Here is a 71,254-nt window from a genome sequence, read left to right on the forward strand (position 1 = left end):
TGAAGATTTGTGGCTTTGCTGTGACATATTTTCAAATATTTTTCATATATTTCAAACTTTTTCATTATTATTATTACTAATATTCCATCTGTTATGGTAATCTGTGATCGGTAATCTTTGATGTTACTATTATAAATATTTCTAGCACCATCAACCTCGTCCATACGAGAGAGTGAGTTTAATAAATAAATGTGTGTATGTTCTCACTGCTCCACCAACGGGCAATTCCACATCTCTCTCTCTCTCCCCTCTGGCCTCCCTATTCCCTGAAACACAACCATGTGGAAATTGGGCCAATCAATAACACTAAAATATTCTCTAAGTGTTCAAATGAAAGAGTCAATAAAGGAAAACTTTATTGTTGTCTTATTTTGTGAAATTGTCACAGCCACCCTGACCTTCAGCAGTCACCATCTTGATTAGTCAGCAGCCATCAACATCTAGACAAAACCTTCCACCTGCCAAAAGATTGTGACTTGCTGAAGGCTCCCATGACGGTCAGCATTTTTTAGCAATAAAGGGTTTTTAATGAAGGTAAGTACATTGTATTTTTTTAAACATGTTTATTGGGGTGGCTCTAGAAGCAAACTTGCAATAGCTCCAAAGTATGCCTATAGTGTTTTTAGGTTTGCAAACTACTTTATCTTATTTTATCCTCACAACAACCCTGGGAGATAGACGTATTACTATCTCCCTTTTACAGATGAGGCAACTGAGATAGAGAGAAGTAAAATGCCCAAGGTCATATAACTAGTAAATATCTGAAGCTGAATTTGAAACCAAATCTTTCTGATTCCAGGACCCGTGTTCTAACTGTTGTGTCACCACATCTTGCTAACTCTATATTCCTTTTGTGTCTGGAGACAGGAGCTAGAAAAGAGGGAGGCTGAGTACAGGGTCCAAAACATCTGTGTACCCTCCCTCTTCCAAGTGGTCTCTACCTTCTCCCTGCCATGTGGCATTTCAATGACTCGCACTTCCAACCAGACAAGTTGCAGCTGACAGGCATCCCAGGTCTGGAGACTGGAGAAGGGTGGGTAGCTCTCATCTTCTGCTTGCTCTACCTGATCTCCATCGGGGGCAACCTTGCCATCCTAGGTCTTGTGGTGCGAGAGACTGCCCTGCATCAGCCAATGTACTACTTCCTGTCCATGCTCTCCCTCAATGACCTGGGTGTCTCCCTGTCTACATTGCCCACTATGCTGGGTACTTTTTGCTTCAACTACCGTGAGGTTGGCTTTGATGCCTGTCTGGTCCAGATGTTCTTCATACATACCTTCTCTTTCATGGAGTCTGGGATCCTGCTGGCTATGAGCTTTGACCGCTTTGTGGCCATCTGTAACCCCCTGCGCTATGCTACCATCCTCACTAACACCCGTATCGTGGTCATGGGTCTGGCCATACTTCTCAAAAGCTTTGTCACTCTCTTCCCTTTTCCCTTCCTGGTGAAGCGGTTGCCTTTCTGCAAGGGAAATGTTCTGCATCATTCCTACTGCCTCCATCCCGACCTTATGAAGGTTGCATGTGGAGACATCCATGTTAACAACATTTACGGGCTTTTTGTGGTCATCTTTACCTATGGGGTTGACTCAACCTTCATCCTCCTTTCTTATGCTCTCATCTTGAAGGCTGTACTAGCCATTGCCTCCCAGGAACAGAGGCTCAAAGCACTCAATACCTGCATTTCCCACATCTGTGCAGTTCTGGCCTTTTATGTGCCCATCATCGCTGTCTCTATGATCCACCGCTTCTGGAAGAAGGCTCCACCTGTAGTCCATGTCATGATGTCCAATGTCTATCTCTTTGTGCCTCCCATGCTCAATCCCATCATCTATAGTGTCAAGACCAAGGAGATACGTCGTGGATTTCTCAAAATCTTCCAAAAATCTTAGAATTCAGCATTTATAAAATGGAGACATGAGGGATTAGAGAAGATAAAGACTCATTCTCCACAACTTTAGATACCATGTCAAAAGGAGGATGGGTGCATTGGATCCAAAAGGACGTTAATTTGAGATAAATAAAAGGCCACCACCTTGGTCACAACCACAAAGTGAACTTAAATAATTTTTTTAAATTTATAGCTAGAAGAAGTTTTAAGGACCCATGTCCAATTAATTTATTTCACAAATGTGGAAATGTGGAAATCTTCCTGAACTTGTTCTCCCAAGATATGGCAATGATGTTAGACTGGATACTCTGTTTTAGTTAAAAGATCTCTAATAAATTATAAAAGGGTTAGACTGGTGGGGGGAATATATTATTTAGAGTCATTCTTGGTGTGAGAGAATGTGATAGGGAAAACGTGTAAAAGTATGGTCTCTGCCCTACTTCTTCACAACAGGGAAAATCTCAGGGTCTAGAGGACTTCTAGAGAAGACTAATATGAGTGGAGAGGTAGAAGCATATGAGGAATGGTTTTACAATTGAGCTTCTACAATATGGGAGAGGAAGTGAAAAACAATGAAACAAGTTTAAAAGATATGAAATCCAGAAGAGCCCCAGGAGATGGAAAGTGGACTTGTTTTCCAATCTTTCAGTATTTACATTAGAAAAAAGTCACTCTAACAGCTTTGTGAAAGATATATTGGAATCAGGAGAGAACTGAGGCAAATAGGAGGCTACTAGAATGTCTAGGCAAGAGATGATCAGAATTTTAACTAGAGTGGAACCCACATGAATATTGAGGAGAAGATGATTGCAAAAGATGCCATGGAAGTCATAATGATAAGATTTTTCATCTGAATAGATCAGTAGGTTGTGTGAGGAGTTGAGGATGATAACCTGTTTACAAACCTAGATGACTTGAAAGATGGAGATGTCCTAGAAAGAAGTGGAGAAATTTAGAAGAGTTAATTTGGGGAAGGAAGAAATAATGAATTCTCTTTGGGACATTTTGAATTTACAATATCTACTGATATTCAGTTTAAAATGTTCATGAGGAAGTTGGTGGTTGAGGATTGCGGCTCAAGAGAGAAATCAGAGCTGCATATTTAGTCCTAGGAGTTATCATCATACTAATGATGAGGGGAAAGAGTGGGAAAGAGTGGTAGAGAGAGAAAAAGAGAGGGAGAGAGTATCTAGGATGAAACATTAGCCTATAGCCACAGTTGGGAGGGAGTGATATAGACCATGGTCCAGGAAGGAAACTAAGAAGTCATCTGACAAGTGAGAAGAGAATCAAGAAAAAGCAACATCACAAAAACCCAGAGAGCAGAGAACATCTAGGAGAAGATGGTGGACAATAGTGTAAAATGACCTAGAGAATAAAATTTTTAAAAGATGGAGAAAAGACAATCAGATTTAGCAATTAAGTAATAATTAGAAATTTTGAAGAGCAGTTTCAGTAGAGTGAAGAAGTTGGAAGACAGAATGTGAAGAGATGAGAAGTGAGCTAGTGGAGGAGAGGGAGTAGAGGCAGTGAATGTAGTGTACTAAAGATTAGAAGCAGGACTTCTGGGAACTGGGAGGAGATGGTTTGAAGCTTTTCTAACTCCTACAGTGGAGAATCCCCATAATGAACCTTTCCTGGTAGAGCTCATGAGCTAATAATTAGAACTAGCTTTAGAAAATTCAGAGAAATGTCTAGAACTATCACAGACAGAGAGTTCTGGAATAACACTAGAAGGACCATGGCTGGCCTAAGACAAAAGACAAATTGTGATAATGAAGTTTTAAAACTTTTTTATAATTCACTATAATTTCTCCTGTCCATGCAAATACATTTAAAAAACAAATAATTAATTACAAGCAGACATAATTTTACATTGAAATAAAACATTTCATCTTACTATCTCTTGTATGTATAAATTCATTGTGTCATTTGACCCAGCTTGGTCCTTCAAGGTATATTTCAGTTTGGGACATTCTTTAAGGATCTGTGAAAACAGCATCAAGGAGGGGGACCTCAACCTTCTCCATTCCATGAGTCTTCTGTACCAGAGCTTAGAGGATCTTGAGAAAAACTACAACTCTTTGGGAGAGGTCAAATTCTGACAAAACCTCTGTATAAGAAAAACATTCCCTAGTTCTGAATGACAACCCACTTATTAAAACAGTTGAGAGAATCATAGACCTTATAAAGGCAGCAAAGTATATTGGAGAGAACATAGGGACACAAAATGGGGGAATTTGGCTCAGATCCTAACTCTTTTGTTTATTACCTATAAAACCTCTGGCAAGCTCCCAAACTCTCTGAGATCTGGGTTTTCTTTATTTTTAACTTTAGGAATTGTAATAATTACATTCCCTATTTCACTGAGTTGAGCATTTTAGAAGTGCAAATTTTAATTATTTTAATTTTATGTTTATTTTATACTTCATATATATCATTTTTAAAATATTTAGTTTATATTTTATTATATAATAAATATAGTTACTAATATTATCTCATATAATTGTCACAATAACTCTTGGAATTAGGTGCTATCATTATCCCCATTTTGTAGAAGAAGAAACTGAGGTAGACAAAAGTTAAGTGATACCTCTGTCACATAGCTAGTATCTGAGACTGTATTTAAATTCAGACCTTCTGGACTCTTTTTTTTTTTAGCCCTTACCTTCCATCTTGGAGTCAATACTGTGTATTGGCTCCAAGGCAGAAGAGTGGTAAGGGCTAGGCAATGGGGGTCAAGTGACTTGCCCAGGGTCACACAGCTGGGAAGTATCTGAGGCCAGATTTGAACATAGGACCTCCCGTCTCTAGGGCTAGCTCTCAATCCACTGAGTTACCCAGCTAACCCCCTTCTGGACTCTTAAGTTCAACTCCCTTTTCATTGTGCCACCTAGCTGCCTTAGATGGCGACACTAAGATGGAGAAATTGAGGCCGACAGGCAATGACCTGACCAAGTAGATACTGGAATTTGGTGATAGATCTAGCAAGTAGAATCTGGGTCTCCTAACTTTCAATTTAAGGGTTTTCTACCATCTTATATATATTTTTTTTTTTAAAAACAAAGGTTCTTATCACTTTTTGTCATTTATCTCTCTGTCTCTCTGTCTCTTTCTCTGTCTCTCTCTCTATCACACACACATGCACACAGAGTTTCCTTACTATGAAGAAGGGAGGACTATATAAGGCATTACTTTGGGATGTAGAATAAAAATACTCAGTAATTCCTGATGTTTTAATAGGATCCATACTTTCTAAGGTACTCAGTTTCCCATTGTGTTTTTTTCAGTATGAATTCCTTTTCCCCCCTTTTCCTTTCTTTTGGCAAATACTACATACATGACAGACTTTGCTAGGTTCTGCTAGGCTACATGGAATAATATGATTCAAGTCCTACTCTAAAGGAATGTAGTCCTTACCAAATAATACAAATATAATGGGACTTGTGCCATGATCTAGGTAAAATTAGGTACTATAAGAGCTCAGACACTGAAAAGTCACTTCTATTTGGGGGGAGTAGAGAAATCAGGAAAGGTTTCCCAAATGAGGTGATATTTGAGAGCATACTTGTCTTTTAAATACGTCATTCTTGAGCTTGCTTGAATGGAAATGTTTCAAGAATGAGTAATGTTTTTGAATCAAATCATTTAGAAACTTTTCAGCTATGGAAATCAGGATGCTTGGCAGCTGAACCCCTCTATCAAGCAATTTATTTTTTTCTTAAGAGAGACTTAGAGGTTTCAAATGGAAAAAAAAAAAGATTCTTGGCACAAACATACAAATTCATAAAAGTATATCCTACAAATTGTTCATATAATTTTCTGTAATAAATCTAAAGACACAAGGCACATTTATTTCTTCAAAGAGTATGGAATCAGATGAACTTTTCTTGGTCTAATTGAACCCACTTTTATTCCCAGTTCCTCTCGAAGAGAGAAAGATATGACAGAGACAGAAAAAAAGTAAAGTGAGGAAGAGCAGCCTTGTTCCCTTCACTTCAACCCTAGAGAAGGATTACTCAGAAGACCTTTGTGTCATTAGCCCAAAGTCACTATTTCCAGACTAATCAGGTCAAATACTAGACATTGAGCTTGCCCTTTGCCCAGCCCTCCAAGAGCTGCTAGCAAAAAGACCACTTCTTTATTCTAGAATCTATGCCAAATCTCAGAGCTAGTAGAGATCTATCTACTTTACAGAGGACTAATTAATGGTGAATCAAGTAGTCCCCCTAACCCACAGAATTTACCTCTTTAATATATTATTCAATTAATTCAGCTCTTCAATTAATTTATCACTTCCACCCTTGTTCTACCAGAAGTCATTAGTGGGGATAGGGCAGGTTATGTTCCCACACCCATTCCACATAGCAGGAAGATAATTATTTACTTATAAGTCTCATATTGCCAAGGATGGGTAAGCAGGTATGCTCCTAATGGTGCAATAAGGATCAGAACTTGAAAGGTGGGTGGAAAATAGACAAGTATTTATATTCAATAATTATAAAAATAATAAAAATTGGCATTTATATTCAATAAATTTAATAAACATTTATTGTGTCTCCTATGTGCCAGCACTGAGCTAAATGTTAAGGATACAAATAAGAAAAAAAAAGACAATCCCTGACTTCAGGGAGCTGACCCTCTAATGGGGAAGGAACATACAAAAGGAAGCTAGAAATGGGTGATGGAGGAACTGCTGAGAGGTGTCTATGAAATATGAACCACGCAGAGATGCTGATGAAAAGTGAAGGGTTGGGTGGAAGATTGAGACTCCAGCGCACCATAACGGAAGGCTTTGGAAGGAGGCTTCACCTTCTGGCCCTTCAAAGGAGAGGAAATGGCAAGGCATGAAGTATGGAACACTGAGTAAATCAGCATGATGATGAGATTTCAGGGGATCAGCTGATCCTTGGAGCCTAAACCAAACAGAGCTGCTATTGAGAAATGAATAGGTATATAACCATTTCAATTAATAAAGTACTTTGATATCTATCATTTCATACCATCACAATAGTGCCATGCCCTCAGCCAGGGCAGGAGTTATTATATGTGTCTGATAGATAAGGAAAACCAGTTTCAAATAGGAAAATTAATTTATTCAAGATCATAAAGTGACAACAATTCTCCACGGAATTTGCTAGCAAGAAGATTTGAGCTCAATACAAGAAAAACATTTCCAACAATTATAGTTTTCTCATGGGGAAGTGAGTTCCCTGTCCCTGGAGATATTCAAGTGGTAGGCTAGATGATGGTGTATCAGGGATATTGTAGAAGGATTTTCTCAGATATGAGTTGGACAAGGTTGTCCCTGATACATAATTGGTATTTTATGATTCTATAAGGTAGTCCCAATTCTTAAGGACCTGACAGTTTAATTGGAAAGACATACTATGCCAACAGGAAAAGAATCTCTGTTGGAAGTAAAGTAAGCAAATATAAAATACTATGGAGAGTTTATGAGGCAGACCAAGTGTGACCTTCTTTCACCCTTGTCAGAGATGGGCTCAGGGGTGTCCTGAATTGGGGGCTTTCTGGGGACAGCTGCAGCTATTCATTTTGCTCCCTGCAACCAAAGTCCAACCAAAGTCTTAGAGTTGTGAGTTGGCAGAGCTGAAGAGCCCATCTCTTCCTCCCCAAATTTCCAGTGACCTTGGTGTCATGATGTCTTGTCCGTCACTCTCTGCTAGCTAAGTGGGTCATATATATCAAACATACTAAGTTCCTCAGCAATTTGGTGTGAGTATATGTTACAATGAAAGACAGAGAAATATGAAACAAGTTACAGGTTCTCTATTAAGGACTCATTCAGTGGCTCAGTCCTCAAAATTCCAACCTTATTTCTTCCCTAGAATCAACCCAGCAAGTCATCTTTCTCTGAGTGTAACAACATCTACTGGGTTGACAATAGGTACATCTTGAGTCTCCAGCTCCATTAGAGAAAATAGGCTAAAGGAGATAAACTAACCTTGGACAGATGTAGTAACTTTTCCTCTTCAGAGAAGACCTATAATTTTGATCACATTGTTCCCATGTTTGAGATCAGTTCCTCCACTTTTTGTTACTTCCTCCCTTACAGCATAACTCAAATGCCACCTCTTCCAGAAAGCCTTCTCTGATTTTCTTATTGGATAATGGCCCCTCCATCAAGTCAACTCAAATCAACTAGCATTGAATACGCATCTACTGTGTGTCAGATGCAGAATAGTGTTAAGCACTGTGGTATTTACTATCTCTCTAATGTGTTTAGTATGTAATAATTTGTGTTTGGTTATGTGTTTTGATCTTTTATTGCCCTCTCAAAGTCTCTGCTTGCTAAAGGTCCTACATGCTAATCCCTTCACACAAGGGGATTAATAAAAAAGTAATAAACATTCATTAAAGCCTATTATGTGGGATAGAGGGTGTTCAGGGAAGACTAGTACTCTGGTGAGAAGGTTTGCCAATCCCTTTTTGTCAGGGCTGCTTTCTTCCTTTGGTGTCTATCTGCCACCCAGTTCTCACCTATGACCCCAAGAACCTAGAGCAAGGGTAATGGTCACACCCCAGTAAACCAACTCAACAGGCAGGCTTAATTGGATTAAGGGTAACCAACAGGCCTCAGATCTGTCACTGAGGTAGGGGTTGTCTACCCCAGGCATGTGAAGCCTTCTCCTTATGGAAGGGGTGGATGAGAACAATTGGTTCCAGTGGCCATGAAGGTGGCTGAAGTAGGCACTGTGAACAGCTCAGAGCTTGGCTAGACATTGAAGAAGCCAAGGTCAATCACTGCTTCCCAAGCCATCACCAGTCATCTTGACTTTTGTCTTGCCACTGGACTTCAGTGACTCTAGAAGAGGGTGAGGCTAATGAATTGCATAACTCTGAATCAAGAGATATCACTAGGGATGTCACCACCAAACAATCACAATGTGCCACAAACTGTATTGTGTGGAGAATATAAAACAAGTCACGACAGTCCCTGCTCTCAAGGAGGTCGCAATCTAATGAATAAGACAATATATTAAAAACTGAAAAGTGGGGAAGGCAAAAGGAATGGAGGGCTAATGGCCCAATGTGATGAACTTTTGCAGACAGGTGGGAAATGATGAGATAAATGTCCTTATTACTCTACTTAAATGGTGCAGAATCTTTATGAAGTCAACCCTTTATACTCTTTAATTAGCAGAAGAAAGGGACCTGAGGAATAGGCACTGATAAGTTTCTGGAGACAATGCTCAGTTCCAGGGGTTCAGTCATTCTACATTCTCGTTCTATAGAAGGGAAAAAACCAAAACCCAAGAGATAATTGGTCCAAGGTCACTCAGATAAAAAATATAACTAGGATTTGAACCAAAATCCTGGAGTCTTTATTCTAATCCATGATTATTCCATCAATGATTCCTTTCAATTTCATCTTCAGTCTGGGTCTATTTGATCCTTTCCCCACTGTCTACAAATATGACCAAGATTCCTGTTCTCAAAAGCAAAATAAAGTAAAAACACAAAAAGTCTCTCCCTCTCCTACTCAATCTTCACCCCAAATCCTGTCATTCTTCAAAGATGTCTAGTAGATTAAAGGTTGGCTGTGAATGAAGAGAGTCGTTGTTTGGTTGTTTTTTGGATGTGTTCAACTCTTCATGACCACATTTGGGGTTTGCTTGGCAAAGATACTGGAATGATTTTCCATTTCCTTCTCTAGCTGATTTGACAGATGAGAAAATTGAGACAAACAGGGTTAAGTGATTTGACCAGGGTCATACAACTAGTAAGTATCTGCTGGATTGAACTCAGGTCTTCCCAGCTCCAAAGCCTAGTTTTCTATCCATTGCACCACTTAGCTTCCCCTAAGGAGCCCTTTCCCCCATTTGTTGGCCTCATCCTGATCCTTATGGAACAGAGGACATGCTTCACCTGTTCTCTTTCTCCATCTTCTTCTCTGAAACTGAGTTCTAACTCTGACCTGAAGTTTGGGAAGATGATAATGGGGTCTGGGGATAGGCAAATGTATTACTGCACATGCATATGTGTGTTTAATAATTTATGAGTATGTACTTTTAAGAATATTATATGGATATAGATATGCAAGTGAATCTGTGTGAGTGTGTATAGATGTGTCTATAGATGCATTTGGGGATGTCATCTCTGATTTTCCTTCCTCAAGGGGACTGAGTTTTACATCATTGCATGCTGAGTTAGACACTTCCCCAGAGACACAGGAACCTCAAGCCTCAGAGACCTATCCCTGGGGGGAGTCTCCTTCAGAAACACTATATCAGTGTGTTGCCCCCAGTTTCCCAACCAAGGCTCCCTCAGCAGGCAGCCACTTTAGGCACTGGCCCATAACTTGTCCATCCATCAATCTGCTCTTCTGAAGGGAGGTGAGCATTTGTGTGTCTGCCAGTATCATTGTAGGGATGATACTGTGTCATAACACTATGTAATTTTTATATTTTTGTGTGTTGAAAAGTTCTATATATGTGTATGTCTCTGTGTAAACACATTAGTTGGAGAGAGTGACTAAGAGGAATAGGCCATATAAATGTTATTTATTAGAAAGATGTAATCAATGAGCATTTCCTAGACTTTCTAGGATGGAAGCTTAACATTTTGAGATTCAACCAAGGACATGGTGGCAGAGTAGAAGCAACTGTAGAGGGATGGAAAGATCTCTGGGCTGGGAATTCAGGAGACCAGGGTTTGTAAATGTAAAGGAACCAATCTAGTTCAACCCAGACATAACTTTTTTTAACCCTTTAAAAGCTTCTGCTTAGAATTTAGAGTTGTTACTAATTTCTTGTTCTAATTATGAATAGTGGTAAAGGCTAGACAGTTGGAGTTAAATGATTTGCCCAGGGTTACACAGATACCAGACATAACTCTTTAGACCTGGCTCTGTTACTGATTTCTCTCTCTCCCTCCCTCCCTCCCTCTCTCTCTCTCTCTCTCTCTCTCTCTCTCTCTCTCTCTCTCTCTCTCTCTCTCTCTCTCTCTCTCTCTCTCTCTCTCTCTCTCTCTCTCTCTCTCTCTCTCTCTCTCTCTCTCTCTCTCTCTCTCTCTCTCTTTCTCTCACCTCTTCCTACTCTTTTTTCCCCTCTCCTTTCTTTCTTCTCTCTCTTTTCTTCTTTCTCTCTTCTTGTCTCTCCTTTCTGTCTTTTCTCTCTACCTTCTTTCTCTCTCTTCTCTCCCTCCTTTTCTCTCTCTCCTTTCTCTTCCCAACCCCCCCCCCCATGCATAGACATAGTCCACTACTAGGAAGAAAAGAGATAAATGGACAAGGCAGCAGAGTGTTTACTAGGCAGTGGTTAGCAGAGCATTTTGTTGGGTTCACTGATATGCTTATGAATTCTTAGAAAGGATGGGACAAACAAATATCAAGCTGAAAGGGAATTTAGAAGACATCAAATCCAATTTCTTATTTTACAAATAAGGAAACTAAGGCCTAGAAAAGTGAAGTATCTTGTCTTAGGTCATTTGGTAAATCAGAAAATTTGAATCCAGTACTATTAAATTTAGATCCAGCACAGAATTCTTTGCAGTACAGTGTGAGATCTCTAAAGTCAGCATGCTTATTCTGGGACCTCCTTTGTCTAGTGTAGTTTGCTCTAGGCTCTTTTCCTAACAAAATTGTTCCACTTTAGAGAACCCTCCTTTCCTTGAACATAAGAGGTTCCTAGCTAAGAAATGCTAGATAGTCATAATAGAATCTTTGGGGATGGTCAGTAGAGATAAGGATAGTGACAGAAATTAAGGTCAGTGAATGGAGAGGCAGCCAGGAATGGTGTTCTTCAAACTATGTCTCTGAGTGTTTATGTGTGTGTATGTATGATTATAAATGTGTGTGTGTTTGAGTGTATATATGTATGTATATGTGTATTTTTTTAAACAATCCTCTGCTTTTGAGTTCCCTTTGGATTTATTTTATTTGGATACCTTTTTCTCTTGATTTTGTAGCTATTTTTTAAAAAAATGTAATCATGGTATGTATTATTCTCTTTTCTTTTCATATTTTCATGAATTTTCCTTGTTTTCTTTCTAATATTTTCTTTCTAATAGTCATCACTTCTAATAACAGAATACAAGCCATTGCATTCAAATATCACAATCTAGACAGCTATTTCTGTTCTAAGGGTTTCTTAACCCTTATTATTGGTATAAGATGGCATACCAATAATTATGTCCTTTGTAGACAGGCTGTTGCATCTGACTGTTTGAGAAAATGGATTTGCAGATCAGCATAAGAATTCTGGCTCAGTCAGTTGTATAAAAAAACATTTTTATTATGGTAAAAAGGAAAGTATTGGAAATAAATTCATATGATATATAAGTCCCTAAGCTATAATTTCTTACTTCAACCAACGAAATCTGATCCTTATGGATTGCCTTCTTACCCAACAGAGTTGAAGCTACTCTCTCTCTTCCTATTCTATCTAAATCCCCTAAAAAACTTAATCTAGCTATCCTATCTAAATTATATGCAAGAGAAGTTAGGTCTTTCTCTTTTTGTTGTATAGATGACAAACAGCTTGAATCTCCACAGCCTTCTCCACTTGCCCAGCAAACATGTTGGGCTTGCACCGATGTTCACCAACAAACTCCTTTGCTAGTCAGATCTTGTAGATAAATATTGATGTAAAAACACTGAGATTTTTCAAATCTCGCAGAGCTTCTCTTGGACCTCCTTTTAGGACAGGGTTAGCTCAGAGAATGTAGTGTCGGTTGAGTACTGTCTCCCAAAGCACTCTGGGAAAATTCTCTCTTACCCTTAAGTCCATCTGTGAGTCTATTCAGATATTTTTAAAGAGACCTATCTTATAAATCTATTACGCATTTATTAATAACATACTACTTGCTTTATTTCCTAATGAATTCTTAATTAATTCTTAAATAACAAATATCCTACTATATTTCTCCCATTTGTTGCCTTTGTGTTATTTTCCATTTATTTTGTCATAACAAATAAAGCTTTCATGAATATCATACATACACAGCTTTTTACTCTCTCCCTTAGGGCTTGATCCTAGTAATAAGATCTCTAGTTCAATGAGTAAATGTATGTATGTTTCTATGTATTAGAGTGAATTGGGGGTTAAAGAAAATATAGTTCCCTAATCAAGAAGACCCATACAGCCTATTCTAACTGTATCTACAAACTCCTGGGTGACCAGGACTGCTTCCACACAACAGGACCTCTAGGTGTTAAAAATCCCTTTTCTTCTGTCTTGAAATTGATATTAAGTATTGGTTCCAAGGCAGAAGAATGGTATGGGCTAGGCAATTGGAATTAAGTGACTTGCCCAGAGTCACACACTTAATAAGTAACTGATGCCAGATTTAAACTCAGGATTTCTAGTCTCCAGACTTGGCACTCTATCTTCTCTATCCACTGAGCCACCTAGCCACCCCAAAGTCTATTTCTTATATATGTCCTGTAACATACCTTCCTCCCCATGCCAATTCCAGTGTAGTTAATACCTTCATATTATTCCACCTATAAAAATGAAAAATAATCCCAGGAAGCAATTTATCTGAGCCATAATGACATTTTTTTGTAGAAAGTTGTAAATTACAAAATGTCAGGGTCCAAGCCTGTCCCACCTCTGCCAAAGACCCAGTGCTTATGCCTTAGCTTGTATATATAGTCAAATTATACAGACACCCCCCACTTAAAATGGGAGTGATTTTCTGAACACATCTTTTCAGAATGTATTTTCTATGCTCTAATGATCAATTCTATACATGGGGAAAAAAAACTAAGGTTATCCTTGTAGCTTCAAAGTCAACTGAGATATCATATTATTTAGACCCCCTTCCAGAATGCTGGACACATGCACACAGCACCCTGTGGCAGTGATATCTTACCAAGATATTTTTTTAGAATGTTCTTCCTGATTTTTACTCACAATATGATTTGTTACCGATCCCTATATAGAATTATTCAATTAATTAATAACCGGGGTTATTCCTTATCATTAATTCTACTATGATTACAATTTATTATACTATTGGTCATATAAGAGGGTTACATGCAGAAGTTATACACACAAAATATATGAATAAAACAATGAATATAATAAACTGGTGGTGGTATGTGACTGAATTGACCATAATCTCTACTGGACTCTAAGCTTGGAATGTTCTTTTCAGTGACAGGCAGAATTAACCCATGGGAGTCCTGGCTAATGTCACTCTTTCCCCTTTACCATTTTACCTGACGGGCATCCCAGGGCTAGAAGCACAGCATGGCTGGCTCTCCATTCCCTTCTTTGCCATGTATGTGGTAGCAATCGTGGGCAACACCTTGATTCTGGCAGCGGTGCAAGCAGAGTCCTCTCTACACGAACCGATGTACCTTTTCCTGTCCATGCTGGCCATAACTGAAGTAGGTGTTTCTGTCTCCACATTGCCCACTGTAATGGGCATCCTCTGGTTTGATGCTCGTGAAATAAGCATGGGGGGCTGCCTGGCTCAAATGTTCTTTATCCATACTTTCTCCTGCATGGAATCTGGTGTCCTACTAGCCATGAGTTATGATCGCTATGTTGCCATCTACAACCCACTGCGTTATACAACCATTCTGACTCTGCCTCGAATTGTCGCCATGGGATTGGCCATCACATTGAAGAGTGTGGCATTCATGGCCCCACTGCCATTCCTACTGCAAAGCCTGCCCTTCTGCCATGCCAATGTCCTCTCCCATTCCTACTGCCTCCACTCAGACCTGATTCAGTTACCTTGTGCCGACACCACCATCAACAGCATCCTGGGCTTGTCTATCGTCCTGGCCTCCTTTGGGCTAGACTCATTGCTCATAGTGTTCTCTTATGCCTTAATCCTTTGGACAGTTCTGGGCATTGCCTCCAAGGAGGGGCGACTAAAGGCTCTCAATACCTGTGCCTCACACATCTGTGCTGTACTGCTCTACTATGTGCCGATGATAGGAGTTTCTGTGATGCACAGGGCTGCCAAGCATGCATCGCCCATTGCCCACACACTAATGTCCAGTGCTTACCTATTTGTGCCCCCTGTGCTGAACCCTATCATCTATAGTGTCAAGACCAAACCCATCCGCAAGGGAATACTTTCCCTCTTCTCCAGGAAGAGGATTCTGCCCTAAGGCCCTTTTCTTGGCTAGAATCAGGGACATTAAAAAACTCACTGATCTTGGGTATAGCTCTTTGTCAGGCACTGAAGGGAGCAAAGAGGAAGAAAATGTGCGTGCAGATATAAAAATTGGATCTCATATGTAACCAGGAATCTTTCCCTTATTGGCTTTAAAAGAAAAAGGAAGATAAAGGGAAAGATAACAATGGAAGAAAGCTTCAAGTTTCACAGCAACTCAAGTTCACAGCTAGGTGTCCTTTATTCTTTTTGTTTAATTAATGCTTACTGCTTATTTAGCAAAGGCCTTTTTTCTTTTCTAAACCTTAGTTTATTCCTTGCAATTAGATTAGCGGTGGGCAGAAGCATTGCAGGGTCCCAAGAGTTCTTTTAAAGAGTATCTGGGGGGTTTCTATGGAATGCAGCTTTTGATGAGTGATATGGCAGCCAAGGAAGTGAATGCAATTTAAGACTTCATTGTGAGATGATTAATGTCTAGAAGTAGAGCAGTAATGATATTTTATTTTTCCTAGTGGCACTTCTAGACCTTTTTATATTCAATTGTGGGTGTCACATTTGAGAAAGAGCATTAATAAATAAAGACACTAGTAATGGGTAATCAGGAGGATAAAGGGCTTTGAATTCATGTCATATGTAGATTTGTTGAAGAAACTGGTAATGTTTAGGTTAAATAAGAGAAGATCTGTGGATAGGGAAGGAATGGTAAGTGTTTTCAAATATTTAAAGGCTGTCACATATTCAGCTAGGAACCAAAAGGTGAACTAGGAACAAAGTGTAAACATTGTAAAGAGGCTAGTTTGGCCTTAAGGGAAAGAAAGCTGCTTAGCCATTAGAATGAAATAAAAGTAAAATCAACTTAGCAGACATTGAGGTTCCTTTCATTGCAGATTGTCTAGATGACCATCTATTGATTATCATGTAGAAGAGATTCTTGTTCAGGTTGGACTAGTTGACTAGTTGAACTAGGTGCTCAGGTGCTTGGATTCCAATTCTGATTCTATTATTGATTAATTAGAAACCTGTTCCAATAAGTGTTATACTCTCTAGTATCCAAAGCCTCATCCATACATTTTCCTTCTTCTATAATGCCATCTCTATCCATCTCCCCTCTTGAATGTCACCTATCTTTCATGGGTCATCTGAAATGCTAACTCTTCTAGGAACTTTTATTTGAAAAAAAAGGGAGGGGTTAGTCATCATTTTCTTCCCCATTCAGTGTAAATGTTTCCTTTTGTGGACTTATAATAACACTTTGTTAAAAAGCAGACTATGGTATAATGTAAGAATTCTTAATCTTTTTTTAAATTTTTATTTAATTAATTAATCTAAAATATTTTTCCATGGTTAGATGATTTATATTCTTTCCTTTTCCTCCTCCCTCACCTTCCCATAGCCAACTAGCAATTCAACTGGGTTTCACATGTATCATTGATCAAGACCTATTTCCAGATTATTAATATTTTCAATACAGTGATCATTTAGAGTCTACATTCCCAATCATATCCCCATTGAACCATGTGATCAAGGAAATGTTTTTTCTTCTGTATTTCTACTCCCACAGTTCTTTCTCCAGATGCAGATAGTATTCTTTCTCATAAGTCCCTCAGAATTGTCCTGGATCATTGCATTGCTGCTAGTAGAGAAGTCAATTATGTTCAATTGTGCCACAGTGTATCAGTCTCTGTGTATAATGTTCTCCTGGTTCTGTTCCTCTCACTCTGCATCAATTCCTGGAGGTTGTTCCAGTTCACATGGAATTCCTCCAGTTTATTATTCCTTTGAGCACAATAGAATTCCATCACCAACATATACCACAATTTGTTCAGCCATTCCCCAATTGAAGGGCATCCCCTCATTTTCCAATTTTTGGCCACCACAAAGAGTGCAGCTATGAATATTCTTGTACAGGTCTTTTTCCTGATTATCTCTTTGGGGTACAAACCCAGCAGTGCTATGGCTGGATCAAAGGGCAGACAGTCTTTTATGACCCTTTGGGCATAGTTCCAAATTGCCCTCCAGAATCACTGGATCAATTCACAGCTCCACCAGCAATGAATTAATGTCCCATCTTTGCCACAACCCCTCCAACATCTATTCCTTTCCTTTGTTGTCATATTCGCCAGTCTGTTAGGTGTGAGGTGGTATCTCAGAGTTGTTTTGATTTACATTTCTCTAATTATAAGTGATTTAGAATGCTTGTTCATATAACTTTGATTTTTTTTTTATCTGAAAACTGCCTATTCATATCCCTTGCCCATTTATCAATTGGGGAAAGGTTTGATGTTTTGTACAACTGACTTAGTTCCTCATATGTTTAAGAACTTAGACCTTTGTCATAGGTTTTCGTTATAAAGATTTTTTCAAGAGAATTCTTAATCTTTTGATGTGTAATTAACCTCAGAATATTTTAAAATTCATTAAATAAATAATTGCATAAAGAAAATCAATTATATTAGAATAAAGAATATTTTTCCTATCTATTTTAATAGACCAACTGAAATGTATCCACCAAATCCTAAGAGTCAAGAACCCTTGAATGTGCAAATTGCATTAGACATGAATCTGGAAAGCACTGGGTAAGAATCTTGCCAGGCACAGAACTTCCTGACTCTGTGACCACATACAGATTCCTTAACTTTTCTGAGCCTTGTCTATGAAGTGGGATTACTACAAACTTTGTCAACTACCTGGAAGTTTTGTTGCAACTCTGATGACACATGCTAAGAATCCTGCAAACCTTAAAATACTATCCAAAGATAATGATTATTTTGTATTCCACATGGGCTTCTCATCATTTTTTCTTTATTTTAAGTTCATCCATGTGCTCTCCCTATACTTCTAATTGAGAGCTTCTTGGGATCAATGGCCTGGTCTTGTCTAAACTTTATATTTTCTCATTCTCCATACCTCATTCCACATCAATTACCTGCATCTACCATAGTCCTGTGCATTTAAGAAGCACCTAATAAATGTTAATTACATTGCAATAAATAATAGCCTTTATATAGTGTATTAAGATTTGTAAAGCACTTTACATATGCAATCTCATTTGATCACAACAATCCTGTGAGGTAAGAGCTAGTATTATTCCCATTTTAAAGATGAGGAAACTGAGGCTAAAAGGGGTTAATTGATTTGTCCAGAGTTGCAAAATGTCTATGATAGGATTCAAACTCAAATCTTCCTAATCCAAGACAGAACTCAATAGCCATTGTGCTGTGTAGGAGTCAAATTCCTTGGAGCAGAGGAGAGGATTTTTTCATAAAAATAGAAATGATCAACTTAAGAAAATCTGGCAAACTTCACCTAATGACTACAAATATGGTTTTTTGTTTGTAATGTCAAGTCAGAGAGGCATGAAAACTGATCAAATGAACCAATGTAAATACCATAAAATCAAAATTAAATGACATTGTTCCTTTCTGTTAACAGTTCATGATCTAAATGTTTGTGGAAGAATGTACTTTCAAAGGGATATGTTTAGAGATTTGTTTAGAAGAATCTGTTATATTGAAACAAAATACAGGAATGCTTAATTTTTTTTTCTTTTAAACTAAATGCTGAAAATGTTTACATTTCCAATAGAGGATGAATTCTGATCTGTAAGAAAAAAAAAAGCATGTGTCACAGGTGGGATAAAGACCTGGAGATGGGAAACTACAAGAATAGCATTATTTTCCCTGCTGAGCTACTTCCATTCTCCTCCTCCTCTCCCCTCCAATGAAATAAATGAGAATAAAAAGTCTAAACATACTTTTTGGTTGTTGACTTTAGAACAGGATTAGCTCTACCTATATAATAGGAAATGTTCAAAATGATGGTTGAATTGTGGCTGATCTATCACCTGTTAATTTAAAGGATGATTCAATCAATTGAAAGGTCCCTAGGAAGTCCAATGTTGTGGCTATTACTACCTGGGGAAAGCCACCAATCCAAGATTATTTTTAGTGGTCAGAGCAGCAACTCTTTTCTCCCAGAGCTAGTTAGTATGAATGGATGGGTATGGCATACCTGTATCCTATAGGACAAAGGAGTATGTGTTTTTTGTTTGCCTTCCCATGTCCTCATACAGTGCTTTACATATAGAAGGAACTTATTGATGAAATGCTTGTTTTTTATGTTTTTTTTAATCAAACACATTTTGAGGCATTGATAGATAATGGTTCTTGAGGGGAAAAAAATGACTTCATTTACAGAAGGACCATATTCAGAATAAGCACCCTTGTTATTATGAAGTCACAGACCTTATGATTTGGAAGGAACCTCAAAAGTCATTGGGTTCAACTTACAACTAAGTAAGAATACTCTCTACAACAGAAGTTCTTCTCCTTTTGGCAGTTTGGTGAAACACTATGGATCTTTTCTCAGGGAAACAAATATATATACACACACATGTGTATATATACATATATGTATAATATTTAATACATACAATAAATAAGAATAAAAAGAAACCTGTTTTATTGATATACAGTTATCAATTTTTAAAGCAAGTTCACAGATCCCAGATTTAGAACCCTTGATCTATGAGATATCTACCCTCCCCCAAATGATTCTCAAATCTTTTTTTATCTGAAGATCACCTGGAAAGGGTTCATCTGCTCAATTTGGCTCCCCTCAGTGCAGCTTCTCTGACTTCATTCTTCCCTGGCCACCACTCCCCTGTATGTGTCATCCCCACCTAATAGAACATGAGCTCAAGTTCGAATATCGCCTTTATTTTGTATTTATATCCCTAGCTCATAGGACAGTGCCTAGAACATAGTAAGTACTTGATACTTAAAAAAAAATGCTCTTTTATTCATTCCTTCACTCTATTCTCTCCAATGAAAGGAAACCCTCCCCACTCAATATCTTCAATTCTGTACCCTTTTAATATCAGGAAGTTTTTATTTACATTGAGTTCTAATCTTCCTTTCTGCTACTTTCAGAGTATTAAAATAAGTTTATTTAAAAAATAAAAAATAGCAAATGATCCATTTAACATATTATTCAATTTATCAGTCAAGAGCTTTTTAAAATATCTATTGTGTGCCAAGCACTGTGCTAGATTTTGGGAATATAAAGATAAAAATTAAACTGGTTCTTACATTTCAGGAGCTTAAATTTTGTCAAGGGAAAAAAAACGTACATATATAATTGTCTACAATATATTGGGATTTGCACTAAACCTATGCTTTTATTAATATGGGAAATTGCAGAAGAAGAATTTGAACTTGGGAATTAGAAGTGGCCATCCAATAAAACTCATATGCAAAAAGAATCTTCATGACAATCAAATAATTGCTCAAACTTTGTTAGCATTCTTTCTGAGATCATCAGACTTACATATATACCCAGAGCCCTGAGATTTGTCCAGAGGTTACAAATTGGTAAATGTCTCAGATAAGACTTACATGCATGTTTTCCAAGATCCAAGGCCTGTTTCCACCCACTGTACTCTACGGCCACTCATAAACATATATATTAAATACAAACAAATTTATAATGTATTTGGACTATACATTTCCCCCCTATATAAACTTTATAACACAATGGAATTACCAATACATCTGGCATGTTAATGCTCATTAACATTTTATAACTGGTTTGTAGTTCTTATATCTTTGTTTTATGACAACAATTAATTCCATCCTTAATTCATTTGAATCCAGTCCTTGGTGAAGCCCCTATCTTCACAGTGTTCCTGTGGGACAGTATAAGTTAGCAATTCACTTAATGGCACCATTTTCATGCTACTATTCCTTTCAAAATCAGTTCTTACTGAGAAGAGAAGTGCACTTCGATGAAACATATGAATGAACAGAATTTTGTGCAGTAGTTTGTGATTCAGTGAACCTCACCATAGGAAGCTTGTCTAGACAGATCAGATCACAGAGCCATCACCTAAGTTCTCCTGTCCTCCTAATGGCCCCCTACCCAAATGGTAGATATAGAAACTAGGAGGAGGTAGGCTTCCTACATGCTTCTTTATCAAACCCAGAATCACACCAGGTAGAGAGCTGGTTTTATCCTAGCTCTCTCTGAACAGAACTTGATGCTGAGAAAATCCTGATGATTCTCCAGCGAATCTCTTTGGTTTTGATGGAGTAGATGACAGGATTGAGCATGGGAGGGACAAAGAGGTAGATGACGGACATGACTGTGTTTAGATGTGGAAGGGAATTCTTCCCAAAGCGATGGGCCATGGACACGCCCACCATAGGCACATAAAAAATGAGAACAGCACAAATATGGGACACACACGTGTTGAGTGTCTTAAGTCGCTCTTCCCGGGAGGCAATTGCCAGTACAGAACGAAGGATGAGCACGTAGGAAAGCAGGATGAGGGCAGAGTCCAGACCAAAAGCAGAAATCACAATACAGAGGCCATAGATGCTGTTTGGGGTGCTGTCCCCACAGGGCAGGTGGATGAGATCTGGGTGAAGGCAGTAAGCATGGGACAGGACGTTGGCTCTGCAGAATGGCAGACGCTTCAGGAGGAAGGGAAGTGGGAAAACCATGAAGAAGCTCCGGAGTACGACTGCCAAATTCATTTGGGCAACCCGGGCATCAGTGAGGATGGTAGAATACCGTAGTGGGTTACAGATGGCTACATAGCGGTCAAAGCTCATTGCCAGAAGGATTCCTGACTCTGTCCAGGAGAAGAAATGGATGAAGAACATTTGGGCCATACAGGCCTCAAAGGCAATCTCTCTGGCATGGAAGCAGAAGGTGGCCATCACAGTGGGCAATGTGGACAGTGACACACCAAGGTCATTGACTGACAACACAGCAAGGAAGTAGTACATGGGCTGGTGGAGACTTTCTTCTTCCTTAACAATGAAAAGGATCAGGCAGTTACCCACAATAGAAACAGAATAGAGGGCACCAAATAGTAGGAATATCCATTGCTGAGAATCCTCAAATCCTGTGAAGCCAGTTAGGATGAAAGGGGGTAAACCAGAGTCATTGGTGAGGAAACTTTCCATGTTGGGACTTTTGATCAGATTACACAGCTACAGTTTAAGAAAAGGAAGGAAAGGACATGTTATTGTCAAATACCTCAGTATGATTATCAAGACCTCCCCAATCTTGCCATACATCAAAGTTATCTTTCCTAACTCCCTAATATATGCATGATGCTCCAGTGAAGTGCATTAGTTAAGGTCATATATTCTCAATCCCTTTCATTCATATTATGTGTATAGAATATCCATCCTTTCCTATTGTCCCAATATGACCTTCATTTAGACTTCTCTCAAAGTTTATTTCTTCCAAGAAGCCATCCACTGAAAACTCTTGAGTTAAGATCACACCCCCATTTCCTGTCTATTATCAGGATTAATAGCAATAACAATAATATTTATCATTTTATTAGAATATATCTGTGTATGTATATGTATGTATATAATATAATGTGTATACATACACATGTAATATATGTATACTATATATACATATAATAATATAATGTGTGTGTATGTAATTACATATATGTATACATACATGTATATTAAAAGAACCCACCATTCATAGGTGTCTCTGGTCCAAAAATAGGGGCAGTAATATACTTACATTCTGATGTTCATATGAAAACTCATCAAACATCAATAATAAAACAAGGTGAAACAGAGATGTTAATGTTAGATGTTGAATTTTTACTTGATAGGCAAATCTGAGAATATCTGAGATAGTATTCATGACAGAAAAATGATTATGTTTTATCCAAGACTTACAAAGCACTTTGCTTAAAACTACTCTCCTGGTTTTCTGATTTTTTTCCCTCCATTCTCTAATTCCTACTCAACTTACTCTGAGGGCTATAAATAAATTGAATTGAATGTTATGGAGTAAAAGATAGCAAATTCCATATCTCCACATCATATGTATGTCTTTACTCTCTAATGGCCAAACAACTCAAATCTGCTAGGGGAAGAGGAAAATCTCTATCATGCTACCACCATTTTGCATGTAACTCCTGGTGAAGATGGAGTCTCCCATGTGCCTTTAAGCTTAACCATTTTTAAACAAACTAAAACATGATCATTTTTTAAGTGAAAAACACATAGAAAATATCACCCATGAAAAATAAGGTATATATATCTTTGCTTGAAAGCATCTGAATCTGAGTAAGAGGAGATTAGCAGAAACTGGTGAGGGGTGTGTGGTAGAGCAAAGAAAACTGCCCACATGTATAATATAATATAACTACCATAGTGACATATATATGCATGTATATATGTGTATGTATTTGGGTATGTCTAGAAAAAGTTGATAATTCACAACTGTCTCCTGAGAATATCCAAGAACAGGAGCAGCAACAAGAAATATATATTCCAAATTTCATGCAGAAATTCAGAAAAAAATGTCAGTAATAAAGCAAGGTAAATAGAGATGTTGAATTTTTACTTGATAGTGATGATCTTCATGATGATAAAATGACTATACTTTAATAACAAGGATCAAATTATGCTAGTTTGATCCCATTTTCTAGGAATATTCTTGAATACATTATTTTTTAAATTTTATTTATTTTTAGAATATTTTTCCATATTTACATGATTTATTTTCTTTCCCTTCTCTCTTCCCTCCCTTCTCCCAGAGCCAACAAGCAAACCCACTGAGTTGTACAAATATTGTCACTTGATAACTATTTCCATATTATTCATTTTTGCTATAGAGAGATTTTTTTAAAAGTCTAAACACCAAATCACATACCCATATATACATGTGATAAATGATGACCTAAGTTTTGCTTTTGCATTTCTACTCCCATAGTTCTTTCTCTCAGTGTGGATAGCATTCTTGTATATAAGCCCTTCAGGAGTGTCCTAGCTTCTTGCATTGCTACCAGTAGCAAGGTCTATTACATTGCATTGTTCCACAATGTTTTACTTTCTGTGCACAATGTTCTTCTGGTTCTGCTCATTTCACTTCACATCAGTTCATTGAGGTTCTCCCAGTTCATATGGAAAGCCTCTAGATTATCAATCTTTACAACATAATAGTATTCCATCACCAACAGATAGCACAGTTTGTTTAGCCATTCCCCAATTGAAGGACATCCCCTCATTTTCTCATTTTTTGCCACCACAAAGAGAGTGGCTATTGTAGCAGTCCACCCCTAGCTATGGGCAAGGGGAACAGTTGGTATGTACAGAGAGTCTTAGAAGAGAGCATGCTCAGTCTTGAGCATGCTCAGTATTGCACGTGGCTGGGAAAGCCTCTGACCTTTGACCCCAGCTTCCCCCAGGTTAGGCGGGAACACAGGTTTCTTTGTGCTCACCTGGTTAAGAGAAACCACACCTATACCTTGTCATTAACCAATGATGATCATCCCTATGTACTGTGTATATTTGCATATCAAAGAGATTAAATAGGGCCCAGCCAGCTCCGCCTCTCTCTCTTCTGCTCTTGCTCCCTTCCAGCTCACACTGATGGCTGTCCTTGCAGGAGCCTGGCCTTGGGCCAGGCTCCATCTTTAATCTTTCTCTATCATCTCTCTGACCTGTGTGGTATTAAATCTGGATCTCTGGACTGGTGAAAGCCTTCGGAAGGGTCCTTTGATCAAAACTTGGCTGTGGCTTATTGGTAATTAATAAAGACTCATTTCTGCCACCTCATATCTCTAATTCGACTCCGTCATCCCCCTCATGGTATCAAAAACTTCTATCCTTTCTCTATCTTCCTACCTTAAAGCTTCTCTCTCTCCCCTCTGAGGAAGCTTTAGCTATGGATATTTTGTACAAGCATTTTTCCTTATTATCTCTCTGGGGTACAAACCCAGCAGTGGTATTGCTGGATCAAAGGGTATGCATTCTTAAATGTATTACTAAAGGGAGGGTAAATGAACACAGAAAAAAGGAAACAGTAATCACTGAGAGTCAAAAGGACTTCATAATAAATAGATCTTGTTTAACTAACCTCATTTTCTTTATAAAAAGAATTAATTGGCTGGTGGCTAGGGAAAATGATTGGGATATTATATGCCTACATTTTAATAGCCATTTAAAAAAGTTTCTCATGTATTTTGAGGCAATAATGAGCCAAATTTTAAAATAGCAAATTAATAGAGATAAAAGCAAATGTTTATGCTTATGTTAAAAAAATAAATTTAACAATCTTGGTTAGGTAACAGTTTGTTAAAAACAACAACTAATAACCAAGGATTAATATAATCCAAGATGAATATAAATCAATATTGTAATATAACCCCAAAAGAGCTGGTGTGATGTTTAGGCTCTGTTAAGATAAACAGTGTATAAAACAAGGATGGCAATAGTTCTACATTCTTATCACTATATCTCAAGAATTTTATGAGGATGTGGATCAACTTGTGAAAATAACTTGTTTTATTTAATCTGTAAGGACATAAATGAGAGCAATAAAAAGTGTAAGGGAAAGGGGAAAGATGCATCTAGGTAGATTTTAATTTAATTCAAGAAAAGGCTTTTTTTTGACAATAAAAGTTGCCCAAAATAAAATAAGCTACCCTAAAAAGCATGAAGTATTCTGATTTCTGAATAAAATGGTGTAAGGAACTCTCTCTACTAAGGAAGACCAGCTACTATTGTGAAGTTCAGAATGAACTAGTTGTCTTACACATTGAGAGGTTAAAAGATTTGCCCATATTTGCATGGCCAACATATACCAGAAGCATTTATTAAGTGTCTGCCAGAAGTCAGTCACCATGGTGAGTCCAAAGAATGAAAAAGCAGACAATGATGCAATCCCTACTAGAAAGAAAGTTTCCATTCTATTCCAGAGACGATAGGGACATACAAGGTGTTCTAAAAGTCTTCCTGTAGTTTTAAATTATTTAGACTTATTGGGCTTATTTTGAGCTATTAATGTTTTAAAATAACTCAAAATTTTAGGACTTCTTATGTATAAGTATATATAGAATAAACATGAATATAAATAGCATAAATATATTAATATAAATATATGTAGAATAAACATGAGTGTAAATAGCATAAATAAATATAAAAGAAAAACATGATTTTGGCTTTTATGTAAATGATGGATTGGACACAATAGATCTGAGGCAAGGTTAGCATCTGGGAAACCCTTAGAGATGGGATGAGGGCTTGAACTTTCGGGGTGACAATAGGAATGACAAGGCAGGTTTTGTGGGAGGTATTGCAGAGACAGGTCCAAAGAGAAGTTGGTAACCAATTGGATAATGGGGAAAGTAAAGAAAGCACACCAAAAAAAAAAAGATTAGTAAATTGAAGCCTGGGTAATTGGGAGGAATGCAAAGTAATCAGCAGAAACAATGGGGTCAGGTTTGAGGAGAATTCATAGACATTTTTAGAATTTTGGGTGTTAATGAGTAGGATGGGGGGATAATAGAAGATAAAGTGGACTGCAGACTCTTACATGGTCTTAAATATCACCACATAAGTGGCCTCTGAATCCTGATTCTTGGGAGGAGATTATTCTTCTAAAGAAAGAAATACCCTCCATCAGACCCAGAGCCCTATCCTCCTAGCAAGTCTCCTTTCCTTTGAGATCCAACATAACCCCTAGGTATATATTCCTGAATAGGAGTACATATAGTACATACCTTCCTTGTTGAAGCCTGGAGGACAAATGAAGGGTCTTAGGCAGAAGCAGCACTGACAGACTTCTATGTGGATGATGAAGGTTCCCCGTACAATGAGATTTATAAAAAAAATCACAGGGGAGTCCCCAGGGTCTCTAATGATTATGGATCTCGAAGGCCCTGAGGTTTATTCATTCTACCAGGAATGACTAGAAAGTTAAAAAGAGGGAGGGAGAGAAAAAAGCATTCTGGTTTCTTGGAATCTAATTTGGCAAGGTCAACCTAAGCAAGGTCCCTACCTCTCCAACCTAACTACCAGCCACCCCTGGCCACATTAGCAATAACCATTAGTACAATTGGTACTTGGCTCTGAGCTCTTTCTCTTGCAGAGATAAAACATTGCAACATCCCAAATCTTGTCCTGATTAAAACAAGCTAATGAGACCTTATAAGAGTTAGAAATTCAGTATAAGACTAAGATTTGGGTCCATGGCTAGAGGGTAAAGATCATTTCCAGATAGTGTCCACCAATCAGTCTACGTCCTAGGTTAGGATTTTTAGCAGTGTTAGGACTCAAGGTATAGGGTTTAGAAGGAGGTCTATGGTTGAGGTCAGTGATTAACCAAGGAATGGTTATTATTTAGTGCAGTAGTAGTCAAACCTTTTGGTCATACACCTCTATCAGTAAAAATATGTGGCATGTACCCCCTATATATGTCTATATGTTTACTTTTTACATGTACAGGGCAGCTAGGTGGTGAAGGGAAATACTGAATGTGGAATCAGGAAGAATCATGTTCATGAGTTCAAATCTGGTCTCAGACACTAACTAGCTTTGGGACCCTGGGCAAATTTCTTAACCTTGTTTACCTTAGTACTTCAACTGTAAAATATTCAAATATTAGGGAAGGAAATGGCAAACCAATCCAGTATCTTTGTCAAGAAAGTCCCAAATGGAGTCACAAAGAGTCAGACACTATTGAAACAACTAAACAACTATATATTTATATATATATATACAAATTTAATAATGATTAGTTGCATTATACATCTTATGCAAAAATAGAAATTAAGAAGAATGAAATGAAGTAAAAAATAATTTTTGATCCTGGAGTCAATTGGGAACAATTGTTTTTACTTTTAAAAAAATTAAATTTAAATTTAAGAAATTAGTTTATTGGTTACATTAAAAGTCATTGTTACACATAAAAATCATCTCATCCCCTCCCTCCCCTCCCCATACCATAGAAGATATTATCTGACAAAAATTTGTATATATAAATTATGTCTTTTGTGTTTCTATTTTTCAGTTCTTTCTCTGGAGGTGGGCATTCAGAAGTTATTCTTCAAATATTTATTTATAGCTGTATATAATGTTCTCTTGATTCCACTTATTTCATTCTTCATTAGGAAAACTGAGGCACAGACTCCATGGAACTTAAATCTCTCTTCCTCAAGGGGAAATTACTCTCTAAGGCATTGTGGCAAGCACAGACCTTGCTTGAGACCTCTGTTCACTTTCCCCAAAAAAAGAAGATAAACCAGATGTATGAAGTAACTGTAAGATTTAAAGTCTTCATTAAACAAGACCTATATGTTCATGGGAGCAAATTAGTCTAGTACCAAAAAGCTCAAAGTATAGCTGGCTGGTAGCTATTTTATAATTCTTAGTGAAGGGAGGTGGAAGAGAGGTTGGCTGATCCAGGGAGGGATCTGGGGTTATATGGGTGGAGAGTTCCAAGGATAGGGTAACAGATTCCCAGGTACAAGGAGGAACAAAGACAAATGCTCCTGCCAGACTGGTTTTATAGTGCAGCACTGTGGACAGAAATTTTTCCCAGGAACCTTTGGCTATGGATTGTGTGAGTATATGAACAATGCCATCTGTGACCATGTCACTGGTACCTGCTATTTCAGCCAAGGTTTCAAAGGCATCAGGTGTGACTGAGCTGCCCTCATGATGGAAGAACTGAATCCCTCCACCAAGATTAGCCCAGCACTGGGTTCAGAGACACTCAGTGGGTGATGTCATCAGCATTGTTCTTTTACTCCTGGTCTTTGTGGCCCTCTTGAGTCTGTTTGCTTGACATTGTCAGAAGCAGAAAGAGAAAGGCAATTACATTTCCAGAATATCTTACATATGTAAAGATTAAAATTTAGGGGAAACTGAGGCAAGTAGAAATTAGCTTCTCTCTGCAAGGAGTATTATATTTTTAGAGGTTTATTAAAGGTTAAGGATTAAAGAAAATTACAGAATAAGAAAGCACGTTTCTAGGCCCAGAGGGGCCTAGACACAACCTCATTTACATCATGAAAGACCTGTCTGCTTGCAAGTGGAAACAGGAAAGAAAAGAGAGTCCCAAAAGCCTTTCCAATCAGGTTAAATACCCCATCTCGATCTCAGCCCAGGTGAGAATTCAGTGATCTTACAAAGCATTCTGGGGAAGTGGAGCAAGGACTTCTGGGGATTGAAGTCCTGGATTCAAGTCTCCATTTTTACACATACCAGCCATGAGAATGACCAACACTGACCACAGAGTAGCATCCTTGGTCAGTGCTTTTCCAACCCTAGCAACCACATTCTGGCATGGAGGTGCCTTCCCAAATAGTAATTTGGACAGAAACAGCTCCATTAAGCTCAGTAGCAAAATCCTTGTCAGAGAAGAGTTGGGGTGAACACTTTCCAGTTATGGGATCATGCTAGACTCACATTTCTAGATCAGTACTGTAATAAAATAATAAACTGAAGGAAACTTTTACTTATTGAAATGGAGAAGGTAAACTGAGGAGAAACTTTGTACTTCTTGAGTTAGAGAGAATAAACTGATGGGGAACCTGTTACTTCACAAATAGCTGACTATGTCTAGAGAGACTGCCACACACACCTAAACTGCTGAGGGAACCTGAGACTGCTTATTGGTAATGGAGGACAGAGAAATGCTGCTGGGGGATGTCTCTCTCACACACACACATACACACATACACACACACAGGGATGCTGGTACACAAGGGACTGCCCTGGGAGATCTGCCTATTGATCCCTAATGATGACTGATCTCTTTCCTAACCTCCTTCCTCCCTCACTCCCTCTTCCAACCTTTTTCCTCCTACCACCCTTCTCCTCCCAATTTTCCCTCCCCCCTGAGTGAATTATAAAATACTCTAAGTTTCTTTCTCAGGTAAGGGGTTTATGGGATAACAGGATGGGATAATGAAGGAAAGGGGATGAGGAAGTCCCTAGTCTAACTGAGGTAAAATTGAGAAAATAGTCTAGTCACAAACTGTGTCTCTGAGACAGGGAGATGGAGGACAATGGTTTTTCAAGATCTTCTTTCTTCTTCTTCAGTTATATTTCTCCTTCTTGTCAATTTCAACTGTCCAAAGTCAGAGAACTTCAAGTAACCAAGTCAGCCCCAACAGAGTCCAAAATCCAAGTCAGCTTCTCAAAAGTCTCTCAGCCAAATTCAAACTCCAGAGATCAAATGAGCGTCCCCCAGTCAGAGACTCAGAGACCAAAAACCCCTCTGGTCAACTTCAACTGCTCAGAACCAGAGAACCAGAGACCAAGTTCAAAAGCCCAATTACTCTTCTTAGTGTGGCCAGCCAAAACCTCTAGGGAAAAAATGTATAACTTCCAGTCCCAGACACAGAGACACAAAAAATCCTTCTCAGCTCCAACTGCCCAGAGCCAGAGAGACAAAGTCCAAAAACCAAGTTTATCCTCTCAGAGTGGCCAGCCAAAGCCTCCAGGGAAAAAGTGACTTCAGTCCCTCACACAGAGACACCAAAGCCCCCTCCCCCAGCTCCAACTGCCAACAACCAACCCGGGCCATTCCAATGGAATCCTGGATTTTGCATTTTAGAGCTAGATGCATCTTGGTCCATAAGTCCTGCAAAATCTTCGTTCTTCATATCTCTATCACAATCCCCCCCCCCCTTTTATTACCCAAATAAAACGCAACCAGCATTTTATTTTAATGCTTCTTACCGTATTAATTATAATTCTATCTTAACTCTTTGTTATATGAAATATACTCTTATCCCCCCACCCCCAATAACAAACTCCTAAACTCATCTTAGCTCTTCTATCTATCTAAATACTAAGCTAAGAATGGGTCACAGGAAAATGGTTTAGGTAGGGGAATTACATGAGTATAGTTTTCCATAACACAATAAGTAACATTTTCCAAATTATTACAATTTCAATAACATATTGAACATGCAAATATTCTAATTCTTAATGTCTATAAATTTACTAAGAAATCTTCTATCACTAACAAATGCTAACCTACAATCATAATACAATCTAACTACTATGCTTCAGAACTTCTATGTCTGTATTACTTTAAGCCTTAAACAAATTCAATAGGCTATCACTATGGTTAGTAGTTAGAATGTTAATGAACTTATTCTAAAAGTTAGCTCCTTAGTAACTTAGTAACTTTACATATGTACATCCTTGTAGATTTCTGTGCAAACTCATGCAGAAAAGTCTGTTTGAATTTTCCACAGAAATTTCTCATCAGGGTGTCTTTGTTGTTGTGCATGTTGCATATTTACCCATTCCATGAATTATTTTACTTTGCTATGTAGGATGTGTGTGCAAATGTATATGTGATGTTCACATGTACGACAAATCTTTACATAACCTTCATGGCCAAAAGTTCACAAATTTCACAAAGTTCCAAAGTCCTTCCATGTTCAGTCACTTTGCTTGTAGAAAATTCTCTGGTCCTTGTCTGGTCTGCATATCATTCGCCATTGTCCAGACTTGATTGAAGACTTATGTTCCTCAAATCAGGATCCGCTGCAACAATCAGGAGCCCAGGAACACACGAACAAACCATGAACATGTATGCAAGTCAGGTTTTTTACGTATGGGTGCCAGTATGAATGAAAAGTTACTTTTTCATGGAAGTAAGTTGAAATCTTCATGAGTGCAGAATTTATCGATCTTTCTTCATGCGTGCAGTAAGCATTTGCATTTGTGTACCTCTTCGTGCTTGTGAATTAGCTCAAACTTGTGTTTTCTTCTTGCATGGGTGTATGCATTATGCCTAAGAGTATATTTTTTCAAGACTTTAGATTTCAAGTTTTCTTTTTTCTTCATCAAGGAGGTTTATCTTATGGTTACTGTATATAATTTTTGACTTGTCATTGTATGTATTACTTGGAGATAGTTATTTTTGATTTGTTACTATGTCAGGCAGATAATTGTGGCTGCTACTTTTCAAATGCAAGGTTTACTTTTTGTTTTCTGTGTTAATGGCTGCATATCTTCAGAGACTGTACTATATACTTCAACTTTAAGGGTGCTTTTCTATTCTTTAATCAATTCAACTTGTGCAGGGCTCTCATTTTCTGTGTTATCATGGCTAGTGCTCTCCAGTGCTTTCCTTTGTTCTCAATAGGCTTATATTCACCAGGCTTCTTATTGCTTGTTTATTCTCAGATGTCATCAGTATATGTAACGTCACTAATGACATGATCACATGTGAGATATCTGAAACTCTGAAATAATATCTTCCTGGTATATCCTCTCTTCCTTCCTTCCCCTGGTATGTAGACTATTTTAGGATGAAGTTTTAGAGATATGGATAACCCTTTTTTTTTCAGTTCTAAACTACATCTTGCTGTTAAAGTCATGTTACAACAGATTCAACCAATGTGAATCCGTGCTTCTCCAGCATTCTAGATGTTAGTATCTGTCCTAGCTTTGAGTTGGAATTTTGCTACAAGTTTAGGAGTGTTCTTGTTGAATTATTTGTTCTTTAGTGTATAACTTATTCTTTTTGCTATCCCAAGACTAGTCTTCATTCACATAAGATTTAGTGTAGAATGTTACCCTATGGAACTCCAACTAATCTTGGTTTCACTGTTACATCTTGAATGGTGTTGTCATATGTTTGAAGTTAGAAACTAGAAATGAAATTTTGTATCTATATCTCCTTCTCCAGTTCACAAAATGTTTCTTAAGATTCACCTTCCCGTTCAGAATCTATCTCTTCATACGCCAGGCAATTCAACTTCTTTATAAAAGCTTCTTCATTATCAACCCCTAAGCTCGCATAGATTTTTTCCAATGGTATACAGCTTACTCTGTGCCCAAAGAATAACTCTTCATCATTATATTGGTATGAGTTTGTTTGCACTGATTCCAGGTATTCTATCTTTTCACTTGCGTCCCACACATCCCCTTCTTGGTCTACCTCTTCATAAAGCTTATAAAACTGATATGGCATTTTTTCTACATCATCTTCATCCATTATAATTACACCTTTTGGTATCCCTTCAGATTCAGTGTCTAACTCTTAATCAGGGTCACTAAATACAGTCCCTATGGTATTTGGATCTTGCTCAATGCCATGTGAACTCTTGTCAGATGTTGGTAACTCTGGCTTTGTGTTTTGATCTAAGACTTTGTCACCAGCTTCTGTGTTAATCAAGTCAGTTTCTTGTTGATTCTCACTGCTAAGCTTTTGAATGCCATTTTGAATTGGTAAACTAGATGGTATGAGGTTATGTGTTTACTTCTTGTTATGGAGAGGATAAACTGATTGGAAACCTGTTACTTCACAAATAGCTGCTAGTCTCATATACACAAATAGCTGCTATTCTCAGTTATGAGGTATTCTGGATATTTAGAAGGAAGAGTTGTAGACTAGAGAAAGGGGTTTCTGTATTTTGCCTTGTCCCCTTTAAATAGGACAGAGAATAGGTTGTAGATCCCTTAAGAGGAGATCCCAGAACCCACTGGGAAAAGGAAGTTGGGGAAACTGGTCACTTGCTCTCTGGAGAGTACTCTCTAGGAGTAGGTGATTGGAGATTTGCTTTCATCAATCCATGAGGATTTTTGTGAGAGTAAACTTTGGAAAAGATCTTTCATCTGATGAAGATTGAAGAGTACTTGAACTGAAAGAGTATGACAGGAGCTGTTCTCTACAGGAGCTCTAGGTGGCACCAAAGAGCAGCATCTGTGAGAACTGATAGGCAACTATCTCTGAAGCTGGGTTGACACAGAGCTACATTTAAGTTGGGACTATCCAATGTAAGTGAAGGAGTTTAAGGATAATTATAAATTTACATATTAGTATAAGAATAGATAGATAGATTTGGGGTGCAGACAGACAGCAGTGGAAGTTTAAGGAGGTTCACCTTCAGTGAACAAGGAAAAAACCCTTGTGGATTATTTTTTGGGAGAATATATTTGGAAATCCTAGAATTAGGTTAATATTTTTTTTCTATGTTGCTTTCTATTTTCTTTTCATATCCCTGATACTCCTTATAGTTAATAATAAATTAGTTGGATTATGCTGTGTCCCACAGCTTCATATAACATCTACCACTGGTCACCCTAACAGCTCAAGTCTATATCAGCTATCTATCTAAAAGCAATAACAAATATCAAGATGAATATCAACTGGCCATTGATATAAAGATCAATAATATCCATAACACCATCAGCTGTGACACACACAGAAACACACACACCTGTGTTTTAGTCTAGTATCTCAGGACTAAGAGAGCTTGTTACCTCAGTCAAGCTCTTATTTTCTTCAAGTTACTCTGGGTCCCAAAGATAATCAGTTTCTCTACATCACTCTGAGTCCCAAGTAAATAATGTCAGTTTTTTACATTTTCATTGTATATACTAGGGCAACTCAAGAATATCAAGATAATGTACAAAATTATTTCATGTTGGTCTTTCCAAGTTTTTTTTTTTTAATTAACCTGTTCATCATTTCTTATAGTGTAATAATGTTCCATCATAATCATACACAACAACTTGTTTAGCCATTCTCCAGTTAATGAACATTCCCTTGATTTCCAGTTTTTTGTCTCACAAAATAGAGCTGCTATAAAAATTTTGGAATACAGAGGTTCTCCTTTTCCCCTGATCTCCTTGGGAAATAGACTTAACTTTTGGGTCTAAGAGTTCACACAATTTTATAACTCTCTGATCATAATTCCAAATTATTCTCCAAAACAGTAGGATGAATTTGCAATTCCTGTATCACTGTCTCTATTTTCCACATCCCTTCCAATATGTGTAATTTTTTTATTGTTTTAACCAATCTGATAGGTGTGAATTGACATCTCAGAATTGTTTTGATTTGCATATCTCTAATTAGTAGTGATTTAGAGCATTTTCTTCATTTTTCCATATATGGCTTTGAATATTTTATTCAGAAACTGTTATCAACTGGAGGACAACTGGAGTTTATTAAGTATATAGTGGTATGCTAAGATATGTACTGTAGGAAAATAATTTTAATAGCTTTATGAAGTATGAATTAGAGAGAGAATGATGAAACCAGGAGAACTACTAGGAAAGTGTTATTCAAATATCTTTGACAGATGAAAAAGGCCTAAATTGAGGGGCAACTGTGTGAATAGAGAGAGAAGCATACAGATATAAAAATATTTGGGGATGCAGAAACGGGAACATTTGACATCTGATTAGATAGGTGAACCTGTATGCTTAGAAGGATCATAGTATTATTCCAGGAAAATTTAGAAGATGGTTAGACATATGGGGGGGGGCATAAATGATATAATGAGTTGTCTAAGGAAAACTAAAAACCGTTTATGATGACTCATAATCCAGTGAAACTCACTCTCTCCCTCAAAAATTTAAGAGGAGAAATGGGGTTTTTCTATCATAATCATAACCCCAAAGTACACAACCAGCCTTCAGATGTGTATTTATTGCATTCACATGGTAATCCAAATGCCAAAAAATCCATATAATGTGGGTTGGGGAGGATGTGACCAATGGTATATTGCAGCTACTACTGTGGCTGCCCAGATAGAAGTTTGGTCATAACTGCCTCATCAAGGAAATAATATTTTGTTAATCAAGGTTGGGAGCCTTCATAGTAAACAGAAGAAGAAAAATGGAGGCATTTTGAGGGATGAAGTTAGGTGTGGTTGTGTAGGAGACAAATTCCATAATTGGCTATCATGAGAGAGGGAGAAGTTGACCATCTTCCTAACCAACAATTGGATGATAACATGCCCATTGAAGACAGTGAGGGTCTCCTTGGCATCAAGCTATGCTCTTTACTTTGTAAACCACTGAACTAGAGCATTGGGTTAAACCTGATTAGGTGAAAATTAATTTAAAATGGTTAAACATAAAGACTTATAATCAGGAGCAAAAATGAGTTTGGAGAGGCAAGTTAAAGGCAGTAGTTGTTCCAAAAAAGACCTGCATAAAATAAAAGAAATGGCATTATGAAGAATGAAACAAGACAAATTAAGAGACTGTTATATATAGTATCAGAAATATTCTTTGAAGAGAGACTTGTGTATATCTACTTCCAGAAAAAGAACTAATAAATAGAAATAAATAATACATAGCTTTTTATATACATATATCTTTTTTATCAAATGATGACTTCTCTAATGTGGGATGGGAGGGAAAGAAACAGTTATCTGAATATTTTAACATTAACAATTAACATTAACATTAACAAACAAATTAATAATTTTTTTACAAAAGGAAATGGTTTGTGTCTATAATGAATAATTTTTATATAAACAGAATCAGTCCCTGTATCACATTCAAAGTCAGCATTACTTATGCTGGTAGTATGGAATTGATTACTGATTGTTGATTCATTAATAATTGAATTGTGTTTATTACAGAATTAACCATTGTAGATGAGTTGCTAAGGATGATTCAGAAAAATTCTGTGTAGACCACATGACATCTCATTTGAAATGAAGTCCTTAAATTTGATATACCTTCACATCACCATCAGGAAGGACACTTGGCAAAGAAGACATCACTACTTCTAAATTCCATTTGGAGAAGGTCTAAATTCATAATGAATTTTCTCTTACATTGAACTGAAAAAATCCCTGCAATTTTACCTACCCACCAAAATTAAAAGAAATTACTTCTTTCCTCTGGGCTGTATAATAGAGGGTAGGTCTGGTGGTAAACAGAGAGAGGGAGAAAGAGTGGAGATCTCCCCTCTCAAAGTGGGGTTCAGGGGAAACAGCTGCTGTTTAACTCAGCCAAGGGAGAGGAGATGGAGAGGGAGAGGGAGTAGTTCCCCCCTTCAGCCTCCCCTCAGCTATGACTGCTCACCCCAAACCACCTCGACTTCCCTTTACTACTAATATCTTTCCTCAGAGAGAGAGAGAGAGTTACCCTCCCCCTTAAGCTGGAACTGTTTCTCACTCACACTAGAGTCAGTTTGGGAAAGATGACAAACTTTATTCTAACTAATTCAGTTGGGGATAACACAGGAAAATAGCTGCAGGAAAGGTTTTTGTGAGGAAAGAGGGAAAAAGGTGTCCCTATTCTAACTATCCTTGCCTCTCTCCTCAAGTTGGGGAACCCAGGCCTTGGCAGCCTTGGGCCCCTGAGAGATTAAGGCTTGGATGGCCCTGGTCTTGGTCCATGGGCACAGTTCTGACCCAGGGCACCAGGAGCTGTGAGGTGATCTTGTCAGCTGCTTGGCTGTCTTCTCCAACTGCCCCTTCAGTTGGTAATCGGTGCCGGGAAGGGTGTCCAAAAGCCAGGAGAAGAGGTAAGTCTTTCCTCAAGAGCAAAGTCTTGACCAGACCTCTCCTTAGGCTGTCTCAGAATTGAGAGAGCTAACTGCCTTTCTCTGACAGAAACTCTTGTTCTCCCTGAATTCCAGAACATCTCCTGGGGCGACTCCCCTGCTGAGGCTGAGACCCTGTCAATTTCCCAGACTGTAACTCCAGGTCTAGGGTTTGAAACCTCTATCACGGATGGACTAGTTATTTTCCAAGTTTCTCTTTCATCTGATATCTCTCCAAATGTGTGCAAACTGTGTTCATGTCCCATCTACTTCTTCTCTTTATCAAGCCAAAAGTTACTACCTCCTTTAGTCAGTCTTAATATAGCACGGTCCCTAGTTTCCTCATTGTTTCAATGACCCTCTTCTAGACAAGGCAAGTTCAAGTTTTTTCCATCATAACTTGACCCTAAAAATCATCTTTTGTAGTCTGCGCCGTATCTCCTTAGTCTTGATTGAATAGATAATGGGGTTAAGCATTGGTGGCACAAAGAGGTAGAGGACAGACATGAGAATATGAACTACATGGGGAAGGCTGCCTCCAAAGCGGTGCACAATGGACACACTCACCATAGGCACATAGAAGATAAGCACAGCACAGATATGGGACACACAGGTGTTAAGTGTCTTGAGTCGTTCCTCACGGGAGGCGATGGCCAGAACAGAGCGGAGGATCATGATGTAAGAGAGAAAGATGAGTGCAGAGTCCAAACCAAAGGTGAGGAGTACAATGGATAGACCATAGTGGCTATTGAGGGATACGTCAGCACATGCCAACTTGATCATGTCCACATGTAGGCAGTAGGCATGAGACAGAACATTCTGTGGGTGGCAGAAGGGCAGTCGCTGAAGGAGCAGGGGAAATACTAGGATGAGCAGGAAGCTGCGGAATAGTGTGGCCAGCCCCATGGCTAAAATGCGGGCATTGGTGAGGATTGTGGCATAGCGAAGTGGATTGCAGATGGCTACATAACGGTCTAGGCTCATGGCCAATAGGATCCCAGATTCTGTCCAGGAGAAGAGATGAATAAAAAACATCTGAGCCATACATCCCTCAAAGGAAATCTCACGGGCATGGAAGCAAAGCACAGCAAGGACAGTGGGCAGTGTGGACAAAGAAACACCCAGGTCATTGACTGAGAGCAAAGATAGAAAATAGTACATAGGCTGGTGCAGGCTTTGTTCTTCCTTGACAATGACTAGGATCAGGGCATTGCCCACAATGGAGATGGCATAGAGCAGGAGGAGTGGGATGGCCAACCAGGGTTCCATTGCTTCCAGTCCTGGAAAGCCTGTTAGGATGAAGCTAGGGGAGTCAGAAATATTGGTCCTGAGATTGTCCATGAGAGAAAACATGGAGTCTTTGCCAGCAACCAAAGCAGTTTTCTAGAGACATAGAACAAGAAGAAAAAGATATCATACAACTGTTCAAGAGAATAGTTCAAGTGTAACCGGCAAATTGTAGTTTGCCAAGATTGTGAATGTTAAAAACTGTAATGCCAAACTCTGTAAAGGTTTCAGCCAAACTCTAAAGATAATTTTTAGTGTCTTGACTTAAAATCTAAAATTAAGTGGTCACCATGGGAAAATTCACAAATATGAAAATACCCAAGTCATCTGTGTTTTATGGAGATATTTAATTAATACAAATGAAGAAATTAAGGGAAGGGGAGAGAGGAGAGAGAGAGAGAGAGAGAGAGAGAGAGAGAGAGAGAGAGAGAGAGAGAGAGAGAGAGAGAGAGAGAGAGAGAGAGAGAGAGAAAAAATAGTAGAAAGGGCCTAAGCCAAAATGGCCTAGGCCTGAGCCTAAGGGAAAGCAAGTCAGTCTTTATCACTCACCACAAGATTGTCTCCAAGCAAGCTCCAAACCTCCGAACTCCAACTCCAACTACAAACTCCAACTCCCTAAATTACCCTTACTTTGCACGACTGATATAAGAATGAAATGATAGTTAGCAACTAGGTGGCTTAGTGGATAAGAGCCAAGAATAGAAATGGGAGTTCCTGGATTCAGATCTGACTTTAGATACTTCTTAACTGTGTGACCCTGGGCAAGGCACTTAACCCCCATTACCTAGCCCTTACTATTCTACCTTAGAAGGAATTGCAGAGTATTGGTTCTAAGATGGAAAGTAAGAGTTTAAAAAAAAAGAATAAAATGATAATATGTATAAAGAATTTTGTAGGACTTCTTGGTTAAGATAGCCACAGAGTAGAAGCAAGGGTCTTTTTATCTTCATAACTGACCAATATAAAGCTCCTCAAAAGGACAAAAATCAAAATCAGATGTGTGAAGGGGCTTTATCATAGTGCAGTCTTGAAGGTAGGCAGGGTTTGGGCATTTTCATGCAATAAGGGGGTAAAATTGCACCTACCAGACCAGAATCAGAGCAAGCAAGGAACAATCTCTAGGTACATGGGGAGGGGGGTAGGCTACCTCAGGACACCACAGACTTAACCATGAGGGCAGAGAGACTTATGACCCCAGGAGGTTGAGGAACAAGGAGCTTGGGTGCAGAGATAGAGCAGAGAGGAGCTGCCTATAGCAGATGCAATGAAGACTGAAAAATAGCCTCAGAGAAAAAAAACTACTCTATAGTTCAATACACAAAGACCTATCTACCCTCCTTACTCAGACTGCTGGCTGGGAAGGGAAGAAAAAATAACTAACACAGCAATGGCCACCAACACCCAAGAACTACAATATACAACTACCAAAAAAAAAAAGGTAAGAAAAAGCCTCTCACCATGGATAACTTCCATGGAGGAAAACAGCAGTCTACAGAGGAAACAGCAGAGGGTTACAAACAAGGAAAGACATGCAAATTTCCCCAAAAATGTGAATTGGTCACAAACTCTCCAGGAACTCAATTTGGAGTTCAATAACCAACTAAGGAAGATAGAAGAAACTTGGCAAAAAAAAAGTGGGATAAAGTTAAAAAAGAAAATAACAGTTTAAAAGATTTTAAAAGAATTTCCCACTTGGAAAAAGAAGTCCAGAAATCACATGAAATGATGAGCAAATTGGAGACCAGAATTGACCTGCTGGAAGCCATGAAAAGTAGGATGGACCAAACTGAAAACGAAAATCAAAAGATCATAGCTGAAAACCAGTCTTTAAAGACTAGAAGTGGGCAAGTAGAAGCTAATGATCTCACAAGACAGCAAGAATTAATAAAACAAAGTCAAAAGAATGACAAAATAGAAGGAAACATGAAATATCTCATTGAGAAGACAATGGACCAAGAAAACAGGTGCAGGAGAGACAATTTGAGAATCACTTTCGACCTGAAAAACTAGAAAATTAAAAAAAAAAAAAAACAGAAGCCTTGACATCATATTATAAGAAATTATTCAAGAAAACTGCCCTAATATTCTTGAATACCAAGGAGAAATGAATATTGAAAGAGTCTATAGATCACTCTCTACATTAAATCCTTAAAAGACAACCCATAAGAATGTAATTGCCAAATTCAAGAGCTTCCAAGCTAAGGAGAAAATATTGCAAGTAGCCAGAAAGAAACAATTCAGATATCAAGGTGCTCTAATCAGGATTACACAGGATCTGGCAACCTCCACACTAAAGGACCACAAGGCTTGGAATATGATATTCAGAAAGACAAGAGAATTGGGTCTACATTAAAAGGATTACCTACTCATCAAAACTGACTATATATGTCTAGGGAAAAATATGGGCATTTAACAAAATAGAAGACTTCCAAGTATTTGTAAAGAAAAGATTAGAACTAAAGGGAAAATTTGACATCCAAATACAAAATTCCAGAGGAACATGAAAAGGTAAACAAGAAAGAAGGAAAAAGATCTTTATTAAGGTCAAATTGTTTATATTCCAATATAGAAAAATGTTATTTTTAACTCTCAAAAACTGTATTCACTATTATAATAGTTAGAAGATTGATTCATAGATAGAGGTTGGGGTACTAAGTGGTTTAAGATGTTATGTTAAAAAAATGTGGGGGAATAGAAGATGGCACCAACAGAAACTTGAAGAAATAAGAAAAATAAGATAAATTATGCCACATAAAGAGGAACATAGGAGAGGGAGAGGAATAATACTATTATAAGAAGGCTAGGAAGAGAGCACTAATAGGTAATACTTAAACCTTACTCTCAGTGGAATCAGCTCTGAGAGGGAAGAACATCTAGAACCATTGGGGTATAGAATTCTATCATACTGTACAGGGAAGTTGAGAGGGAAAAAACCAAGGGGAGTGGGGTGAGGAGTACCAAAAGGGAGGGGAAAGGGGGGGGGAGGGAATTTAATAGACCCTAAAGAAAATGAGAGAGGGATAAGAAGGGAGGGGTGGAAAGGAAAGGAACATAATGGTGAGGATTAGGGGCACTGATTAAAAGCAAAACACTGGTGTAGAAGGAAATAGTGAAAGAAGAAAGGGCAGGACTAGGAGAGGAAATCAAAATGAATACATAAGTGAAAGCACAAGTGGTAATCACAACTCTAAATGTGAATGAGATGAACTCACCCATAAAACAGAATCAAATAGCAGAGTGAATTAGAAACCAAAATCCTAAGATGTCTACAAGAAACACACATGAGGCAGGTAGACACACACAGGGTATAGGTAGGAGGATGGAGCAAAATCTATTGAGCATCAACTGAGAAATAGAAGACAGGAGTCTTAATGATGATATCTGACAAACCCAAAATAAAAATAGATCTGATTAAAAGATATAGAGAAGGTAATTACATCCTGATAAAAGGCAGTATAGACAATGAGGAAATATTAGTATTCAGCATGTATGCACAAAATGGTAAATCATCCAAATTTCTAAAGGAGAAACTAGCAAAGCTTAAGGAGGAAATAGTAAAACCATACTAGTGGGAGACCTGAACATTCCTCTATCAGATCTAGATAAATCAAACCAAAAAATAAATAAGAAAGAGGTAAAAGATATGGATTAAATCTTAGAAAAACTAGAGTTAATAGATATGTGGAGAAAAATAAATAGGGACAAAAAGGAATACACCTTATTTTTCAGCAGCACATGGTACATTCACAAATATTGAACATAGACAAGATCATAAAAATGCTGAGAACAAATGGAAAAAAGGAGAAATCATTAATACAACCTTTTCAAAGCATAATGCAATAAAAACAATAATTAGTAAAGATACCTGGAGAGTGTGGTAAGTATATTGCATGCAACTGTAACACAACAATAACACAACAGTAACACTGACATAACACTAACCAAACAACATGACTTTCAAAATAAAAAATTAATTGGAAATTAAATAATATGATTCTCCAAAATTGGTTGGTTAAAAAATAAATCATAGAAACAATGATTTCATTGAAGAGAATGACAATGAGGAGACATCATATTAAAATTTCTTGGATGCAGTCAAAATGGTACTCAGCAGAAAATTTATATCCCTGAGTGCATATATCAAAAAATCAGAAAGGGAAAAGGTCAATGATTTGGGCATGCAAATTAAAAAAAACTAGAAAGAGTACAAATTTAAAATCCCCAAATAAAAATTACATTGGAAATTCTAATAGTTAAAAGAGAAATTAATAAAATTGATAGTGAAAGAAATATTGAATTAATAAATGGGACTAAGATCTGGTCCTTTCAAAAACAAATAAAATAGGTAAAGTACTGGTTAATCTAATAATAAAAGGAAAAAGAAAACCAAATTAACAGTATCAAAGATGAAAAGGGCAACCTCACCTCTAATGAAGAGGAAATTAAGGTCATTATTAAAGACTATATTGCTCAATTATATGGTAACAATTCAGTAATATGGGTGCTATGGATGAATATTTACAAAAACATAAACTGCCTAGATTAGCAGAAGAGGAAATAGAATACTTAAATAATCCCATTAGAAATTGAAGTCAAACAAACCATCAAGGAACTCCCTAAGAAAAAATCCCCAAGACCAGATGGATGCACAAGTGAATTCTATCAAACATTTAAAGAACAACTATTCCCAATACTATACAAAATATTTGACAAAATAAGTCAAGAAGAAATTCTATGAAATTCCTTTTATGACACAAAAGTGGTACTGATTCCAAAGCCAGGCAGACCAAAAACAGAGAAAGAAAAGTATAGATGAATGTCCTTAATGAATATAGATGCAAAAATCTTAAATAGAATACTAGCAAAAAGACTCCACGTGATCACAAGGATTATTCACTATGATCAGGTGGGACTTAGACCAGGAATGCAAGGATGGTTTAATATTAGGAAAACCATCCACATGATTAACCATATCAACCACCAATCCAACAGAAATCACATGATTATCTCAATAATGCAGAAAAGGCCTTTGAAAAAATACAACAATAATTCCTATTAAAAACACTAGAAAGTATAGGAATAGAATGGCCTTTCCTAATAACTAAAAACAATATATATTTAAAACCATTAGCAAGCATCATCTGCAATGGGGATAAATTAGAAGCCTTCCCAATAAGATCAGGAATAAAACAAGGAATCTCATTATCACTTCTGTTATTTAACATTGTACTAAAAACACTAGCAGTAACAATTAGAGAAGAAAAAGAAATTGAAGGTATTAAAATAGACAATGAGGAGACTAAACTATTAATCTGTTTATGATGTGATGGTCTACTTAAAGAATCCTAGAGAATCAATTAAAAAGCTAGTGAAAATAACAACTTTAAGCAAAGTTGCAGGGTACAAAATAAATACAGTATTTCCAACAAACTCAGCAGCAAGTGTTAGAGAAATTACATTTAACATCACCTTAGACAATATAAAATATTTAGGAATCTTTTGCCAAGACAAATACAGGAATTATATGAACACAACTACAAAACACTTTCCACACAATTAAAACTAGATCTAAACAATTAGAAAAACATTAATTGCTCATGGGTAGGACAAGCTAACATAATAAAATCGACAATCCTACCCAAATTAATTTATTTATTTAATGCCATACCTAACAAACTACCAAGAAACATGTTTATTGAATGAGAAAATATTATAACACTATAATATACAGCAGTGGTCATCAAAACAATATGGTACTGGCTAAGAGACAGAAGGGAAGATCAGTGGAATAGACTTGGGGTAAATGACCTCAGAAAGATAGTGTACAATAAACCCGAAGATTCCAACTTTTGGGACAAAACCTCATTATTTGACAAAACCTGCTGGGAAAATTGGAAAACAATATGGGAGAGATTAGGTTTAGATCGGTATCTCACACCCTACACCAAGATAAATTCAGAATGGGTGAATGATTTAAATATTAAGAAGGAAACTAGAATAGTATAACTGTCAGATCTATGGGAGAAGAAATATTTTAAAACCAAGCAAGAGATAGGGAATATTACAAAATGTAAAATTAATAATTTTGATTTTATTGCATTAAAATGATTTTGTACAAACAAAACCAAGAACAACCAGAATTAGAAGGGAAGCAATGAATTGGGGAAAAGATTTCATAACAAAAACCTATGACAAAGGTTTAATTACTCAAATATATAAGGAACTAAATGAATTGTACAAAAAATCAAGCCATTCCTCAACTGATAAATAGGCAAGGGACCAGAATAGGCAATTTTCAGATAAAGAAATAATAACTATCAATAAGCATATGAAAAAGTGTTCTAAATATCATAATTAGAGAAGTGCAAATCAAAACAACTCTGAGTTACCTACTTATACCTAGCAGATTGACTAATATGATAGCAAAGAAAAGTAATAAATGTTGGAGGGGATGTGGCAAAGTTGGGACCCTACTGCATTGCTGGTGGAGTTGTGAATTGATCCAACCATTCTGATACATAATTTGGAACTATGTCCAAAGGACTTTAAAAAGACTGCTTGCCCTTTGATCCAGCCATACCACTGCTGGGTTTATACTCCAAAGAGTTGATAAGGAAAAAGATTTGTACAAATATATCCATAGTCATGCCTTTGTGGTGGCAAAAAAAAATTTTTTTAAATGAGGGGATGCCCTTTGATTGGGGAATGGCTAAACAATTTGTGGTATCTGTTAGTGATGAAATACTATTGTGCTAAAAGGAATAATGAACTGGAGAAATTCCATGTGAACTGGAACAACCGCCAGGCATTGATGCAGAGCAAAAGGAGCAGAACCAGGAGAACTTTGTACACAGACAGGGATACACTGTGGCACAATTGAATGTAATGGATTTCTCTACTAGCAGCAAAGCAATGATCCAGTACAATTCTGAGGGAATTATGAGAAAGAATGCTATCTACATCCAGAGAAAGAACTATGGAAGTAGAAACACAGAAGAAAAACAGCTGCTTAATCACATGGTTCTATGGGGATATGATTGGGGATGTAAACTCTAAATGATCACCCTACTGCAAATATTAATAAAATTCAAATAGGTCTTGATCAGTGATACACATAAAACCAAGTGGTATTGCTTGTTGGCAAGGAGGAAGTCAGAAAAGGGGAGGGAAAGAACATGAATCATGTAACCATGGAAAAATATTCTAACTTAATTAATTAAATAAACTTAAAAACTTAAAAATTATTGTCAACTTTAAAGCTCTACGGAAGTGCTACTTATTATTATCATTATTTTTTTCAATGAAAACCTATGCCAAAAAAATTTAGAAAGGTTGATACACATGTGATTTGAAGAGCATTGAACTTGAAACTAGAGGACCTACATTCAAAGATTGATTCTGTTTGTCCTCTGAAATGTCCCATTATCAGACTTTATTTTTCTTTCTTTTTCAGTTATGAGTTTATTAGTGGGGGATAATAAAGCTGATTTTTAAAATTTAAAATGCAAAAAACCTCCTATCTGCCATGGTCCTCACTTTCCTTATTATATAAAGATGTCCATTTTCAGTTGTAAATCATAATAACCTGAAAACTAAAGAATGATCTGAAAACTAAAAAATTTAGATGGTTTTCTACCCCTTTCCCAATAAAAAAGGTGAAAGGAGATTAATTTTTTCCAAAAATCTTTGTAGATTTTATTGGGAGAAAATGTTAAGTTGTTACTTCAAAAAAAAAATTGAACAAGAGGACTCTGGGCAAAATGAAGACAGGAAGAAACTGTGGTTAAATATAAAGAAGACTACCTAGATATAGGGATAAAAGTCAAGTCAAGCCTTATTTGTAGATTTAAAAAAAATCAACTCCACATGTCCAAGATGTAATAGTCATGACTAGAGCTAAATGTAAATCTGGGACAAAAGGGAAAAAATAATGTGGAGAAATTTTAGTGGATTTAAAACTCAATAATTCAACAGTGAAAAATAGTAGGCAAAAAAGCCCCTAATGACATTTTTAGAATGAGTTGGAAGGAAGAGTGTCCAGAAAGCAGATGACTACCTGTCTATTTTCTGTCTTGATCAAAATATAACAAGGATATTGTGCTTATATTATGGGTATAACATTTTAGAAAAGACATTTTACAAGTTGGAGTTCATCCTAAATATAACAACCAAGATACAGAGCCTTGAGATAATTTTATATGAGGAACTAATTATTTTTAGCCTGGAGATGATGATCCTTATACTTTCAGAGTTGGAAGGGACTCTGATGGCTATCTAATCCAACCTACACCTATCAAGTGATCACTTAATTTTTACTGTCTTTATGTACTTATGCATTTCATATCTTGAAATCAAATGTAAGATTTTGTATTTATATTATAATAAATTTAATTAGGTTTAATTTACTTTAATTAGGTTACATTTAGTCTATCATTCAAGCCTGTGCAAAGATTTTTTTGGATTCTAAAAGGTAGCTTAGGAAAAAAATAAAATAAAATCATATAGAGTATTCTTGAGGCTCTTGACTATTGTACTCACTGTCCTCAAGATCTCCAGCTTATCAAGGTCATTCCTAAAATTCTATGCCCATGCTCTTAGGAAGATAGCTTTCTTGTTATATTCTAATTTATGAAGACTAAAGAAAGTCATTTCCCTCTGTTGCCTGGGCCAATATAGAGACTTCTAAGTTCATTCACCCAAACTAAAAATCAAGTGATATTTCTTTTCTATTTCTAATTGTTTTTGGTTCTAGACATTATCAATAAACCAAATAATTTCATCCAATCACACTCTCCTTTCAAAAGAGAACACACCTAAATGGGATGATAATTCTTCATTGTTTTTAAGATACTCAGAAAATAATTAACTTATTCTTTCCATTTTCCCCAATAGTTCTAAGGTCTAGTACCTCTCATCATCATGAACTTGTATCTGGAGACTAATCTTAGTACCTCTGGTTCTAGGTTATGATCACATGCCCTTCTTCTGTTCTTGTTAAAGCTGAGCCAGAAGAGCAGTCCTGTAGAGTTCTTTCAGTTCTGAAACCATTCTATGATCTGGTTTAGATAGAAGAGGACTGATTCTATAATTGGAGTCATGGAGGGAGAAAGGGAAAGGACTAAGAGAAGAGGACCCTTGTCAAAGAGACAGGAAAATGTAGGAGAAAGGAGACAAGGGAGATATTGAAGGCTAAAAGGTTCAGTATTGTGAGAAAAGGAGAGAGAAGGCTGAAGAGAAGGAAGTGAGAGAAAGAGGAGAGAAAGTGAAGAAAGATATGGAATAAAAATGAAGGAGAAAAAGAGGGAAACTCAAAAGAAAATTGAAGGAGAAAAAAGCAAAATCAAAAGAAGAAACAAAACAGCTTGAGCAGGGCTGAGAGGGAACAGAAGTCTCCCCCTTGATTGACTCCACAGACTCTGGGGTGAAGGACTCAGGAAAGACCCCAGACATTGCTTTCAATGACAGGGTGGTAAAGGGGGGAGCTGCCACCCTGTTTGGGAGCCAAATCTTTGGCTCTGGACTCAAAAAGAAAGGCATAATATCACCCTTCCCAAGAGATAAGCCTCTGGAGACTTTAATTATTGTGAGATCCCACAAGCATTTAGCTAGGCTGATGCCTGACCAGGTTTGATGCTTAACCCCAGAGATTCTGGCAGGACCTCCCTAAATTGGGAGAAGATGTGATAGAAAGAGTTTTGTTCTTAATGTCAGAAGACTAGAGTAACAGTTCTGAGTCTCTAGGGCCAGTCATTTAACTGCTCTGACCTCATGCAAAAGAGAGGCATCAAATAAATTCACATTTATATGGTGTTATACAACTTAAAAAGAACTTTTCTCACAGTGGTCTCAGGAGGCAGGTGGTCAAAGTTATTCAAAAAATATTTATGATGATTTAATTTCTATATAGGAATTTACATTGTATTGTGTATATGTGTGTATACACACACACACACACACACACACACACACACACACACATATATATATACTTATCTGATAAGAAAAAATTCTAGAACATCGAGGTGGTACAGTAGATAGAGTGCCAGCCTTGGAGTCAGAAAGACCAGAGTTCAAATGTGACCTCAGTCATGTGTGATTCTGTCTAAGTCACTTAATCTCTACCTTAGTTTTCTCATCTATAAAAATGAGCATATTAATGATCTCTGCCTTCCAGGTACAAAGAGTTGTTTTAAGGATAGAATGAGATAATATTTGTAGAGCATTTAACACAGTGCCTGGCACATAGTAGGTTACCTAGAAAGTTTAGATATTATTAGTGAATAAAGTGCCAGATACAGAGTCAAGGAGAGTCAAATTCTGGCCTCACACTTAGTTGCTTTGTGGTCTTGGGAAAATCACTTAACATCTGCCTCTATTTCCACATCTATAAAAAGGGGATAATAATAGTGCCTATGTCTCAGAATTGTGAGGAACAAATGAAGTAACATATAGTATAATAATTTGCCAGCCTTAAAACTCTATGTAAACACTTGCTATTGGTATTCTTATTATGAGTTATGGAATCGTGGAAATAGAGGTGTAATGGGATCCCAGAGGCCATCTACTCCAACTCTATCATTTAATGGTTGGATCATATGGAAGCATAGAAAGATAAACATCTTGACCAAGTTTAAAGGTCTCCTCGGTGGTGTTTGAATCTGGGTCTTCTGACTTCATAACTGATGCTTTTTCTGTATATAGCACACCCTCTCCATAAAAATTCTGGGTTGGAAATCCTGGTTCTAACATTTGTTATTTGCTAGATGTGCCCCTTGGGATATGATAAATAACCTCTGCGACTCTTGATAAAACTGAGCTTTGGATTAGATGATTTGTAAGGTCCTTCCTAGCTCCAGATCTAAATCCTATAAACATTACCTATGATGATCACTCTATACATTCTATTCCTTATTTATATAAAATAAAAAGCCTGGTATCATTAGAACATTGTCAGGTACTTTAGAACACAGAATCTTTCCTAGGACTTGATACAAGGCAGAAAAATAATCACTCAGAAAACTCTAGCACATCCTTGGGCAGAGTATATCCTAAGGATATCCTGGCTTCTTTAGCAGTTTCAAAGTTCAGGAATGAAACTTGTAGAATTAAGAAATGGATGGTTTAAATGTTTTCCTTATGATAGAGGGGTTTATCTCATCACTTTTTCTGCAGTACCTACAGGATGATATCTAAATCTTATAATCTAGTATTCACATCTCTGTTTTTATTATTATTTAGCATAGTGGAGATGCTCAACAATGCTCAGTTAACATCTTCTGATAATTTGGTATCTCTATTCTATTCTTTGAGACAATTGATCCAATGAACCATAACTTCACAACTCAACCAAGGCTGAGTAGCATCAAATTCAAGTGGACTCACCCTTTTGGGGTGTGTGTGTGTGTGTGTGTGTGTGTGTGTGTGTGTGTGTGTGTACTAGTACAGAAGAAGGAGAACAACAGAGAGCACATAATTATGGACCTCATGCACTTGGAAAATCAGCCTTCTCCTGTGGGTCTTGGAGTCCCCCTTAAAGAAAGGCTGATTGAATGACCATGTCTGTTCCTACCTTCAGTCTGTTGCCAAGACCTATGTGACACTACTTAACAGGTCTTTTGATTTCTTTTCCATTGATCTTTCCATTTCATCTTTCATTTCCATTATCTTTTTAAACATTTTAAACATTGGGAACTACATATAAGTCCTATTCTTATTCTTCCTTCTAATCCTTTATGTGGATGGGACAAGAATAGGGTTTTTAAATTCTCTTAGTCAATGATAGAGGAAAATACTGGCTCTGATTTTCCCCAAACTGCATTCTTTGCCATACGGCTTCTATTTTGAACAATTCCAGTAGGGTCTTCAAAATCCTTCTTCATACTCTCAAGGAGTCTCACCTAGGTATAATGCTGGAAATAACATTCTCCAGAAATACATCATCTGATCTTGATTCTGTATATTTGCATGTGTGTGTGTGTGTACATGTGTGTATCCTTGTTTTCTGAGAACCAAAAAAAAAATTTATTTTAACAATATTTTGGACTTGCTGCGATATCTAAAATGATTTTTTTTAAATCCCTAGAAAAGTATAATGAGGTAGAAGACAGAGCATGGGATATGAAATGAAAGGATTGGGTTCTAATCCTGATAATGCAACTTACTACCAGTTGTTAGCTTCAGAAAATGACTTGATCTTCATAGTCCTCAATGGGCAAGTCACTTAGCCCCAGTTGCCTAGCCCTTATCATTCTTTTCCTGGAAACCAATATTTCTTCTAAAACAGTAGTAAGAGCCTAAAAATGGTTTCTAGAAACATTCTTCTTATTAAATTCACTTCTAGCTATGCTATAGTTAATGAATATGACACTCCTTTGCTTGCAGAGTATGTTGTCTCAGTTGCCAGGTGAATCATTGGTTGATTGCTTCATGCAGGTGACTACTGATTATTACCATTTATTACCAATAATTAACAAAATAGGGATAGGAAAAATATGAACACCACGTATATTCATGATCACGTGTCATATTCATGACATGTCACCCAGGATGGGGAGAGTAGGCAACTGAAGTTCTCTACCTAGGATTACAGCAGTTGTTCCCTTGCTTACCCTCAGGGAAAAGATTGTTTTTAATATGTTCTTGCTCTGATTACAGACCCTTCATTTCAGTTCTGTAGCCAATTAAAAGACTTTATGTAACCATATGGTAGTATAATAGAATGGTAATCTGTGGAAACTATTTTCTTGTTGTAATGACTGAATACTCTGGCTTATGACTAGAGAGCTGCTGCTACTAAGGGACACACCTGAGGCTGCTTAGTTAAATGGGGATAGATGTACTTTGAGAGACACTGAGAGATGCTACAGGGGAATGCTCTGGGGTTTGCCTACTGATCACTATTTGATGGCTAATGGATCAATATTTTTCTCCTACCCTCTTCCTCCCTCACTTCCTCCCTTAACAACCCACTTCTTGAAGCCTTTGGCTTCCTCCCTCCCCCCTGAGTGGACTATAAAGATACTTTTTTTCTTTCTCAGGTAAGGGGTTTATTGGGAAACAACAGGATGGGAAACTGAGGTAAGAGGGATGAGGGTTTCCCTAATCTATAATGAGGGATAGGAAGAATTTGGGAAATCAGTCCAGTCACAGCTGTGACTCCAAGACAGCCAGAGAGATGGAGGACAACTGTTTAAAATCTTCTTTCCTTCTTTCAATTCACAAAACCACCAAGGTCTTACAGCTTAACTCCAAAAGCCCCTCTCCCCCAAGGGTCTTTCAGCCTGGGACGAAAGCTAACAAGATCAGTTCAGCTTCTTCCCCCTACAGCCAGGCTTGCCTCCCTTGGTCAGAAAAAACTCAGAGAGCCAGTCTCTTTTCTTGGTCAGTCAACCCCAAAGAGAGAGAAAGAATCACTTCCTCTCCTCCTCCTGGGAACCTTCTCCTTTATTGACAGACAGGTCCCCAGCCTTGTTTCTTGCATGACCTGGTTTGCAAGTCCTCTCACTCTCCATGCCTCTTAGGCCAACAGAAAATAGTTCTAGGATACCTGTACATTCTCTGAAGTAGCTGGCAGTTCTTCTTTATGACACACCATCATACCTTTCCAGAAGAAAGCTCCTCATGCCTCCCCTTGGTTGTCACCAGACAACAGAATCTGCACAGCAGGCAGTTTGCCATTACATATTAGATTAAATTGCAACACAACAAGAATTTTTTAAGCATCATCCATGAATCAGGAACTATGATAGGTGTTAAGGACTTAGAAATATCCCCTACCTTCAAGAAATTTGCATTATTTTTTAAATTATTTTATTTAATTAATTAATTTAGAATATTTTTCCATGATTACATGATTCATGTTCTTTCTCTCACGTCCCGCCTGCCAGAGCTGATGAGAAATTCCACTGGGTTTTACATGTATCATTGCTCAAAACCCATTTCCATATTATTACTATTTGCATTAGAGGGGTCATTTAAAGTCAACATCCCCAATAATATCCCCATCAAACCGTGTGATCTATCATATATTTTCTTTCGCATTTCTACTCCTACAGTTCTTTCTCTGGATGTGAATGGTGTTCTTTTTCATAAGTCCCTCAGAATTGTCCTGGATCATTGAATTGCTGCCAAGATAGAAATCCATTACATTCCATTGTGCCACAGTGTATCAGTTTCTGTGTACAATGTTCTCCTGGTTCTGCTACTTAAGAAATTTGCATTCTGTTGAAGTTGACATGACACATAAACAAATGAACACAAGATATATGCAAATTAATTTTTCTTAGGAAAGACAGAAGGAATTTACATAGACTTCTTGAAAGGACTGATACTTAAACTAAGGTGTTTTTTAAAATATTTTCTTTTTTCCCCATTATATGTAAAAACAATTTTTTTAAGATTCATTTTTTTTAAAGTTTGAATTCTCTCCCTTCCTCTGACACTCACTTGCTCTTTCTCTAACAAATTAAGCAATCTGATATAGATTTTATACATATAATCAGGTAAAAATCTTTTTTTTTCCATATTAGTTGTTTTGTGGTAGAGATCTCAAATATAAAAAAGAAAAAAACAAAATTAAATGCAGTATGCTTCAGTCTGCATTTAGTCTACTGTTCTTTCTCTGAGGGCAAATGCTATTTTTCATCATGAGTCTCTGGAACTATCTTGGATCACTGCATTGCTGAGAATAACTAGGTCATTCATAGTTGTTCAATAAGATATATTGTCACTGTGTACAATATTTTTCTGGTTCTGCTAATTTCATTTTGTATTAGTTCATGTAAGTCTTTCCAGATTTTTCTGAAAACATGCTACTTATCATGTCTTATAGCATAATAGTGTTCCATAACGACCATAGACAACTCCTCAATGTCTAATTCTCTCTTGAGATTGTGATAGAGACATGAAGAGAGAGAGGTTTTTCAGAACTTGCAAGAACCAGGTCTGGAAACCTAGCTCTAGCTGTCAGTCAAGAGAAGATTCCAATGTTCCCAGGAGTGGCAGTTGAGGGTATTGCTGGCCACACTAAGAAGAGAAACTTGGCTTTTGGACTTGGTCTCTGTCTCTGACTCTGGGTAGTTGAAGCTGATAAGAAAAAGAAACTTGGCTTTTGAGTTGGTGGTCTATTTGAGAGTTAAGCTGGCCAGGAGAAATTTAGAGACTTTGAACTTTGTTTTTCTCTGGGGTTGAAGCTGAGAAAGGAGACAAGCCAGGCTGAAGAAGAGACTTTTCTTGGTGAAGAAGAAAGAAGATTCAAACAGTTGTCCTCCATTTCCCTAACTGTCTTAGAGGCACAGTTTGTGACTGGAATACTTCCTCAAACCTTCCTAAAATTATCCCCATAGTTTAGGGAAATATCATCCCTCTTACCTCAGTTTCCTATCCTGTTATCACAATAAACCCCTTACCTGAGAAAGAAAACTGGTATCTATTATACTTCATTCAGGGGGGAGGGAAGAATTGGGAGGAGAGGGTGGCAGGAGGAGAGAGTTGGTTAAGGAAGCAAGTGAGGGAGAAAGGAGGTTAGGAAATAGATTGATCCATCAGCCCTCAGTAGGGATCAGTAGGCAGACCCCAGAGTAAACCTCAGAGCAGTCCCTTGTGTACCAGTATCCCTGTGGTGGCACCTCTCAGCAATTCTTATTCCTACCTCCATTATAAATAAGCAGCCTCAGGTCCCATTAGCAGCCCTCCCTAGTCACAATCAGCCAGAGAACAGCAGTCATTGTAAGAAGAAACAGTTTTCCCTCAGTTTACATTCTCTACTTCAAGAAGAATAATAGTTTCCCTCAGGTATACCTCTCTATTTCAATCAGAAATAGTTTCCAGTCAGTTTGCTCTTCTATTTCAAGATCAGTCTCATAGAGAGTTAGTATTTCTAAGAGTTAAGAGAGACTCCTAAAATGCTGAGTTTGGAGAAGAGCAGAACACAGAATGGGGAAGGAGGTGAAAGGTATAAATGAGTGTGGTCAGTCTGAAGAAAGCAAGACTGTGAAAGAATTTAAATAACAAATATAGTAGTTTTTATTTTATCTTAAATTCAATAGAGAATCATTGAAAGTTCTTGAGCAGAGATCTGTACAGAGATCATACCTGTACTTTAAAAATGTCAATTTGACAACTGAATGGAGGATAGACTGAAGAGTAAAAACTAGGTACAGCAAAACCAATGAGGAGGCTATTGAAATAGCCTAGATGAGAGCCAACAAAATCAAACAGAGAAACAAGAGCCATTAATGTATACATAAGGATCCTTGCTTGACTTAGTTTTAAAATATAATGTTTGTAATCAATTGCATAATGATTTATTTTTTAATATTACCCAATTATATTTTATCTGGTTCCAACCACATTCAAAGTGTTGTGGGCTACATATGACCCATAGGCTTTGACACTCTGGTCCTGACAAGAGGTCCAAGTACAAACAACAAATAAGAGCCTGGTGTAAATGAGCAATCTCACTTGAGAAATAGTCTACATATTCTGCCACACCCAATGAGAACTCATTCAGTCTTTGCTTGAAGCTCTCCAATGAGAGTTCATTTGGAGGTAGTCTGTTCCATTTCAATATTCCAATCAATTCAATAAATATTTATTAAGTGTTTACTATGTACCAGACATTGAGGTAAGTACTTTGGAATAACTCTAAAGTATTAGAAATTTTATTCTCACATTGTACTTAAATTGGTCCTTTAGTAAATTTCATCCATTGTTTCTGATTATTCCCTCTGAGGTAAGAAAAAAATAAATCCAAACTCTCTTTGACATAAAAGCCTTTTATGTTCTTGAACATAGATATCCTGTTTCCCTTCTTCTCTTGTCCAGGCTATTCACCTTCAGTTTCTTCAAGTAATTCTCAGTTGACATGTGCTCAAGATTCTTCAGCATCTGCATCAAATTCCTATGAATGTACTCTGGTTTATTAATGTAACTACCTAATTCTGACATTCTATATGTAAATTGCGAGGGCAAAGAATGGCAGGACTATATCACCTTTTATTTTTAGAAAGTATGCTAAGTACCTCAAGATTTTTTAAGATTTATACTTTTTTATTTTTTTACTTTTTCTTTTGGTTGCCTTATAGAACAATTATCTCATATTAAACTAAAAGCTACAGGTAATTTTCAGATTATCTACAACTGTCTTCTCATACCTATGAAGTCAATGATAAGAGCAACAATTCATAGATCTATAAACATTTTAAGGTTGGAAAAATGATTCCTTCACAATAGTTCCTATGAAATAATCAAGGCAAGTATATATATTTCCCTTTTACAAAAGAGGAAAAAAGGATCAAAAAGCTTATTTAGGGTAATATACCTCAAATGTCAAAAGTGGGAATCAATCCAGTTCTTTTGAATCCAAGTTAAATTACCATGCATTCAATCTTTCCCAGAAAGATGTCCATTTATCCATTGTTCTATTCAGTAATCATTTCTATTTTTAGTCAGAAAATCAAGCAAAGTCTTGACCTGGAGACATTAACCTCAAAAGTCGTATCCTGATCTCTTTGGTCTTAGCTCCATAGATGATGGGGTTGAGCACTGGTGGCAACAACACATATAGGTTGGCCAAAAAAATATGGACATGCTTGGGGACACGGTTGTATCCAAAACGGTGGGTGAGGAAAGAGAAGAAAGCAGGAATATAGAAAACAAGGATGACCCCAATGTGTGACCCACATGTTCCTAGAGCCTTGCGTCGTGCATCACGGGATGGAAGACGGAATACAGCATGAAGAATGATACAATAAGATACTGCTATGAGCACAGCATCCAGTCCCATAACCAAGAGGGCCATAGTCAGACCAAAGACAATATTCAATCTGATATCACCACAAGATAGCCGGGCAATGCCCATGTGTTCACAGTAGGTATGTGCCATGATGATGTGATGCCCACAGTAAGGGAGCCTCCACACCAGGAAGATGAGAAAAGCAGTACAAATCACACTCCTAATTATTCCAGCAAAGAAAATTCTGACAATCACACCATGATTGAGGATGGTTGTATATCTCAGTGGATTGCAGATGGCCACATAGCGATCAAATGCCATAGCTAGGAGAACAGAAGATTCTACAGCAAATATAGAGTGCAAAAAGAACATCTGGGCCAGGCAGCCTGCAAAAGTCATCTGACCAGCATGAAACCAAAGGATTGCTAACATTTTTGGTACTGTTGTAGAGCTGATGGTTAAGTCTGAGAATGAGAGTAGACAAAGGAAGATGTACATTGGTGTGTGGAGGCTGTGATCAGTACATATGACCAAGATGAGGATTAAGTTCCCAATCAGAGCTACCAAATACATGGCACAGAAGGGAATGGAGATCCACATATAGAAAGGCTCTAGTCCTGGAATACCTGTCAAGAATATGGTAGTTGGGAGGGAGTTGCTGTTGTTGGCAGCAGACATAGCCAGTAGCTCTTAGTCAACACAATTTTCTGATTGTAATTCTGACCCTAAAACAAAAACAAAACAAATAAACAGACATTAGGTGGAGCCAAGATGGAAGATCAGAGGCAATTCAGTTGAACTCTTTTAACTTTTTAACTCCTTTCCCAAACCTTTAAATTAACGTGTCAAAATAAGTTTTAGAGTGGCAGAACCAAGAAAAGATCCGGGTGAGATATTTCTTCAGAAAAAAAATATATAAATTAGAGGCTTAGAAAGAAAAGTTCATGAAATGGGGCAGAGGCCAATCTGATATCACACATGGAGCAGCAGTAACAGTAGCTACAGCAGCAGTACCAGCTTTGGGATCTTTCAACCCAGAGATAAGGAGATCAGATAACCCATTAGAAAGAGAGTGCAGGAAAGCCTTTGCAGATGCTGAGTACAGCTGTTATTTATTTACAACTCTACTGCCTATGCTCAGTTCTGGGTTACTTGATAATTAACTCTTTAAAAAACAGAATTGGCCAAACAGAAAAATACCTACAAAATCCCACTGACTCATGAGGGAAAAAGTGAAATTAATCAAAAGCAAGAAAAAAGAGAAAAATGTGAAACATCTCATTAAAAAATCAACTGACCTTGAAAGTAGAATTAAGGAGAGAGATAATTGGACTAAAGGATAGGGGGTTGCTTAGTGGATAGAGAACCAGGCTAGGAGACTGGGGGTTCTGGTTTCACATCTGGCCTCAGACACTTCCTGATGACATGGCACTGTACCCCCAGAAACCCAGGCCAACTATTATCAGGGAAAACTCCTTTGCCCTGGCATCCTTGTGACTCTTAACCTAGAAACACCCAATGACCCCACCCAGGGTCCTGAGATGTTTACCCTCTTTTGTCCTCTAGATTTAAGGTGGACAAAGAAATGAATCTTTATGCCTCCAGGCAGACCCCAGTCAGATGACCACCCCACCCCAACAAGTGCCTGAGAGACTAACACTTTATAAGTCATGTCCACACCAGGACATAGCATCTAAAGAGTATATAAACCCCAGGACTGATGTCGTCTGGGGGGACAGCCTCTCCATCCATGCTGTCCCCATGGGGGAACAGCCTTTCCTTTCATGCTGTCCTCCCAGGGAACTGCCCCCAACCTTGCTGTTCTACCTGGCTATCCTCCTGGCCACTCTTAACATTACTTTTTAATTAATAAATCTCTTTTTGTTTTTAAGCTAAGTTTGGAGTCATTGCATGCTTGCAAAAGGTATCCTTCCCGAACCCAAAAGGGTATCCTTCCTACCCATAACATTTTGGCGTCCAACTTGATTTTTGGCTCTCCTGAAAGCTATGCCTGTACCCCGGATCGTCCATAAGGACATGGTTTCTCAGGTAGGAAAGGAGCCTTTTCTTTGACTCTTGAAACCCCCATCTTTTGGGTGATATCTCCATGGGAACTCTTTTCGTGCTCTTTCTCCCATCGGCCCCAGATCAGTCAGGCCGCTGGAGTTTGGGGTCTATCTGTTGGCTTCCCCTTATACTAAAAGACGTTTTAGTTGTGTGGGGAAAGTCTTTTTGCTGCCTCAGTTTTCAACTGAGCGCTTTTTGGTCGGGCAACCTATGGACTCATAGTTATTGACCCTCTGTGTAGAATTGGCCAATTCTGCATCTAAATGGGGCAGAGACAGAGAGAACCCCGAGATTCCCCTTTGGGGCATATACTTAAAAATTGGAAAAAAATTGGCACTAAAGAAAAAGCAACCAATTTCTTTTAGTAATGTTGACTGGCCACCTTACATTTTTGATAAGCAAGAGGCATTGCCTATTCATGGCAAATCCTTTTTTCTTTTTTCAGCCTGAGGTCAAGCCAGATAGGGACTAGCCAACCCAATTAAGACAAAGGGAAAAGCATGCTTGCAGGCCTCTCCTGATCAAGCTTAAGAGCCTGAGAGAAAATTCAGTTGGATTTTTTGTTTGTTTGTTTTCTCTCATGTTAAATAGCTGAGCAACATAAAAAAATGATGAGGGAATTGACTTTTTGTTACCCTAAAAATTCCAACACCAGGTGTCAATTGGACATATTTTGTGGACAGAAGCTCTGTACCTTTTAGCTTTATTCTCTCACCAGGGTCCCAGTTCTCAACTCTATTCTTCACTTGGATTTTAAGGCAAAGGGCCCGCCTAAAAAATCCAGGTGAAGATGGGGGGAAGAAAATGGGGAAGCTTTTCATTTCACTGATCAGATTTTCCTTCCTCCTCTGCTGCAGAGAGGAAGAAGGATTGATTCTGAACAGAAAAACTGGTGAGACATCCCTATTTGGGGGATTTTTAAATGTCTTACACTTTTAAAACTAAGTTTTTTTTTCCCAACTTGTAGAACAACCTATTAATTATCTTCTGTTTTGAGGTAAACAGGGAGAGATAAGAAGACCTGATAAATCTCCTTTCCCTGTCTGCTAGCCAAAAGGAAGTAATGCTTAAAATCTGTCTATTAGAGGTATTTATTGGTATTTTATTTCAAAATTGTGATCATGTATTCATATGGGTTTTAAAAAGAACATCCTAATTTAATTTTGTCAGACAGTGAAATTTGTTTGTATAGAAAAGCCACAGATTGGTTTTGTAAAATAGGTTTTTAGCAACCTTTCCATCATAAGAGGTTTAAAGGAAAAATTTGTTAAAGTGTTTAAATTTACCAAAAATGGGTTTTTGTTTAAAATTATCAAATGGTTTTCTTCTCAATGGTTTTTATCCCAGTGTATTCAAGTTGTAATAACTTTATTATTACATTTAACTTCTTGATCTTGAAAATAGATGATTAGCCTGCTTGTCAAAAGGCTTGCTTTAAGATTTACAGTCCTTAAAAGGTTTTAAATAGGTCCTGTAATACTAAATGCTTTATGAAATTCTTGAAATGTTATGTGAGTTGCTGTTGAAATATGTATTTTAAGTATTGTTTGGATGTAAACAAGCTCATTGTAAACCATAAGTTTGTAAACCATAGATTTTGTTCAATACTCAGTGGTTACCTCAGTTTACCAATTTGTTCTATGAACTGAAATTTATAACTGATGAGTACTATGCTAAAGTTACAGTATTTCAATGATCCTTTGAATCAGAATTCTTTGGGTTACTGATTAGCAATTGAGGTGATATCAATAGAATGTTTGTTTGACTTATGATGGTAAAAGCAAGTCAGAGAAGGTGAAGAGTTATGTTGGGTTTGAATTCAGAAGAAAGAGAGACTTTGCTGTAAAGTCCATAAAGCTTGAGTATGGTGATTTGTGAAGGAAGAATGGAAGTTGTGTTCTGCTTTTTAAGCAGAGGGTTTTGAAGGAAGAAAGAGAGAGAGAGAGAGAGAGAGAGAGAGAGAGAGAGAGAGAGAGAGAGAGAGAGAGAGAGAGAGAGAGAGAGAGAGAGAGGTGAAAGAAAACAGATAGATGTTTTGCTCTCATAATTGGATCTTTAACTTAGGAATCATTTCTAGAATTGATGTATGTAGTTTTGGAAAATCAAAATTCCTTAGAGAGATTCCTAACTGGTCTTGTCTTAGTTCCTTCAGATGGTCTAAGGTCAGGATATGATCTAGCCTTGATTTGTATTTACTGTAGAGCTAATGAATTCAACATTCCTGTTCAGGTTTTATGACTAAATTGTGACAAATTAATTATTGCCAAAATGTGTAAGAATAATTGCTATAATGTCGACTCATAGGCTTTAAGGAATCCTTAGAGAGGGCAAATGGTCAGAAAAGCTAGTTTGAGGGTATGGAAATTTGGTTTTGGTCTGCTAATAAGCAGAATTTCTCTGAGCTATTAGTGGGTAAGACTTGTCCTTTAAGGAAAAGAAGGCCTCTGGCATCCAATGGCAAGTGCTTTAAGGAGAAAAAAAAGTCCTAGGACGGTTATAGAGAAGGCAGCCCAAGGCTCCCTTTGGATTGAATTTTCCTGACCATCTAGGCTGCAAATCCTTGAGTGAAACAATAATGGCAATGCCAGCCTTGCTTGGTACACGAAGCCACTCACTGTGTCCTTTGTCTCATGTGGAGATATTTTCCCTTTTGGACCTTCTTCCTTTGGTGACATCCCCATAATCAGCACATAATACAAATTGGAAAAATAAAGTTTCCATTTCCTCAAACAACCTATTAGGTTAAAAATTAGGTTAAAACAGTTCTCAAACTGTTAGGGAACATACTTTGAGAAGTAGGTGAAGTTTATTAATTGATGGCTTGTATTTGCAGCCTTAATTGAAGTTTGGATCTTGAGCTTGGAATAGCTCAAAGCTTTCCTGAATTTTCCCCAGAATCTGGAGTAAAGAAACTCATCTGTAAAATATTGTTACTCCAGTGTTTATAGATGTTATAGTTAATGTGTACTTTGCAAAAGGATATTCTTTAACAGAAACATCACATACCAACTCTGCAAACAACTCAGGAATCCGATTTCCTAAAGGGATCTTATTCCTGTCAGAAGATGATTTCTGAAGAAGTCTGTTGGCTAAGATAACCAAATGCAAATGTGTAATGCCAATTGTTATTGTACTAATTTTCCTTGTTTCTATCCCCTAGTCCTGGTTTCTACACTTCTATCTTAGGGGCTGACTCTCCCCTTGTGACCTGTCTGCCCATCAGGGAAAGCTGGACATCCCTCACATCTCGAAGCAGGTTTCCAGCTACCTAGGACCCAGGCACTCACTGAGGACATGTCCGTAAGACCCTGTGCCCACAGCCTTTCCGTCCCTGCTATCTTCAACCCCTTTTACTTTAGCCTTTAACTACCTAGCCATAACTTTCTTTCCTTAAAATTTGGGTCTTCTTCTATGTTTCAAATCATGCATACCCAGCCAGCCAGCCGGACATATAATTCTCTGCTTCAGCTTGGGGAAGTGTTAGTCAAAGTGGGTCTCTCTAACTGTTGGGTTTGTATGAAGCAGCCCCAAAGTGGAGAGAACCCCAAGCTTCTAGCCCAAGATCTCAGTGCCTCTGAGGTGTATCCAAGACCTGAGGTTGTACTTGTAACCTTGTCATCTCTAGTTGCTTCTAGGGTAAAAACACTCATGGGAGTCACCCAGATGCCAGATTCCACCATAACCCCGGCAACCATCCCAGCCTGATGCTCTGGACACTGTCTACAGTCAATGCCTCTCTCTCCTAAGGACCTCTCTACGCCCATTCTCAGCTCTGAAGAAGTTACAGAAGACAGATCCCCGTCCCTTTTTCCCTTACATATTAGGAGAGGGAGGAGATGACATGGGCACTGTACCCCCAGAAACCCAGGCCAACTATTAGGGAAAACTCCTTTGCCCTTTCATCCTTGTGACTCTTAACCTAGAAACACCCAATGACCCCACCCAGGGTCCTGAGATGTTTACCCTCTTTTGTCCTCTAGATTTAAGATGGACAAAGAAATGAATCTTTATGCCTCCAGGCAGACCCCAGTCAGATGACCACCCCACCCCAACAAGTGCCTGAGAGACTAACACTTTATAGGTCATGTCCACACCAGGACATAGCATCTAAAGAGTATATAATCCCCAGAACTGATGTTGTCTGGGGGACAGCCTCTCTATCCATGCTGTCCCCATGGGGGAACAGCCTTTCCTTTCAAACTGTCCTCCCAGGGAACTGCTCCCCATCTTGCTATTCTCCCTGGCTATCCTCCTGGCCACTCTCAACATTACTTTCTAAATTAATAAATCTCTTTTTGTTTTTAAGCTAAGTTTCGGAGTCATTGCATGCTTGCAAAATGTATCCTTCCCAAACCCAAAAGGGTATCCTTCAACACACATAACACTACTTGTGTGTCCCTGGGCAAATCACTAAACCCAACTGCCTATCTGTTAATGCTCTTCTACTTTGGAGCTAATACTTAGTAATGGTTCTAAGGCAGAAGGTAAGGGTTTTTATTTTTTTATTTTTTCATTATTCCAACTACCAGAAAGTCATGATCAATGAAAGAGCCTAGATATTATATTTCCAAAAATTATCTAGGAAAACTGCATCAGTTCAGAGGGCAAAATAGAAATTGCAAAATCCACATTGATTATCCCTTGAAAGAGGGCTCAAAATTTAAACTCCCAGGAATATTATGAACAAATTCTAGATCTCCCAGGTCATAGGGAAAATAATCAGGCAGAAAGAACTAATTCAGATATTGTGGAGCCACAATCAGGATCTTACAAGCTTTAGTGCCTTCTACTTTAAAGGTACAGAGGATCTTGAATATGATATCCCTGAAGGCAAAAAAGTTGGGACCACAACCAAGAATAATTTATCTAGCAAAATTGAATATATTTTAGAGCAAAAGTGGCTGGAATAGAGGAATTCTAAGCATTTCTGAAACAAAAGTAAGATGTGATATTCAAACACAATATTCAAGAGAAGCACAAAAAGGTAAACATGAAAGAACAACCATGAAGATCTCAATAAAGTTAAACTTTATTTTATATATATATTAAATATATAATAAATACATATAAATATAATATTATATATAAATATAATAAATATATAATAAAGTTAACACATTGATAAATGGGAAGGTTATATGTGTAACTCCTAAGAACTTCATCATCATTAGGTTAAAAGGAGTTTTTACATAGGCAAAGGGCCTGAATGCAAGTTGATTATATTGTAATGATCTTCAACAAAAAGAAAAAGAAGGGTGAGATTGATACCTACTAGGATAATGAGGAAGGGAGAGGGAACATTTTCTCATATAAAAGAAGCTTTTAAGGAAGAGATTTAAGTGGAGGAGAAAATGGAGGGAAGTTGGAGAGTTAACATTTAAATCCCATTCTTATTGGAATTAGTTTAAAGAGAGAAAGCTCTATAAACACACTCAGTTTTATATAGAAATATAATTTACCCAGCAGGGAAATAGAAGAAGATGAGGATAAAAGAAAAGGAGCTGGATGATGAAAGGGAGGACAGCTTAAGGGAGGCGTTGGTTAGAAGCAATACTCAGAACTTCCTAACTCCAAATCATGTTGGTGTTATGTCTGCTGAGGGAATAATGTATAAACCTGTAAATCTTAAACAGCCTTCACTGTCTTTAAACCTGAGTTTCCTTCTCTATAAAATGAGGATCATAATCATATTGGTACTACTTACTCCTAAAGTTCTGACTTCTATAAGCCTGTCCTTCTCCTGCTTAATTCTTGAGGTAGCTAGGTTATATGATGAATAGAGCTCTAGATCCAGTCAGGAAGAAATGAGTTCAAATTCAGTCTCAGACACTGACTAGCTGAATAACCCTGACTATGGTACTCAACCTCTGACTGCATCAGTTCCTTTGACTGTAAACGGACAACAATAATAGAATCTATCTGCAAGTTTGTTGTGATGATCAAATGAAATTTTCATTTTCATATACATATTTATAAAGCACTTTGTATATTTTTAAGTGTTCCCTCTCTGGATCTGTCTCTTTCTATCTCTGTCTCTGTCTCTCTCCCTCTCACACACTCTGTGTGTGTATCTATATATAAGTGTTTTCTCATTTTGTATATATTGCATGTATATAAAATAGACATTTACATATAGACATTTATGATAATGCATTTCCTCTGTTATTTCCAATTTTTCCCATCAGCACTTTTTTGTACATTGTTGCTTGCATCATCTCTCCCACATTAGATTATCCTTGAACAGAGACTGTTTTTGGTCTTTTTTGTGCTTAGTGCAGTAGTGCATAGTTGTTTAATGAAAGTTTATTAACTGAATGACTGACTATCTAGGTCTGATGTAAGAAAAATGCTTTTAAAGTTCAATTTGTCCAAAAGATAATTTATTATTTCTCTCTAAACCAATCCATTCTTCTGAATTTCCTGATTTTAGTTGAGGATGCCACCATCTTTCCAGTCTTAGAATTGATATCTTGGAGTCATTATCAACTGCTCCCTCCTACTCATTCCACTTTTCCAAAGAGTTGCCAAGGGTTGTCTCTGTGACCTTCAGAACATCTCTCCCATCTGTTCCCTTCAGGCCATTTACATAGAACCATATCTCTAGTATAGATCTCCATTACCTCTACCCTAGGGTATTGAAAGAGTTAGTGTTTGGTCTTCCTATCTCTGGTCTTTCCTCTCTCCAATCCTCTTCTCCACATATCTGCCAATGTCATAGGTGTGACCAGGTTAGATCTTTACCTTACTACACCTAAAGCCACACACAGAATCCTCTGTTTGTCCTTTACAACCTGGAATTGATTTATCCTTCTAGGCTCTTGATACAAAATGTCCCAAAAGACTTAGTGCAATCTAAAGCTTTAATAACTTGAAAAATATACATGCTACAGACTTACAAAAAAACAATATGTAAAATGCTAAATATCTCCAATTTAAAGACATTGATGTACCACTTATTAAAATTCAAGATAGGTACCATTTTATGCTAAACCTTGCTTCCTTTGATTTTCAAATTTTATTAAAAATTTGCACCAGCTTCTGCTGCTCTGTCACTAAAAGGATTTCATTTGTTATCCTAACATAAATATCATTTTATGAGGGAAATATCAATGCATATATGACAGTTTTGCTAGAACCCTCTAAGAAAACATCTAAGGGCAACTAAGTTGGCCAAACAAGAAAATCTCTAGCAATTCTTCAGTCTGAGAAAGTATCACCCAGAGACTGCTGCCTCCACACTGCATAATTTACAATGACTCATTTTATTACCATCAAAATGAAAGATTTATTATTCTAAATTCACAAAATTAAATGTGCAAAATTTAATTAACTAATTCCGTTTTTATTTTTGGGGGGTGGGTCAAATGTAGTCAACTTGTTTTATTCCTTTCATACAAGGATTCCCACTTATATGTATTCTAAACTTTCATTATTAAAAAAAAGAACGTATTCATAAATATCCTGAAACTAGGTGTATTTATTAAGACCATAACATTATCTTATGTAAGAAGTAGCACAAACGATGTCTCTTTTAGGTCAGTAGTCACCTGACATTTTTACTGTGGGAAAAAAAAGTCATAAACCAAATTCTCTCCTTCAGTGTGCTTAGATCTAACTTCAATTCAGCTTTTTATAACTCCATCCCTAATCCTTTTCCACGGGATATGGCACCTGCCAGAACTATGTGATATATAAGTCATTTAACTTATTAAGACTTTGGTAGCTTTCATATTTCAGAAGTTATTAAAGCTTAAAATTGCACCAGGATTCTTCAGATGGTCTGAGAGTACTACTATTCAAGTAGTCTTTGGCTCAGTTCAACTAAGCTTCATAGCATTTTGACTACACAGCATTCCATTTCCCATCTTTATACCTATGTCTTCCCATCCTTAGAATGTACTTCTTTCTTGTCTCTACTTCCTAAAAAACCTAGTTTGCCTCAGTTTCCTCATCTGTAAAGGGACCTATAGAAAGAAATGACAAACCACTCCAGTATCTTTGCCAAGAAAATTCAAAATGAAGTCAGGAAGTCAGACATGACTGAAAAACAATAACTTCTTGACTCCTAATAGCTCTTTATACAGTACTACTTCTAATATCTGATATATAGTAAGGACTTCATAATAATATTTTGAAGTGTATATAATCAGATTGTGTTTCTTTGTATTGAGCTGAATTCAGACTCCCTGAGGACTGAGAGTAATTTCAAATGTAAAAATCCTTTCTTTAAATATTTGATGATGGGTATAATGTTCACTTGGAGCCCTTTAGCTTTTTAAACTTTCATGTTTTGTCTTAGACTCTATACTGGGTACTGGTTCCAAGACAGAAGCGCAATAAGGGCCAGGCAAGGGGGGTTAATAACTTTCCCAGCATCATAAAACTAAGCAGTGTCTGAGGTCACATTTGAAACAAGGATGTCCCATCTCCAGGACTGGTTCTCAATCCACTGAGCCACCTAGCCACCCCCCACTCTGAACCTTTTCTTTTGAATCTAAAAGTCCTGATTCATTCAACTAATCCTCATAAGGTCTCCAGTGCCTTCCTAATCCTGGATACTTTTCTCTGGCCACACTTCAAACAAATGCTTTGACCTCAACACCATTATTCCAACTGGTAGACTCATAGGTGCACTATCACCTCCTTTGTTCTTAACATCCTGCCCAACAGTGCAACTGCAGACAAAGAGAGCTGTTCACCCTGTTGGCTCATAATGAACCAAGAGAGCCCATTAGAATCCTCAGACACAGGAAATGTCACATCTACCTCATCCAGTACTTACCTGTGCACTGCCTGGATTTCCTCCAGTCTCTGCATCCCCTTGGCAACCTTTAGGCTGTGTTCTTGATTTCTTTCTAAGGCTGATGGCTTCTTTCTCTCCCAATCAGCTTTGCCACTCACCTGTAAGCTCACTACCTGGGTTTGTGATCAAGTGGTTGTTAGTGTTTTTGTACACATGTGACTATGTATGCACATGTTTGTGTATGTACATGTGAATGTGTATATATATACATACATATATATATATATATATATATATATCTGATGGGATTCCTCTGTGCCTCTGTGCTTACCTTCTGTACATATCTGTGTGCAACTGTATGTCTATCTGTGAGAGTACATATGTGGGTCTCTCTATGAGCCAGGAATTCTCCAGACCTATTGATTTCCTTAATTATCCATGGCCTGGATCCTCAGTCTTCTACAGACATACTCAGCACTCAGGGAGCATGCTACTCTCTGCCCTTTTTCAATAGATGCTGAGTCAGAAGGCCTAATGTGGATGGGAGCCAGAAGGGTCATGAAATATTGAGTCCAAGGTCCCTGAGAGAGAAGAGAACCCAAATGATTTTTTTTTCTCTAAGCCCACTCAGGGGTTGGGCCACTAGGGAAAGAGGGGAATCAAATTAAGTCTGCGGAGAGAAGAGACTCCCATCTCTCATTACTAACTCTATGGAAATTTCTTCATCACTGTCCCCCTATCAAAGTGAATAAAACTATAAAACTTATAAAGTTGGATTTATTAAAAATTTACTTCGCTTGAATTGAGGCCTGCTTAGAATCAGGAATGACCTCTCTCTCTCTCTCTCTCTCTCTCTCTCTCTCTCTCTCTCTCTCTCTCTCTCTCTCTGTCTGTCTCTCTCTCTCTCCTCAGCTAACTTGTCTCCCCCCTCATTCTCTCCCCCCCCCATGTCTTTGTTGCTTTCCCTCTGTCTTGGTCTGTCTGAGTCCTTTCCTTCTTCCTTAGAATTCATACTGAGAGGCAGAAGAGCAATAAGGGCTAGCCAATTTGAATTAAGTGACTTGCTTTGGGTTCCACAGCATTAGCATCTTCAACAATTAATCCAATTATTCTTAAATCATTGCATTACTAATTTAGTTTGACTAACTTTAGCATATTAATTGTTGTGACTAAGGAGAAATCTGTTCTTTAACCTGAGCTTCTTTAGAAATCTGAATTTGCAGTTTGGACTTTTGCAGTTTTATCACTTAGCCAAATTGTGCAGTTTCAACTAAAAGACCTTTTTTTATTGTTTGTTTCTAGAAAGGCTCATATTTTTACTTAATAGTAGTTTATAGAAATTATGATATTTGGGCATAATCAAATTAAGTCTTAAAACTCCTGTTACTCCTTAACCTTAGTTGTAACCTATCTTTTTACCAGATCAAGATCTATTCTCACTGTTGTCAACATGGAAATATAGAGATCCCCAGTTTATTTAGTTTGAGTATAGAAACCCCAAGTTTTGACCTTGTCACCAGAGAGGTTTCCCCCCCTAGGGAAGGTCCCTCTTCACCAGACAGTGAACTTCCTGGTAGTTTGGGTGGGAACAGCTAATCCCGTCCAATATTAAGCATCCCTTTTGTTCCAAATGGTTTCTCCCCCTAGGCTAAGGTCCATTACCAAGGTGACCCAGCCCTGAGCTGAGTCTTTCCCTTTTATGTCCATTGTAAGGCACCAGCCCCTCACAGTTATTCCTGTCTGGAACTCCTCATTTTCCTTTCTCACCATTGTAAAGTCAATCAACTGTCCCTCTAATCCTAAACCCCCAGGTCATCTAGAATGGTATATAGGTCCCCCTAGTTCTTTTGTTCACTCCCAGGGGCTAGTGACCAGGGCATCTTTACTCTGGGCAGTCATGGGAAGCAGCTCTATTGTCCTATTAGTAGAGCTAACCCCTTTTCCCTTGATTAAAGAGTGATTTTTGACTATTTAATAGTTCTGCATTTTTTTCTAGTTGACACTGTCAATTGACTTCTCAGGGCTTTCAAATTATATCTTTAAAGTCTAGATAAGGTAACTGAAAACTTTTACCCGTTTAAAATGTTTTTTATTGTATTAGTCCCTTAATATAAGTGTTAGGTAATTGCAAGCACTTTTGATCTCTTTCCTGTGCCTGAGAAAGGAGTTATTTTTGGGAAAGGTCAAAGACAGTAGCTACTTCACTGCACTTGTATTCTAAGAAGAATCTTTCTTTTCTTTCCAGTTCTTTTTATCACTTAAGTTACATGTTATTACAACCTTGATATTAAATCCCAATATATTAAGTAAAAGCTTCACAACTTCCAAATTCACTTTGATTAGAGTTCCTTAACAATGTTTCATTAGTGTCTAATAATCTAATAACAAATCTTATATGATTTCTGGACTGTTCAAATTTCTCTTATGAATTGCATAATACAGAGTTTGTATAAAAGTTTTCTTCATAGCACAACTTCATACAAATTTTGTGTACATCCATTATGACATATCACATTATTTTTGAATAGATAAAAACAATTTCTCAGTACAATCAGGTACAACACTGATTAAAATTCCAATTTTAGTCATACACCGAATTCTTCATACCCATATAAATTCACATATATCGATTACCAGATTAAACTTCTAAAATCCCAATGTTAACATGTAGTCACTTGTTGCAATTTTTTTTAGCAGTACATGTAATTTAGAAAATCCCATATAAAACCCAAAATTTAAATCTTAGAAAAGGTTTCCTCTTGTTGTCAAGCTGGCTATTAATTACATTCAAACAGGTCTGAAATTTATTAGTGATAATAAATAACTCTCTGGTATAGGTATTGTGCAGAATCGAATTTAACTAACATTTCACCTTTGATTGATATACAATTATCACCATATAATCACATTATATCATGGTACATTTTCAGACTACCTGGCTATTTTCCAAAGTTACATCTATGTCTTTAATATTAAATCTTGGAGAACAGCCAAATTATGGGATAAAATTTCCCTTTGTGTGTTCCAAATCTTTCCCTTTTTATTTTCCTGGAGGGCCCATCCAAAACAATGGAACACCCTGTCAATTTTAAAGGCCAAAATTAATTATCTCCTTTCTGGAAGACTCTGATCATAATTTGTGAATGCCCAATAATGGAGGCACCGAGACAGGATTTGTTAATCTAGACACACATAGAGACACATAAAACAAACATTAAACACAGTCTAAGGGAAGCATGCTTTAAAATTAAGGTGTTTACTCAAGATCTTGAGGAAGAAAAAAGGGGGAAGGAATGAAAAATCCATCTTGCTGTTTCCAAGGTACAGGGTCTTTTAAAACTGTGAGAAGTGAGGAAAAGTTTTTGGCTGGAGAGCCTTAAACATAAACATTTGAAAGGACCAGTGATAAGAAATTGAAAGAGGGGATCCTCCTTGCTAGAAACAAGGATGTGGGGGTTGGGAAGTGGGAAAGGAGGACCTCCCACCTCTGTCCATCTGTTCCTCTCCAATCCCCAAGCTGAGGAAAATTCATAGAGGGGAAGGAAGGGGAGGAGGAGGAGGAAGGGAAGGAGGAGGAGGAGGAGGAAGAGGGAGAGGAGGAGAATCAGGAGGGGGAGGAGGAGGAGGAAGAAGAGGGAGAGGAGGAGAATCAGGAGGGGGAGGGGGAGGGGGGAGGAGGGGCAGGAGAAGGAAGGGCAGGAGGGGAGAAGGGGGAGGAGGGGGGGGAGGAGACTGAAGAGGGGAGGTAGGAGGTGGAGGAGGAGGAGAAGGAAGAGAAGAGGGGGGAGGAGGAGGAGGAGGAGGATTCCTTGTCCCTCCTAACTATTTTCACTAATAGTGAGATTGAAGCCTCTTGGACAAGATACCAAATTGCCCTAATGTGGGCAGTGCTCTCTTGTTTCTAGGGACCTTTTTTAACTAGACAGAATTCCTCAGTCTGGATGCTGTTCAAGGGTGCCAATACTTTGAGAGCTGAGCCAGCAGTCTCTCAGAGGTGAGGGTCCTTATGTACAAGGGAGACAATTTGGTTGAATAATGGATGAGAGGCACTACATGCTCAATCCTACATGGCATCATACAGTGCTCTGCCATGGCAGGAGGTTTGTTTATTATATAGGTTCAATGAGTACATTCTTTTCTGTCACACAATCAATTTTCTACATACCTTTCCATAGAACCTAACAATAGACTCAAGCCTAAGGAGATAGTCAAGAAACATTGTTGCTACAACAGAGATGAAGATAAATGACATGAGTAAGGTCATCTGGCAGTTAGTCCCTGAGAATCATTATTCCTTTTGCTCAGCTTTCACAATCAATCAGAGTTACTTAGGAGATAGGTA

General features: G+C 37.6%; 5 protein-coding genes across 5 annotated transcripts; 2 read left to right on the forward strand and 3 right to left on the reverse strand.

Annotated features, from left to right (window-relative positions):
* The first annotated feature begins 657 nt into the window (after positions 1 to 657).
* On the forward strand, positions 658 to 1,892 carry LOC100022521 (olfactory receptor 51I1-like). The gene has a single exon (XM_001374305.3). It carries the CDS (start codon positions 954 to 956, stop codon positions 1,890 to 1,892), a length of 939 nt encoding a protein of 312 aa, XP_001374342.2. The 5' UTR covers positions 658 to 953.
* A 12,141-nt stretch (positions 1,893 to 14,033) lies between these two features.
* On the forward strand, positions 14,034 to 14,984 carry LOC100022548 (olfactory receptor 51I2-like). The gene has a single exon (XM_001374322.3). The coding sequence runs from the start codon at positions 14,034 to 14,036 to the stop codon at positions 14,982 to 14,984; it is 951 nt and encodes a 316-aa protein (XP_001374359.3).
* Positions 14,985 to 20,997: 6,013 nt separating this feature from the next.
* On the reverse strand, positions 20,998 to 21,960 carry LOC100022580 (olfactory receptor 51I2-like). Its single transcript, XM_001374345.4, has one exon. It carries the CDS (start codon positions 21,958 to 21,960, stop codon positions 20,998 to 21,000), a length of 963 nt encoding a protein of 320 aa, XP_001374382.2.
* A 15,441-nt stretch (positions 21,961 to 37,401) lies between these two features.
* LOC100619854 (olfactory receptor 51I2-like) lies at positions 37,402 to 38,422 on the reverse strand. Its single transcript, XM_007491142.2, has one exon. The coding sequence runs from the start codon at positions 38,420 to 38,422 to the stop codon at positions 37,475 to 37,477; it is 948 nt and encodes a 315-aa protein (XP_007491204.2). The 3' UTR covers positions 37,402 to 37,474.
* A 17,182-nt stretch (positions 38,423 to 55,604) lies between these two features.
* LOC100022644 (olfactory receptor 52D1-like) lies at positions 55,605 to 56,780 on the reverse strand. Its single transcript, XM_007491143.2, has one exon. It carries the CDS (start codon positions 56,778 to 56,780, stop codon positions 55,824 to 55,826), a length of 957 nt encoding a protein of 318 aa, XP_007491205.1. The 3' UTR covers positions 55,605 to 55,823.
* Between the last annotated feature and the right edge of the window lie 14,474 nt (positions 56,781 to 71,254).

This window comes from Monodelphis domestica, chromosome 4 (genome assembly GCF_027887165.1).
Source record: "Monodelphis domestica isolate mMonDom1 chromosome 4, mMonDom1.pri, whole genome shotgun sequence".
In the NCBI taxonomy this organism is placed as follows: domain Eukaryota; kingdom Metazoa; phylum Chordata; class Mammalia; order Didelphimorphia; family Didelphidae; genus Monodelphis; species Monodelphis domestica.

Coding starts and splice junctions, on each gene's coding strand:
- LOC100022521 (XM_001374305.3), top strand. CDS start 954: ATGTGGCATTTCAATGACTCGCACTTCCAACCAGACAAGTTGCAGCTG.
- LOC100022644 (XM_007491143.2), bottom strand. CDS start 56,780: ATGTCTGCTGCCAACAACAGCAACTCCCTCCCAACTACCATATTCTTG.
- LOC100619854 (XM_007491142.2), bottom strand. CDS start 38,422: ATGGACAATCTCAGGACCAATATTTCTGACTCCCCTAGCTTCATCCTA.
- LOC100022580 (XM_001374345.4), bottom strand. CDS start 21,960: ATGGAAAGTTTCCTCACCAATGACTCTGGTTTACCCCCTTTCATCCTA.
- LOC100022548 (XM_001374322.3), top strand. CDS start 14,034: ATGGGAGTCCTGGCTAATGTCACTCTTTCCCCTTTACCATTTTACCTG.